We start from the raw sequence: 72,089 nt of genomic DNA, 5'->3' as shown, positions 1-72,089 counted from the left end.
GTTCCCTCATTATCTATCATCCATTGAAAATCTCCTTAAAAACCAGTGGCATATGAAGGCAGGGAGAATTGCAGAAGTAACTGACATTGAGCACCTTCTCAGGTACCACGCACTACACCGCGCAATTACTCCCAAGCTCCAATAAGAACGTGGATCTCTGGGAAACTATGTGGGTGTCCAACCCAAGTTAAAGTCTATTTTTAGAACAGAGATTTGAGCCAAATTTCTTGGACTCCCAAACCCAAGTATGTGATTTCCACACCATTGACTCTATTCTAAAATTTTTTTGAACCCAAAAGAAATGTACTTTAGTCAAAAGCAAATCTTATTTCCACCTTTCTAGAAGATTTTTATTCAGAACTTCAGACACTTGGGCGAATTGGACTAGTTGATCACTGAGTGTAATAGTAAATGTGATTTGGAAGGCACCATTGAGTAGTCCAGTTAAGGCTTAGATATTTTTAGGACAAAAGCAGTTAAGTATTCTCTCATAACCAGTAACCACTCCTTTCTAATTGCTATTAAGAAAGTAAGAAGTTAAAAAAAAAAAAAAGAAAGAAAGAAAGTAAGAAGTTCACCAGATATTATTGGCAGACATATGTTTAGAAAGTTCTATTAAAAATTTTTGAGTTGGTTATCCAGATAGGAAATCCAATTTAAAAAAAAAAAACCAAAGCAAAACAAAACCCCCAAACCCAACCTCTTTATTCTTAAATGATTATAAAGACAGCATTAAATCAATGAAGTTATCATTAGTGTCATTATTACTATACATGTGGCCACAATAACAAAGGGCTTAAATAAATCCCAGTTTAAATACATATTCTTTAATCTGTCACACTTGGAATTGTTAGCAATGTTGATTTTAATAGAGTGTCTTTTTATTTAGAAAAGCTTACCATAATTATGTTGAGGCTTTTAAGCGTGGTCTTAAATTGCCTTCTCTATCCTGCATCCCCATAGGACTTGTTTGAAATTTTCTTTCAAGTAAATGTTCATTTTAAAGAACCATTTCTCACTCTTGCATGTGTGGCAGTAAATCATTTGTATAAACTTGAAACAGCCTGGTGTGATTTTTATGGAAATAACAGTGGCAGTTCAACAATGGAACCCAGGGTGGGAGTACCGGGTGTTATAAATACATCACTAATAACGTCAGTGCATTTCCCTTGTCTTCCACACAAGTATCTCTGGGGAAATAGCAACTCTGCTACATGCTAACCTGAATTCCTGTCATTGTACCCTACACATCAGTCTCTCGAGTCTTGGGCTTATGGCTTATGGCTGAGGTTATCATCTTAGTGAGCCACACATGGCCACTGGCATAGATTGGAAATCAACAGAAAGGATTTTCTTTTTCTTATATAGGAGAGACAAATGATTCATGAGCTCAGCAATAAATCATAGTGAATCAAAACAACTGAGCAGTAGGGCAAATCTTAGCTGGAAAAACTGGAGGTTTCCAGGGAAAGCAATATTAAATATAAACCCTTTCCTATGTGTTGATAACTATATTGGCTTCACGATTCTAAACCACTGAAAGTGATGACAAATCTAGCTTTACAACAGGCCAAATGCATCATTTCCTTCCCTTTCCCCTCTACACCACACCCTCCCCCATGCCAGCATTTAAGAAAAAAGCTGAGGACAGCAAACACAACCAGATTATACTCTAGAACTTCAGTCTGGCTTCTCTGAGATTTTGGCCTTTTTTTCAGATAACAACTGTTTTGTAGGGAAGCAAGTGTATGATTTCTCTGTAGGACTTCGGACTTTGCTTTCTGTGATGTTTCTACATGGATACAGTAGTTCATATACTTGTAGCTTTTAACAGTCTTACTTTTTAATTATCAATGCTTTGCACATGATTCAAGATTCATGGCACATAAACCTCAGGGAATGACTAGTAATGCCAAACAATGATAAAGCATGACTATCTGAGTGTGATTAACTCCAACAATTGTGTCATATCTGAATCTGGTTCTGGTGCCTGCTTTGTCTCTTCAGACTGCTTTTTTTTTTTCCTTAGTTTTCCTGTGCCTTATAGTTGGTTTGTTTTGTTGTAACTAAACATAATATATCAGATAACAGGAACTGAGAGAAATAGGCCTTTAGTGTGAGATTTTTGATTAACCAATTCAGAAGTTGGGCTATCTTTAGTACTTGCTGTTACCATAGGGGACAGAGGCTTGAAATTCCCCTCGTATCCTTGATTCTTGTCTCCTCTCTTGACTTGGGCTCCCCTAAGTATTCTTCCTGAAAGACATTCTGACTTTCGCAGCTCTCAGCTGTAATTCACTGCTGTTAATAGGGAACTCAATTTACGCGACTTCTCTGCTAGGGAAGAAGATATCGGCTATGCCTATCCAGATTTACCTACCTCTCCAGATTTTAGTATGTCAGATTGTCCTATGATTTGAGTTATCTGATGGGTTCTAGAAAAGTTGTTGACTTTCACTTTCTTTGCCTTCCTCTTGCTGTACGGATGGGAGTAATAACTTCCAAGGACTTTTCAAAATATTGGCGCTGAAACTGTAAGTCCACCTATAGTCTCAGAAATAAGCAAATAGGTTCATTTGTTTCTTTAATTTTGCTTTTAGCCATAGCAAGAAGGATTTCTATGTTTTCAAAGTTAAAAATGAAAATCAAGTATATAAACACGCACACACACACACACAAATCATTAAAGCTGAAAGTCTCTGAGATCAAAGGTATCAAGACAGGACAGCACTATCACACCCCCTAGTTGTAATTCAACACCCTTCTAAGACAAAGAGCATTGAGCTCACAGTAACCCCAAAGCATTCACTCAGTCATTCAACAGCTGTACCCCCTCCAAGATCTCACACTTGGAAATTTCCCTACCAGAACACAAAACCCTTCAGCCCACCAACACTTCCACTTCTTTACTCCAGGCAGCTATATCCTGGCTTTTTAAATCCACTCCATGGCCTAATAGTTAGGTTAAATTCATCTTAGTTTCTGGGGTTGACTCCCACCCAACTTGTAAGCACCAATCCTCTAATATCTAGCTACAGTTGATGATTTGTTGTTCACTAAAATATGCCTTTGCTCTTTCATTCATGAAGCTTCCACTGTCTGGAAATCTCTTCCACTCTACCTTTTGAAGTTCTATTCATTATGAACCCACTCAGTTCTATGAGTTTCTGTCTATAAATTACACAGCCCCTTACTTATACCTCTATTATGCACTCGCCATATTCTGCCTTTTATTTAAATTTAAGGGTACCAACTTTGTCACCTCTAGAAAGTGAGTTCTAATTTCTCTAATTTCATGTGATTATACAGGGCGACTTATACGTGGTAAAAAAAATAATCTAATGCATAAAACAAAGATATTAAGTTTGTACTGGGAACAGTGAGTTACTAAGGCTCATTGAGTTACAGAATTTCAGAGTTAGGAATTGCAGCATGTCCAAAGCAACATATTAGATGAATACACTCAGGGAATGGGTTCTACTGATAACAAAGTCCCTGTTTTAGATTGGTTCAATATCCAGAGCCAAGAATTCTCTAACTCTCTTTGAATGACATTACTCTTGGAGTATTGTTGCTCATGCTGGGGCTCCCTGAGCAGAGAGCCCGATGTGGGTCTCAATCCCAGGACCCTGGGATCATGACCTGAGCTGAAGGCAGAGGCTTTAACCCACTGAGCCAACCAGGCACCGCCTCATAGACCATCTTTCTCTTCAATCACACGGCCTGGTAAATCTTCCCTAAGTTAACTCCCGTAAGATTAGCATTTTAATCATCCCAAAGATGAGGAAATTTGAAATCTTCAAGATTTCACTTTGTCATCTGTTTAAGTGTGGAATAGGACAGGTTGTTCCGTGAACACTGTTTAGATTCTCTTAAGTGATCAATTAGCCTGAGCTTGACCATCTCTAGTGAGTGTCAGGGTTTCATCCTCTCAGGTTTTCTGAAATTTCCTGTGTCTCTATCAAATTTGTTAGAATGTAAAGGAGAAGTTCTATTATAGAAAAGTTAGCAAAGTACTGGTAACTGTCTTTTTACAAACTTTATAGAAAAAAATTAAAAGAAAATTTCTAGAAACTTTCTAGACAAATCTATTTGCTTATTCAAAAACAACAACAAAAATTATGGATATGTTTCAGATTGCTGGAATCAAGAGATAGATAAATAAATAATGAAGCTGGAAAAGTCCATGGAAAAAAAGTTAAGATAATGAAGGGGAAGTTGAGGTTTCTATGAGAAAAGGCCAAAAATAATTAGATATCATAAATCTGGAATGATAAGGGCCAAGAGGAAGATGAGATAAAAATGCAAAAGTCACTAGGTTATTGAATAGACCAAACATGGCTGAGTGACTAAATTTTAGAACAATAAACTAAGGAATATCTTTTGAAGTTTCATTGAAATCAAAAGCAGTACTATTTAGGAAATATTTAAACTGGTAAAATTACCTCAGTAGACCCACAGGGAAATTAAATAGGCTAAGCTTGAGTTTCAGTAAAGCAATACATGAATTCTAAGGATTATAAAGAAAAGGATGAAATCCACGGGTATGTAGGAAGTGTCCATTATGGAAATCACTCCAAACGGTTAGATTTCTCTAATGCCATGGATTTTAACAAGAGTTGAGGCCCTACATAGATATTTAATCTGATGAAAGATGGATCATCTAATAGGTTCAAGTCTATATACTAGGGATAATTTAGGTAAATCACTGTTCTCAACTGTTGTATCTACATAATAAAATACTGTTCTATAGGACAGAGTGTTATACATTTTTAGGCAAGTTTATTTTTTTATTTTTTAAAGATTTTATTTATTTTAAAGAGAGAGGCGGAGAGCACACCTGGCGGGGAGGGGGCAGAGAGAGAGAGAGAGAAGCAGACTTCCTGCTGCAGGGCTCCATCCCAGGATCCTGAGATCATGACCTGAGCTGAAGGCAGACTCTTAACCCACTGAGCCACCCAGGCACCCCCATTTTTAGGCAAGTCTAGTCAAAGAATAGCTTTTGTAGGAGAAAGAGAAGTATTTAACCAAAATATAATAACTACAATATGTAGCAATTGTTTAAGTCAGGAATCTATTTCTATTTTAGACTGATGTTGCCTTACATGGCAGGCTAGCCATTTCCATCAATGAAAGAACTTTTATACAAGCAATGACAACTTATATCAGGCAGATATTTTCAATGGCATAATATTCCCTAAACTAGTATTATCCATTAATATGAGTACTGTAAAATAATTTAAGGGTAATTGAGTCTGTTAAGAAAAAGTTTGTATGATTTAGAAAACAACTAGTGTTGGTTTATCACAGTATTTCTGGAAATGCCTCCAGTCTCAATTTCCCTTTCCAGTTGATTTGAGTTGGTATCTGCCCAACTACTTAGATATCTTCAATTAATAGAAAAAAACTTAGTGATATTTCAGTTTTTAGCTGGATGATAGATAATACCTGGAACCTGGTGATTAATCAATAAGTATTTCATGAATGCATGAATAAATTAATGAATAAATAGCTGTAGTAATTGTTAATGTCAACATGGTGTGCATTTCACAAGAATTTAGGTCTGTATGTGAGAATTTTAAGACCAATATGCTACCAGAATTTAAAAAATTATCTGGGGAAGAGAGTCACATACCTGTATTGAGTGATCACAGTGTCCAGTTATCTCATTTAATGTGCACAGCAATTCTTTATGAAAAGCATAATGGAGGATCCACAATGTACAAGACACTCTGATTCATGACCTCATTGATTCTACCAACAAATCTGTGAAGAAAGTATTATTTTGACAAATATACAAGTGATGACACTAAAGCCCAGAGAAATTGGAAAATTTGCTGCAGGTCACCCAAGTTAACCGTGCCCAGTTCAGGATTCCAAGCTAAGTACTCTGTCCTTAAGAATAAATGTTCCACAAGTTAAATTTTGAAGTTCAACCTTTTCATGATATCACAAGGGTTTTTAAATCAGCATTTGAGTTGCTAACATTTTGAAATCACTACAGAAACAAATATTTCCAAAAAAGGATATTTCAGAGCCTTTAAAATAGCCCTATCATCAACATTTCTTAAGTATACATAATGCAATAGAAGAGAAATTTGATGTTTTAATACTTGGCAAAACATCAAAGTTTGCTTCTTTAATGTGATGTATCTTTTATTTGGTCATGACAGATTTATCACAACTGGATATTTTCCAAAAGTCATTATGCTTCTTGATCTATTCGTTTTAATCTTGGAGAGATTTGAATTGAACTCCAAATTTGTGTAATTAAAACATTGAAGTTGAGATCTGTCTAAAAAAGGACTGAAAGAAAAATCGTTTTGACATACAATTAATCATTAGAAAGATTCAGGTAATAATTTAGGTTTTGATTATATTCATTGTCTTTTCCAGTAAGTATGTCAGTGGAAGACAGACAAGGAAGCTGTGAATAGATGTCGACATGCAGTGTCAGTGACAGTATGATCAAAACATTTGGTTAAGAACATGGGACTGGAATCAGATGGATTTGTCTCAGGTTCTCAATCTGTCACTTACTTGCCCTATGGCCACAGGCATGGATTTGCCTTCTCTGAGCATCAGTATCTGCATCTTTAATGCAGGGGAAATACCTACCTCACAGTGTCTTTGAAATAAGATTTTAATGAAGTTATACAGATAAGGAAATTAGGTGACTGATACATCATTGAGATGCCACTCAATAAAGGGAAATTATTTCTATCATTATTTTAAACAATAAACCTTCCTAAATAAGCAACCGAGACTGGTGTTTCTCATATCTCTTTCATACATCAGTACATAGGTAGATCCTAATAAATTGGATAGAGGGAGAAATACTGAAAAGACTGGAAAAGAGGTCAAACTGTCTCAGATATCCACTCTACTACAGAGTCATCTGCATCTTTGAGCATGTTTGCCCCCCCATTCTGGTTTCTCCCCCTCATGCTTGTACCCTCTTCAGCTTTCCTTTTCTGAGATAAGTAATATCTAAACTTTAACATTTCTGTCCTTACCTTTGGCTCTATTCCTACCTTGTTCTCAATGGCTCTCTCTTCACATTTTTCTGATAATCTAATTCACCAAGATAGTTATATCTGTATTTCAAAACTGGACACTGATGCTGTTTTGTTTTATATTTTATTAAAAAAAATGAATCTTCCAGGACACAGTTGTATAAAAATTAGCTTGTGAACTGATACCTCTTATTAAGGAGAGTTATTATTGTATGATCCAAGCTCCTCTAACCATTATGTCTAACTAGAGATGATTATTTGTAGATGATGATGGGATATTTAACTCCTATTTACTAAAAATGTGGAAATTGCTTCATTTTATGGAGAAATAACCAATAATCCTCTATTTTCAGGGTAGAAAAACCCCACATGGTTTCTTTCTCTCATTTTTTTTTTTCTTTAGCTCTTAAATACTGAGAAAGCAGCTCTTAGAAGTAGGGACAGAGACAATACTGAAAAAGCACTAAAAATCAGATATGCAGAAGTGCAAACAAATGTCATCCATTTGAATAACTGAGAGAGTCCAAGAAGCATTCAGAAGGGAGTTTGATGCAAAATTGCTGTGAAGAGTCAGGAGATAAATCCTAATTGTGTCAAAGATTTGTCACAAAGACATATTTCAGGATGAGTTAATAAACAAACATGCCGATGGATAGCAATGATAAGATCATGGTCAAGTGTTACTAATAAGGTAGAAATTAGTGAACAGATTCCAACTATTTCCTACATGCTTATTTCTTTAAATATTTCTTTTATAAGAGGATATTCTATGCCATTTTGTGTTTTCTCCACTCAGATGTTTAACAAATTTTATTTTCAATTTTTATAAGCTGAGGACAATTTACTGTTGTATCAGGGGAAAAAAATCTACTTGTATCATGGGTCACAGAACCTATGTGGTATGTGAGCTGAGAATTCAAAATAAAATTCTAGAATGATAAGGGAAATTCCCATTTGAAAATTACTTAATACAAATCTTTGTAGGAATTTTCATAAAAGTTTCTTCACAGTGGAATTCTTAACATCTTAAAGGCCAGCAGAATCTTCCAAATATCATTTATGTCCTACAGTGTTGTGTCTGGTCAGGTCTCTGTCCCCTCATAACAACCTAAACATAGCCACCCACTCTTCAAGGTGAACCTTGATCAAAGGACTCACATTTGTGATTGGACATGGTTTTCCACTAAAGGTAAAGAAGAAAAAAGAGCCTTTGAAATCTAAAAAACCCAAAGAAAATTTTCAAATATAAGTGTAAGGGCCTGCCCCTCCCAGAGGAACTTACTTGTAAACCCCGGATGTAGGGGTGGGGCATGCTGGATGAAGACATCCAATCAGTGGGGCGCGCGTATATCCACTAGGGTGAATTGAAATTCAATTGGCCACCTGTGTGTGGGAGGGGCTCAACCACCCCCCATAAAGGTTGGTCTGCCAGGCTGTCCGGAGCAGAAGAAGGAGAGCTGTTGGAGGAAGAAGAAGGAGAGTCTTTGGAGAGAGAAGGAGAGCTGTTAGAGCTATAAGACCTGTAAGAGCTCTTGTAAGAGCTGTAAGAGCCGCCAGCGGCCCGGACACTGGCAGCCCCGCCGGCCGGAACCGCGGCCCTCAGCAGCGACGCCTCAGGGAGCGGCCTAGCCGCCAGCAGCCTCGCCACCACAGAGGAGCGGCCCCGCCGCAAACGGCCTCGCCGCCCAGAGCCGCGAGCGGCCTTGTCGCCCAGAGCCGTAGCCCCACCGCAAGGGGCCTCACAGGAGCGGCGTCATTCCGGGGAGCGGCCTCTTCCGGAGCGGCCTCCTCAGCAAGCAGCCTCATCTGGAGCAGCCTCCTCCGGAGTGGTCTAGTCTGGGGTGCGGCCTCGTCGGTGAGCGGCCTCGTCCGGAGCGGTGGCCTCCTCGGGGGAGCAGCCTTGTCATAGTGGCATCATGGGGAGCAGAGTCTGTGTCATCGGGGTTGTTGTCCTCCTTGTCATCGTCGCTGTCGTTGTCGCCTCTTCGTCGTTGGGAGCAGCCTCGTCCGGGAAGCGGCCTCGGACAGAGTGGCCTCTTATTGGGAGCGGCCCTGTCCAGGGAGCGACCTCATCAGCAGCAGCCTCGTCCTGGGAGTGGCCTCATCCAGAGTGGCCTCTTCTTGGGAGCGGCTCCGACCGGGAGCGGCCTCATCTGCAGAGCAGCCTTGTCCAGAGCAGCCTCGTCCGGAGCGGCCTTCTTGGGAGTGACCTTGTTGGGGTCATCGTCGTCTCCTTTTCATAAAAGACAGCCCTGACCGGTCAGTTTGATTTTTGATGCTTGGCGTGAAATAAATCTTTGTTTGATTTTCACTTTATATCAGTCTTGTTCCTTTGATCACGGACCCTAACAATAAGATATAATAAAGATGCTCCCAAATATGAACTTAATTAGCATTATATAAGTTGATTATCTTGCAGATAGATTGACTTTTTCACCACATATTTTAGTAAGTGATCAAAAGTGACACAGAAATCAGTCCTGTCTGATCTAACATCATCTAACTCAACATGTGCCAAAATCCACTAGCCAACAATAAGAGACAGAAAAATCCTCATCAAACCTATGAAATAAATAAGATCTAATGACTATGGGAGCCTGCAAGCTTCTAACCAAGAAGGAAGTGATCCTACATAAAATGTTAGCAGAGATATGAAGACACAACAAAGGACACATCAAGAAGACTCTAGTGGAAACTCCTGAACAGCCTGGACCATGCCTGACTCTTCATCTTATTCCTACAATGCATTTGGATAGTTAACACTTGTTTACTGGAAGCATGGTTAAAAGAAGAAGATGGGGGGAAGGGGTCTGAGAGGATGGCACCCATTAATTAGCTAGTCAACCACTGCCCAGGTTCAGAAAACAGAATGATATTAAAAATAAATGAAAACAAAAACTCCCATTTGTGTGGTTTTGGTAGCTATAATAATTGGAGATCTTCATAACTAGTTATGTTGGCTTTATTGGTTTTTTTGATTATCCAAAGTACTTAGGACTAGGTAGAATCTACTTGCAAACTGGGTTTTCCCAGATAAGAAATGATCATTCCAAATGGCAGGGCATGGACTCTAACCTAGAGTAGGTACAGAGAGAAAGATGCAAAAGGAAACATATAAAGAAGTAATATCCAATTAGGAACAGTGACATAAATAATTATAGGCCTGACAGTCAGAATGGTCTCAGAAAACACTCTAAAGAATAAATAAATGAATGAGTCAAATGAGTATATGAGCTGGAGTCAATTCAACAAGAATTTTATTAGGAATTTCAGCATCAAGGAAAATAATTATTATATAAAGGACAAATTACAAAGAAAAAGTATAGCAAACCATTCCTTTCTCAGATATGAGATGTGATTTAAAAACTGGTAACCAAGTTATCATTCAAACACCATCCATGCTGATGATCCCCCAACCCACAATGAAGGTAACCCAATATCAAAACAAATACACACATTCATTTTGTAATCCACTAATATTTCTGAGATAAATACCTCCTCCCAACCCCTAGAAAAGAGATATGCTAATAACTACTACCTTTAAATTTAGGCAATTTATTCACTTAACCAATATTCCTGAAAGCCTACCATATGCCCAAGGCACAATGAATATGGTGATGAGCAAGAAAGAAAAAGTTCTTATCTGTGTAGGCTTATATTCTTGTCGAGAGAGACAGACAAACAGTCAAATAGAAAATTACAATTGATCAGAGTAAGAGAAGCCAAGTATTAGAATAGGGTTCATTTTAGGTAGGTTGCTAGTACTGTTCTTACTCATGGCTTTTGTATCAGTCATAATTATTTTGACTACTGTATTTGCTGAAAGATACCATGCTGAAACTAATGTATCGTTTTGTAATTTTGTACAAAACTGATTTTGTAAAAATACTCCACTACGCCAATCCTAAGGAAAAGGAGGGCTATAGCTAGGCTTCAAAAGAGTCAGGTGGATAAACTCAAAGTTAAAAAAGCTCTTCCCCACCTCTCTCAGCTAGCTGGCTACATTATCTTAACTGTACACTGACTCCTGTCATTTAATAGAGGACACCAAGGTCACCTATGAAAAATTATTTCCTTGATCTACTTAAAACAATAATCACCACAGCAAAAACGACAACAAAACTACAAGAAGGCATTGCTAGGACCGCTTAGGTCTGGTACTTCCCCATCAATCAGCGACGGCTACCAAGGCAGGGTCATACGGTACAAAAATGGACATTTGGATGATCTAGCCCTATATGTTCAAGACAGTTCCCAGAGAGGAAGAGACATGTGTGGGTCAGAACGGGTCACCAAGAATATCAATTATAATCAGATTGATTAAAAATTTGGGGGTTTTTAAAAATAAATGCCTGCTATATAAACTTTGAGAATCATCAAACTGTGAGGAGAGTCAGATTTGGGGTCAAGACTTTAATTATAAAGTCCAATAAAAGTAGCCACTTCATCAATGTCCTTATAGTACTTAAAGTTTCGTTTTATTTTAGGCTCAGTTGTGCATGTAAGTATTTTAGATGTCCTATTAAAAAATAGAAATCTGGCTTTACATAAGGGCTTTAAAAAAACAGACTGGAATTAGTCAACAACTCTCATGACATTGGGCAGCAACTATTTAGATGCTGCTTGTCAAAAAACAGCATCTGGAGACAGAATTTCTGTTTGTCTTTGGCTTACAAAAATCATTATTTTGCTGCTAAATATAGGCTTATGTATAATACACATTTAGTTTTGGTCTTTACCTTATAAGGTAAAAGTAGGTGTGGAAGTGTCATAAAATAGATAGTGTTACAAATTCCACTGGCACCAATAATAAGACCCAGCTGTGCATGTTAAACTCCTCAAAGACCAAACTTTAGGCACTGCATGCGTTTAGCAAAGTCTCATTATTTCTGAGAACAGCTCAGAATCGCTAAAACCTCTTTTTTGGCACCTAACAGATGAATCAATAAATGCTGGGTTTTTTAGAATAGCTTTTTGTATGTACTATTCAAAAGTTAGTAAGTTACAAACTATTAAAATTTCTGACATGATTTTGGTCTCAGATATGTCCTCATGTGGACCGTCTATGTCCACCATTGTGGAAGTGTCTATCTGAAATGATTTCTTCATCACAACACTATTGTCTTCCTGAGAACAAACATCCAAAGTATGAAGAAATCATTTATATTAATTTGTGGTGTCATGTTATAGATGTTTAGTAATAGTAAATATAAAATCTAAAAGAAGCATTCTGAAGTAAAAATCAGAACTGATACCACTGTGCTCTGGTTACCTATATATTCCTCTCCAAAAGTATCTTATTGGGAGAATACTTCATGCACAATAGTGCATTTTAAGAACTCACTGAAATTAACAAAGCATCTGAATCTATCTAGCTTCATAACTGATGTTAAATATGCTATCTATATAACTACTTTTCACTGCTCTCCCTTTTCTTGACGGGTTTTCCATTGGTTATTGTGGAGTTGGTCATAAGGACCTCAACCCGTGGAATAATCACTGAAGTGGTCAGTCTTTCTCATTTCATGATTATCATATAGTTGCTCATTAAAAGAAGGCAAGCCAGCACAATAGCCAATACCAATAATTGCACAGATTTAGCTATCAATCAATTCATAAATACATCAAGCATACATAAGCAAGCTCTTGCTAGAGACTCCTTTATGCAGTTTGATAAGTATTAGAAATTGTATAAATAAGAATGATATCTGGTATTTCCTAGACAGTCATTTGATTCCAGGCACCATACTGAATGTTTTACAAACATCATAGAATTTAAACTTTTCAATGGAGGCACTATTCTTTTTTTTATTTTTTAGAGAGAGAGAAAGAGCAGTGGCGGGGAGTGGTGGAGGACAGAGAGAAAGGGAGAGAATCTTAAGCAGGCTGCATGCTATGTATCCCTCCATGCCACTGGCCAGGTCACCTCCCATGTGACCCGCTATGCATGGAGCCTGAGATGGGTCTTGATCTCATGAGCCTGAGATCGTGACCTGAGCCAAACTCAAGGGTTAGACACTTAATTGACTGAGCCACCCAGGTGCCCTAGTGGAAGCACTGGTCTTATTCTTCCTTTTACTCAAGAGAGGCTTCTCAGCTAAGTAAATGACCAGGATTCAGAGTTGCCGCAGTTCATACTCTTTTCCCTTTTCCAAGCCACATACCTTGAAAAGGGTCTTGCATCTCTCCTGTTTCTAGTCCAGAGGTTAAAAAGGAAGGTTGTTATCAGAAAGGCATTGGAAAATTGGCCTGCCATACACAAATCAGTTTTAAGGGCCTTAACAAATATCTAGTCCACATCTCTTGGAACATTGATGTCTCATTGCTCCAAGATAGATCTTAGTCCAACAACTTAATGGCAAATACTAGCCACAGAAGAGAAAGTCTATCATAATGTGCTTTAAAAAAAATAAAGGTCGCTTAAGAGAACAGAAGCTATATCATAAGACCAAGCAGAAGCCAATATAATGCTAAATACCAAAGAATATACATACATATATACGTATGGAAAGGTACATCCTACCATGACCAGACTTTATATGTTTATCTTACCTTCTTCCCTGACATATTTGTCACCGGGAAGGTAGAGTCCTATATATTTTGGTCCTCTCACTCACATGCTATGAGAATTTCTAATAATCAAAACACTTCATGGTATTGGGCCCCACATCATACTTGCTCATGCCACAGACAAGACTTTTGCTTATTTCCCTTGTCAGCCACTTCCAGAAATCTGCTGTTAAGAAGCAGCATAATGACAAGGGCAGGAAATGAATCACTAACCTTTTGACCTTTGTCAGTGTCTGCACCTAAAATTTAAAACTGTTGCACGTTGAAATATAACTGACTTTTTCAACTAACAATGCTTGTTGCTGGATCGATCATTATTGCCTTGGATCCTATTTCATCATTGCTAATGGACAACCTGTAAGTAAATTGACACAGAAATTAATTTAAAAGTTGAGGGCTCAAAAATGGTTGTCATTGTTCAATTAAGCATTAGGAATCCTTAGGACATTATACTTACATAATTTGGTGAAAATGTTACTAAGACAATGACATTTTTGCCTTTGCTTCTTATCCCTACAGCAAATTCAGCTTTTCCCTGGAGTAAAGGTAAGGACAGCATTATTCTCAGACTTTATTTTCTCTTGATTTCCCCAGAAGCTGTGCTATGTCTGGAATTCCAAAGGAAAAAGGGCATTTTTGTTTTTCAAGCAAATTCATTTGCATTTATATACTTCAGATTAAACAATTTAAATATGTGTTTTTAGAGCTAATTTTAAGCCAAAACACACTGTTGATGCCTCCAGTGGTAAACATTTTCAGGAAAAGACATTCTCCTTGAAAACAAAGCTCCTTAAAATATCATGTGCTCTAGCTAATTTTACACCAAAAAACAAAACAAAACAAAACGCTGTCATGAAAAAATACATATAAAATATTTGGTAACAATACTGAAGCCACCACTGAAGTTTTGTGGTGAACAAAAGAGATGAAATATTTCCTTAGAATATTTCTTGTTGGTAAATGAGGACCACCAAAGATCAGGTCACTTGATTCTTGACACAAGATGGTGGTTAACATTAAACCTTTGAAAATATGACACCCTACATCAATATACAGTATTAAATCCACACATATATGTATATATAATAGAAATGATAACTTATTTATCCCCCAAATTTTTATGAAAGATCAACTTAATTGCTTATTTACTTGCTTGCATATAAAAGATTAAATATACCTAAATAACTCTATTGTTTTTTTTTTTATAAATACTTGACTCCCTCACAACATATGGATTACTCATCATGAATATTTACATGGATGGAGGGATAAAAGAAGAAAAGAAATTATGACAGTCTTAGAATATTATAGCTTTTACTCAGGATAAACTTTATCCAAAGCATCCCTGTGATGATAATCATCACCTAGTTTTTCAACTACCTTGGAATTGGAAAAATATTATGAAAACTTTTCTATGAAGTTCCTGATTGTCAAATTTACTAAATGCCAGGACAAGTCTCTTAACAAATTGTCCAAAAGGGGGAATTTGTCCTAAATTTGCCTTGAGGACCCTCTGTGCCACCCCAGCCACCCCTCTGCCCCATGGCCCTTAACTTAGTTCAAAGACACAGACTTCCCCAATCCTCACCCCTCCCCCAAGATGGGTCAGCTAACACCCTTCGTGTGCAATTTCAGGTCCGTCCAGTTCCTACACCAATCCAGAACAAGGCAAGATATAGTTGAGGAGTCTAATCCTCAATCTAAACCTGTCTCAATTTAGAAATCTCTAAAGTCACTTCAACTCCCAGATCAAGGGCCCTTGATCACTGCCCCCACAGTGATCCTTGACTCTCAGTCTTCTACCACCAGGAATGGAAAACTAGTTAATGGAGAACAACATTTCTTTTGAAGATGAGAGACAGACAGATGATAAATAGATATTTATCTTACATGTGCGTGAATATATTTTAATTAGCTTGAAGTCATCAAAGTGTTACTAAAGCAATGAATTTCCAATTCCTCAGAGAACTGGGAAAATCAGAGAAATGAGCCAGTCATTTTGAGATTGCTTTTGTTGTCCAGGCATTCAGTCCTAAAAAGAGGCAGGGCCAGGAGGACAAAAGCTGGAGTCCAGGACACACTATGGGTGGGAGCCCTGGTAAATGGCCCCATTTTGGGTTGTGACTCAGAGGTGTTCTTTCTTAAGAGTCAGAAGTAAATAAGCTCTCACAAGGGCTGAAACTCAACTTTAAATCATGTGCCAGTAGCATGCACATAGAACACCAGGGTCTCCACCCCCCCCCCCCCCCCAAACCCAGGGAAAGTTTTGTTGAAACCCTAGCAAATAATTTCTGTGGATAAGTTTTGGTCCAAGGCTTTTTGCTCCCCAGTCCCTACCTGTGTTTTCCTGCTTGCCAACCTCAACCCATCCTCTCCCCAGCAGGATGATGCTTCCTGCTCACCAAACTTGGCCAGTGGTTGTGGGCCATCTATGGCCCAGGATGACACAATGAACTTCTCCACCACCCAGTGAACCACGGTGACACCCTGCACCTTGGGGAGGAGCCCTCCTTTCTTAATGTTGACCTGTGTTTGGTGCTATCTCTCAGCCCTAGAGCATTCTTCAGAGTTCTCTTAGTAGTTGTCGGGGCAGCCTTGAAAACGGCTCTAAATCATCCCTACCTCTTTGTCCATACCCTTGTGCAATCCCTTCCCTGAGAGTGTGAGCTGGACCTAGTGCCTTGCTTTAATAAATAGAATACAGAATAGGTGATGAGATGTCACTTGCAATATTAGCTTACAGAAATACCATGAGTTTCATATTGGACACTGTGTCTCACTCTCTGGCTTGCTTGCTCTGAGGAAAACGAGGTGCCAGGCTGTGAGCTATGCTACGGAGGAGTCCACATGGCAAGAAACTGATGTATCTGACCAGTGTTGGCTGTGGCCTGCCAACAGCCCTATGGGTGCCCTTAGAATTGTATCGGGGGCGGGGGGGATATTGAGTGAGCTGGAAGTGCATCCCCCTCCAGTCAAAACTGGAGAAGATTACAGTTCCAGACAGCCCTTTGGTGGTCCTGGTGGGAGACTTGGAGCCACAAATGAGCCATCCCCCAGTTCGCCTCTACTGTACCCTCCCAGCCTGCCTGGTCTATGGCACCTACACCTCGAGTGTTCTTCTCAAACTCCATTCTCACATCATTCAACCACTGTCTGGCTGTAGACTAGAATTAATTTTCCACCCTGCCCCCCATCCAGCAATTGTTTTTACTTTCTCAATAGGAAAAACCTGGTCTCAAGAAAGGTTCATAAGTGTCTTAGTTCGTGAATGTGGAATTCCAGACATCAGGAAGTCAGAGGGAAAGGTATGCATTTGGACGGCAGTGAGGAGAAGTGGTAAATCTTCTCAGAAGTCCTGATATTATCATACCATATTATCAAGTCCATCGCAGGCCACACTGCCCAAGGGTAAATCCCTTCCCATTGCAATAGCCAAAAGATTTTCCTTTCTCATGAAAACTCTGGAAGATCGTTCAGGAGTGTTGCTGCAATTTACATTGGAAATTAACTTACTGATTTGTTCATTTGTTTGGCATCCATCTTTCCCACTGTATCAGAGTAGGAAATAAGGGGGGGGGGAGAAAACTGCAGTTTCAATCCCAATACATTCAGAGATAGGTTTATTATGTCATTTTATATCTTAACCATTCACATTTTTCTATTTGATGATATTATAAGCTATTTTCTGAAAGGAAGTTTACTTTAAAATATAAATATTGTAATTGCAAAATGGTACACTGCTATGAAAAACAGTATAGCAGTTCCTTAAAAAATTAAAACTTCTATATTATCAAACAATCCCCCTTATGGGTGTGTGTCCAAAAGAATTAAAAGCAGGTACTCAAGGAGATGTTTGCACACTCATGTTGAAGCTATTATAACAAAAATACCATAGACTAAGTAGCTTTTAAATAATAAGACATTTATTTCTTACAGTTCTAGAGGCTGTGAAGTCCAAGATCAAAGTTTACAGATTCAATGTCTGGTAAGAACCTGCTTCTTGCTTCATAGACCACTGTCTTGTTGTACACTTACTTGGTGGAAAGCACAAGGGAGCTCTCTGGGATCTCTTTTATAAGGACACTAATCCCATTCATAAGGGCTCTACCTCCCAAAGGTCCCATTTACAAATACCATCACATTGGGGATTCAGTTTCAACATGTAAATGTCAGGGGCACACAAATATCCAGTCTATAACATATATTCATTCTAATGCTATCACAATAGCCAAGTGGTGGAAGCAACCCAAATAACCATAGACGGATGAATGGATATACAAAATGTAGGAAACACGCAGATGATGGAATATATGGAATATTATTCAGCCTTAAAAAAGGAGGAAGTCCTATAGCTTTCTACGATATGGGTGAACCTTGAGGACACAATGCTAAGTGAAATAAGCCTGTCACAAAAAGACAAATACTGATGGCTCCACTTACAGAAGCTATCTAAAGTATCCAAATTCATAGAAACAAAGTAGAATGATGATTACCAAGGCCCACAAGGAGGGGCAAAAGGGGAATTGTTAATTCATGAGTACAGAGTTTCAGCTCTGCAAGATGAAAAAGTTATGGAGGTCTATTACCCAACAATATGAACATACTTACTACTACTGATCAGTATACTTACAAGTGATTAAGGTGGCAATTTTTTACCCCAATAAAACACGCAAACAATACCATTGCGGGTATTCAAAAGATGAACCACGCATCTGGATTTGCTATTGCTATCCCTGCCTGCTACGTGGTACCCAGTATCTCTGCAGTGGCCCCTCAAATACCAGCCTCACACCCCCCAGCTACCCTTGGAGGAAGCATATCTCCTATGGATTTCCTGTAAGATCATGTGAACAATTTCATTTGGATAATCCATAGCTACTGAAGCCTTTTCAGAATCTCTATCTCCACCAGTAGCAAAAAATGTTCTTCCTAGAAGGCCTGAAAGAGAAGAGGCATTTTCCTGTATACGCATCTCTAAGAGACATCCCTAGAAACAGTCTGATAAAAACTGGGCACAGCTTCGAAAGCCCCTGACGATCCCTCACCTTGATAAAAAGACACCATAACTCTGAGTTACTTGTTTTGGATGAAGTTGGAAATCAAAGTACTTGTCTTATGTACAGTAGAGAAACTTTCAGGAATATCACCGGTTCCCTTGACATTTTGGTTCAAGTAGATCTATCTTCCTACAACTAGATCTTAAAAAATAAGAAACTTTCTAAAGATGTCAGCAGATTTTGACTAAAAAGATTCCATTAAATTCCAAAGCTTAACTATTGGAGTTATTAAAAATAACTCACTGATGGGGTGCCTGGGTGGCTCAGCCGGTTAAACATCTGCCTTCGGCTCAGGGCATGATCCCAGGATCTTGGGAGCAAGCCCCAGGTTGGGTTCCCTGCTCAGTGGGGAGTCCGCTTCTCCCTCTCACTCCACCCCTCCCCCTGTGCTCCCTCACTCACTCAGTCTCTCTCAAATAAATAAGTAAAATCTTTTTTAAAAAACCTCACTGATAAAATATAATTGTTTATTTTTTATTATTTTTTAATTTGAATTCAATTAACCAAGTTATATTATACCTTTAGTTTTTGATATAATGTTCAATGATTCATTAGTTGAATGAAATACAATTTTTTTTTTAAAAAAGAAACCCATTGTGACAATTCTCCCTTTTTGTACCTTCTAGCATATTCTATGTTATACTGCAAAGAAATTTTCCTTTCTTTAAAAAAGTAGCAACTCTCCTTGATTCAACAGCAGATTGTTAAATCTCCAAGTTTCTCCTTCTTCTCCATTTCTAACTTCTCTATTTCATACCCTTTTGGACACTCCCTTAGGATATTAAAAGAGTGGCAGTAAGAAAGATGAAATTAAAGAAAATAGAAGTTAGGATGACCCACAGATTCATCATAAATCATTTCCCATATGAAATCACAACCCCTAGAAGGAGAGCCTTACGTATGATAGAATTGTTCTAATAAAAAATACTGCTGTGTTTGGTCCACGATTGAATGGCCTGAGAGTAATTTACATAAATGTCAAGAGTGCGCTGATGGAGCAAGAAAGCATAGGTCAGACTGCCTGCTTAGATTGGAATTCCTAATTCATTTTCAAAGTTGTGCCAGAGAGCTCTTGTGACAGGTTGAAGGAGTTTTCAGGCCACGTTATGCTCTTTTTTTTTTTTCTTTTGTTGATGCTGATATTAAAAAATACATCAAAGGAGGAAGTAGAAAAATTATTTAAGCTATAAGCAGGAGAGCAAATTCTTTAATTAAATCCTTAATTAAAATAGACCATGGCATGAAGTAGCTGAACTACGTTTCCTTTCTCAGACAGGAAAAAAGAAAGTGTGACCTTCCCATTTCTCATATTCTCTATAAGCAGAAAATAACTAATTATATCTTATTTCTAATTATAAGTCTATCAAATTTTCATGACTATGGGAGCGGGCATGGACTAGAACTAGGCACTATCAAGCAGTCATTGATAAAGTTTCAAGTCTTAGATTCTTTCTTTTATAAACACACCTCTAATTTATGAATTATGTTTCAGTTACAGAAACTGATAATATGTATAAAACAGGTTGAAAAGGTGGAAAGAATGTCTTAATAAAAATTTTAGTAGGAATGGTGACCAAAGCCAAACATTCAAATTTTGCTGCTTTAGAAGAGTAAATACATTTTCAAAAAGCCACATTAAGTATGGGTCCCAGCGGTGTACACTTTTGTCAAAACTCTTCAAGCTGTGCACTTACGCCCTGTCCATTTAACCATACCTAAAGTACACCTTAATTTAAAAAGAATTGAAAAAGCATCCTCAACCCTAAGCCCCAAAGAGCTATAGTCACATAATATAAGAGGAAAAATCCAAGAAAAAGAAATGCTCAGGCTGTTTGCCATTGATTGATACAGTCACTTTAAATCTTTTTTATGCCCTTACTTCAACCACTATTTGATCATTGGATCTGTTCCTAAGGGAATGTGTGGAGAAGCAATTGAACCAACTCTTTCTGTGTTTTTCACACACCTTGTCCCTCAGCATTCATGATTTAAAGAATGCAAGGTAGATTTTGAAGGGTACATTCATATCAAGGGGATTACATGAAAGTAGTCACTTTTTTGTGGCTAAAAGGGCTTTTCTTTGTTCTCTTACCAGGGGAAAAGATTTGCTTTGGGCAAGCTCCCCATGGCAAACCTCTTTGAGGAATGAATTCTGAAGTGCATTCAACCATGTCTTCATGACCTTGTAGTTAAAGCATTTAAAGGGGATAGTGGGACATTGTCCTTTGCCATCCTTTCTGTCTTTGATGGGTGATTTTAGCCAATCTGGGATTTTGATATACTTTCTAGGACACTTGAAAAAGTATCTTTGTAAAAGCTTTGTAAAAGATTCCACATTTACTAAGTAAACAACAAGGACAGAAATCCTTAATAAATGCTAAATTCAAAATCAATTCACACCCAAAAATTTTCAGGAAAAGATTCTTAAAATGTGATACATTTTTTGCTCATATTTACAAATTAAGTTTACACAGTGCTTTACTGGTAAACTTACAGTTTATCAATAAGTGATTTTAAGACATAAAGTGAAAAAACCTCATATTTGTAGTAGTATGGCCCAAGGCATGAGTAGAGAAAGTAAAAAGAAAAAGGAAAAAAAAAAAAAAAGTTGAGTTGAGCACAAGCTCTCACTCTGCTGCTTGTCAGGCTGCTCTCCCATCAGACTGACCTATGAGATGAAGAAGTATCTTAAGACATCACCTGATCCTTTCCCTCCATTTTACAAAAGGGGAAACTTAGACTCAATTTCTGTTATTTGATTAAGGTCCTTCATGAGGATCAAATAATAAATTGTTGAAAAGGTCACCTTTACATTTTCACTCACCTTAAGGTTAAACTCCAACTGAGTATTAGGATATCTAAAAAAAAAAAACCAAATACTTTCTCAAAATAAGAAAAAAACTCTTTAGACTGAATGCAATTACTTTAATCAAAGGTACAGTCTGTGTAACCAGATAGTCTTGGGTCCAAATCCTAGTTCCACAACTAACCAGCCATGTGACTTGCAGTGAATTTCTGAGACTCTGTTTCATTTCCCATAAAATCATGAAAAACATGTATCTCAAAGACTGCTGGTGGGGAGGGTGGCAAGTGAGATCCTATGAAATGAGGTGTCTAGTACAGGTAGTGGGAACCACACATAATATGTAAAGAATATTGTATTTTAAATTCCAGATGAGGAACGTGTATGTTTACTTTAAAATTATTTGGCTCTGCTCCTGACACTTATGACTAGAATACCAAAATATAACTGAATAACTTGAAATGTAATTATCAGAACTATAAAAATTATTTCTTGAGCACAATGGTAACAGGTACTGTGATGGTACAGAAAGAACCTGTCATTCTGTTTCTGTCCTGAAAAAGAAATCAATTCACATGAAACCAGTAGTGACCTATCAAAGTCTCATGTGATCAAGTGCTCCGTTGTGTTTAACAGTCCTAAAAGAAAAGAGAGAGATCCCAGTGAGGCTCAGATCACCAGCATACCTCGTTTTACTACACTTCCCTTTAGTGCCCTTCCCAGATGCTATGTTGAAGGCAACCTTACATTGAGCCAATCTATTGGCGCCATTTTTCAAACTGTGTTTCCTAACTTCCTGTCTCCCTGTCACATTTTGGCCATTCTCACAATATTTCAAGCTTTGTCATTATTATTACATTTACACTGTTGCAATCACATGATAGAATTTTATCAGGTGAAGAGTTGTTTCTTAGAGATGAGCAAAGAAAGTGCTTCTTGAGAAGGAATCGACTCCTGGTGAAGATGTTGAAATGACAATAAAGGATTTAGAATATACCATGAACTTAGTTGACAAAGTAGCAGCAGGATCTGAGAGGATTGACTCCAATTTTGAAAGAAGTTCTACTGTGGCTAAACTGCTGTCAAACAGCATCACACGCTATCGAGAAATCATTCATGAAAGGAAGAGTCAAGTGATGTGGCAAACTTTATTGTTATGTTATTTTTAAAAATTGCCTCAGCTGCCACAGCAGTCATCAGCCGCCTTCCTGCTCAGTCCGCAGCCATCGACATCTCCACCAGCAAAAAGATGACTATTCGCTAAAAGCTCCAGGGTTGACTAACATTTTTAGCAGTAAGGTATTTTTAAGTTAAGGTAGATGAATTTTTTATATATAACACTATTACACACTTCATAGACTACAGTATGCTATCAACGTAACTTTTATATGCACCGGAAAACTAAAAATTTCATTTGGCTCACTTTATTGGGGTAATTGCTTTATTGAGGCCGTGAGGGGCGAACCTGCAATATCTCTGAGGTGTGCCTCAGCATCCAGGACCTAGTGCACGGAACGTGAGTGAAGGTGCTGGTGAAGATGGGAGAATGAAAGGGACCTCATCTGCAGGGGCTCCATGCGTAATGTACGAGGAGAAGGCTTGTGTAAGTAGGGCAAATCCCAAGCAGCAAAACAGTCATACCCCAAATGCATCCATATGATTCCTCATTCACATAACACTTTATATTTTTACTTAGCTATGAAGCAATTGAATGCTGACCTTTTTTTCCCAGACAGGGAGGATAAGTACTCTGCCCAAAATAGCCAGATTTGGAATTAGCACTCACACCCCTAGACCACATTTCTCATTCCTTTAGCCTTATGCTTTCATTATGTTCTTTAGACCATATTTCACACTTAAAGTTCACCTTTTTAAATAGAAATTGACATTCCACGTCTGCTTTCCCAGGAAGCATTGCATAGAAGACAAAAATCTAAAATTCTTATCCTGTCTATAGTATTAATTGGCTGTGGAGCCAAGAATGAACCCCCTCGTCTCTGGGTGAATTACTACATGGAATGGTTCCTCCTGAGCATGAAATTTTACAATCGGAATAGGGATTTAGCCCAGCGGAGGACAGCAGAGTAATACTCAACGTTCATTGCACAACCTGAATCTGACCCGTTTTACACAATCTTTGGGTAAAACTGCCAGTCCCCATTGTTTCTCTCTACCCCATAAAAACTGAGTTCAAAAATGGATAGGAAAAATTGATTTTATTGCCCTGCCTGATAAAGAAAAACCACCTTGAATGTGAATGGCAGCTTTCTGATTATTCATATGTCCTCTATAGGTATCCAATCCCTCAACACTATACAAATTCCTGAGAGGGCCTGACAAAACACTTGAGGACATAGTAGGAAGAAAGGAGAATGGCAGCTGCTAGGAGAAATGAAGGAGGGATTTTAGTCCTCTCCTAGGGTGGTGACAGGGCTTGAGAAGGAAGAATCTTGCCCTCCTGTGTTTGGTGCGATGTGGACTTGAAATCTGCGCGTAAATCAAAAACAGCAAAGAGCAGAGCCCGCAAATCTACCAGGTCTATATACTAGCCCCGGGGTACTTAATGGGAAAGCGAACTCACACTGCTCATTAAGAGTCCAGGTTAACTTAAATACAGAACCCTGCTCCAGTCTGGAGCCCCAGCGCGTCTCCGGGTGCGTGAAAACTTGCCCTTGGTTTAGGCGGGTCGTTTGAAGAACTCAGAACTCCGACAACCAACAGGCTCTCGGGACGCGTCCCCGGCCAGGGACTGCCCTCTCCAGCGGGCAGCTCCTGCTGATGCTGTCCAGGCATCGCCCAGGGGAAAGGTTGCAGAGCGGTCGGAAGGCGCGGGAGGAGTCTGGCGGTGATTGATGGGGAAGGGACGCATGAATAAAAGTACTTGTCTAGGGACAGCAAGGACCCCGACCGGGCGAGCTGTGGAGGCTACTTGGTCTGGCATTCCCTCGTTCCGCGTTTCGTCAGAGCCAGACCCGCCCGCGGCTGAAGGGAGGCGTGCTCGCCCCCGGAGCGGGCTGCAGGCGAGCTGCGAGCAGAGCTTCTCGGGAAGGAGGTCACCGCTGGTCCCTCTGCGCCTGGTGCTCCCGATTCGAGAGGTAAACACTCTGGCTTGGTGGGGAATTAAATCGGTGATTGAACCTTATCCCGGGGCTTCAGCTTGGGTTAGTAGTTGGGGATATATATATATATATATATATATATATATATATATATATTTTAATCTAATTTTTTAAAAAGATGTATAGAATACAATTAGTTGTATTGTTGGAGTAAAGGAGGTTGGAAGAGGAGAGCACATGAGAGTCAAAAGTCACTCTGAGGGGACAGACGCTTGCGAGTTAATGCTGATACTCCCCCCAAGCCGGACGAGTGAAGTGTCTGAGTCAGTCGGTGCACTCCGGGAGGCGCGGGGGCATTCCGGGCGCAGGCAGCTGGGAAGTAGCGGCTTTCACTCGCCAGGAGGAGTCTTGTGGTTCAGACCCGGTATCCGCGTTCCCTGGGGAGCAAAATGCAGATTGGCGTATGCGCTTGGCCTCTACGTGCCTTGATTCCCCAGTTCCCACGCGTCTTTAGCCAGAACGTACGTGCTTCCTCGGGGCACACCAGGGAGCTCAGAGCTCTGCCTCGGACACCCATCCTTCTCGCCCTGGCACACCCCTTCCAGAAGGCCCCGCGCCTCGCCCCCTACGAGTCACTTATCCCTCGGGGGAACGCCAGGGAGGGGGAAAAAAAAAAAACACAGGGATAACTGGACCGGGAAGGACAATCGACGGGCACAGGAGGGTCACGCCACCAGCTCAGCACCCGCGCGCAAACTTGAGTTACATTTGCGCGCGGGTAGTGGCCGCGCGGCTGCGCTCTGCGGGAGCGGAGCAGGGGCGTGGCTGAGGTAGCTGACCAAAGCGTCCTGTCTTTCTTCCCTTGCTCAAGACTCCCTCTTCTAGACTCAAAGCTGCAGAGCAGCCACCGGACGCCCACTGGAGCAGGCAGCAACATGCAGCTTCTGCTAAGTTGGGGCAGACGCGCCCTGGTGGCGTTGATCCTCGCCTGCGGCGTGGCGGGGGTCCAGGGAGAAGAGCCGGGATTCCCGCCGGCTGGGGCTACTCTGCCACTTCTGGGGCACGGAGAGATAACGACGCCCCGCACTGAGGTTTCCTGGCCGAGGGGTTCCAACTCCAGCGCGCAGTGGTCCTCTGCACCTCCGCAGATGCCTAAAGCAGGGAGAACACCTGGAGCCCCTCCACGCGCCTTCTCCCCTCCCCCCTGCGAAAAATCCTTCGAGATCAAGGAGACTTTCAAGTATATCAACACGGTGGTGTCCTGTCTAGTGTTTGTGCTAGGCATCATCGGAAACTCCACACTGCTGAGAATCATTTACAAGAACAAGTGCATGCGAAACGGCCCTAATATCTTAATAGCCAGCTTGGCTCTGGGAGACCTGCTGCACATCATCATTGACATCCCCATCACTGTCTACAAGGTAAAGGGTTAATATCTCTGGGAGGATGCCTAGTTAGGAGGAGGGAGATGGGACAGCCTTTGCGGACGCTTACTCAAGAAGATCCATCGCCTCCTAAAGTTAGTATCCCTGGAAATAAATTCCCTACTGGTCTTCAGTAAACTTAGCCTAAGCTTAGATCAAGTGTAGTCCCCAACCCAGCAAGATCAGCATCACTTGGGAACTTGTTAGAAATGACATTTTAGGGCCGCACCTCCAGCCTGCTGATTCAGAAACTCTAGGATGGAGTGCAATAGTCTGTATTTTAACAAGCCCTTCGTGTGATGTGATGAACTGTGAAGCTTGAGAACCACTGGTCCTGAAGTATGTAGTCCCTAAGCACAGCTCACTGGGTCCATTCTCTCTGCAAAGGTATGGTCCATGGATTGGCAGGACTGATATCACCAGAGAGCCTGTTAGAACTGCAAGTGCAGGCCAGAATTAGAAAAGCAGAATCTGTGTCTTAAGTTACCTAGGTGGTTCATATGCACATTAACCTTGGGAAGCACTTTTGTAGAGGGCCCTGAAAGTAGAGGGGCTGGAATGGGTTTTGGGGAAACAAATGAGTTAGAAAAGACCCAAACTAGTGAGTACACTAACACAGTTCACCTGCTGTGAATGACTGTATTGTACCGACTCTTTATCACGTGTCTACAGGGGGCCGAGCACTGAAATGGACTTTTGACAATCCACAAGTAGGTATTTCTCCATTTTTACAGATGACTGATAAGGTGCTCAAGGTCTCATAGTTAGTAAGAGATGGAGGTGGGAAACAGACCCAAATCTATCAGGTCCAGAGTACAAGTTGTACCTCCACCCCACCCCCGCAATTACCTTGTGAACAAACCAAAGGCGGCGGGGGGGTGCTTTCCATGCGAAGTCTTTAAGGCTTTCAGTAGCTAACATTACTGTGATTACTATGGGCATCAGAGGAAACAGGCAGGGAGAGCTAGAACAGGACATACACCCCCACATTATTTGACTCCAGGTTGCTTTGGAACTCTAGACACATCCCAACGTCTCTGGGCCTCAATTCCCTCGAACCTACAAAGAGGCTGTTAGAGCCCACTTACTGGCGTTTTGTGGTGCTAAGAAGAATAGCCTAAGTGAAAGATCCGGAAGATTCTAAAGACCCGTGCAAGTATGTAAAACTCTCCTTACCCATCATGATCAGCAATAGAAAGCCATAAAGAAGAACAGAACCAAAGTAAAGGAATGGGAAGGCGCTTTGGGAATTTTCCTGAAGGTAGTCGAGGGCTCAGTACAAGGGAAAAATATGGCATGGAGGGCTAGAAAACCATGGGGAGGGAAGTTCGATCTTTGTTCAGCCATAAGCCATAAGCCATGCCTTTCAGTCCTAATCCAAATAGCCATTCTTTAAGAGAATTTTAGCAATTTCTGAAGTTTAGAAATAGGATTCAGATTAAGATCCAGGCTCTAGAAGGAAACACTCCCACAAATGTGGGGGGAATAAATAGAAGAAATCCTAAAATCTTGCATGGCAACTTGTTCTTCTGAAGTCTGAGTGTTTCCTGGGAGAAGCACCATCTGAAATGGTTCCCTCAAATGCAGTGACAGTTCTATTAGAGCCAGAGGTGACACATTTACTTGGTTTGGGAGTCCCATAGGCCAAGTCTTAGCATTCCAATTTGGCAAAGGATTCCAATTCAATTCACCAAAATTAACTTGAGAAACTGTAGAGTACAAGGTGTTGAGAAATAATAAGTGTTAAATGAGAGCCTTTTGAAAAGGGAGATAACAGTCTGGGTTTGCTAGGCTTGCAGAGAATTTTGTGAAGGGTCCCTCTGGGGAGGTCTCAGAAAACCCCACATGTCCAGCTCAGTCTCTGAGTCAGAGACCTTTCTAAGTCAGCCAGCAGCTCAAGTGCTGTGTGGAAGATGGGGTTGAGGACATTTTCTTCTAGATGGGTTGCTTCTAGGCCGGATGAAATAAGGTCTTCCAGGACCATCTTACTTTGTCTGTCTGGTCAAATGATTATGCTCGATCAACCAGAGGATATCTGACTCCCAAGGGGGCACACAGCTTTTACTTTCATTTCAATTTTCTTTATGATTTCCCTAGGAAATTACATCATTTTGCCTGAGACCATTCAGTCCGTTAAAGCTGTGTTTTTACTTCTGAAGTAAACAGACCAATGAGTCATTACAAATCTGGCCATCTAGTCATTTATGTTGGTCATAAACAAATCCGTTCACAAAGAACAAGGTCCCATCGCCATGTTTGCCAACATGGAATCCTATGTGGGAAACTTTGGTTTATTTTTATGGTGTTCATAAATATGTGTCACTTGAAGCATAATATAATAATAATAATACCAACTATTATGCACAGGTTCTTGGTTTATTTCATGAAATCACTGCAAGAAACCCTCTGGAGGATATATTGTTGTCATCCCTGTTTTATGGGAAAACTACATGTTGGAGAGGTGAAGAAGTAACTTGCCCAGTGTCACACCACTGGATAGTGATGAAACTAGAGCTCAAATGCATCCATCTGGTCCTAGAAACTGTGGTCTTCCCTGACCCTCTGCACTGAGTGAGCTCAGACCCAGCATGCCCTTCTCCCGCATGGAGTATTGCTAGAACCTCATTTGAGTACACTGGTGGGATTATATGATACACTAACACACACAATAGGACACTTGGCATATGTTTTCAGTTCTCAGCTGAGTCATTTGAAGATTTCTCTTTTTTTAAGATTTTATTTATTTATTTGAGAGAGAGCACTAGTGGGGAGAGGGGCAGTGGTAGAGGAGTGGAGAAGCAGAGAGAAGCAGACTCCAACTGGGCAGAAAGCCCAATGCAGGACTCTATCCCAGGACCCAGGGATCATCACCTGAGCTGAAGGCAGATGCCTAAGCAACTGATCTACCCAGGTGCCACACCCCCCATTTGAGGATTTCTATCTCCGGAAATCCTCTTCAAATGTTCTTTAGTGGGGCGCCTGGGTGCCTCAGTGGGTTAAGCCACTGCCTTCGGCTCAGGTCATGATCTCAGAGTCCTGGAATCAAGCCCCGCATCGGGCTCTTTGCTCAGCAGGGAGCCTGCTTCCTCCTCTCTCTCTGCCTGCCTCTTTGCCTGCTTGTGATCTCTCTCTGTCAAATAAATAAATAAAATCTTTTTTAAAAAATGTTCTTTAGTATATAATATGAATAATATCATTGTTTGTTATTCTGGAGGCTTTATTTACCAAAACACCCAATTCAGACTAGTTAAAAGCTATTTATTCCCCTAAATAACTGTGAAAACATTTAAGTAAGTTTTTAAAAATGCGTTCAGAATTTCAGCATGCTAAGGTATGATACTTAGCACAAAGTAACTTAAGTGAAATCAGTGAGTTCTAATTTTGTTTTTGTGGGGTATTACAATTCTCTTTCAGAATTCAGTTCACTGTATATATTATATAAAATATATATTATAATTAATATGGCATATTAATTTTATATATCTATATATAAAACATAAACAAATTTTCATTCTTATTCATACACACACACACACACACACACACACACACACACACACAACCAACATTCACAAAATCTGGGGGGTTCATAGAACCCACCCAACCCATCTGTTGGCACACCCAAGGGACCATAAATGTCAATGTGAATCTATTACATTAATCTAGGGTTTAGTAAATCCAGTGTTCAAAAAAGTTGGCAAACCCCAAACTATCATAGTCATTGCTACTGCTGTAGAATGAGAGACAACTTCACAGGGAGGGGCTTCTGTGAGATGCTGACAAACCTTAGGCTATAGATCTCTTCTTCCTTGACTCCTTCAAGGGACTGGGTCTCTGGAAACTTCCAGGTAGAGTCAGTCTTCTTATCAGGTCTCTTGTGTCAGAGAGGAAATCCTCTGACGAAGGCCAGAGAGGTGTTGGAGGACACCCAGCAGAGAGAAGCTATTGAAGTGCCTCACATATTTACCTAAATATGCTGAAAAGAAGAGCCTGGCTTACCCTTCTCAGCAGTATATGTTGGGCTCTAACATGCGACATTATATCAGGCTATCCAGGTGAAAATGAAAACTGCAGTCATCCAAAGAGGATATTCAAAGGTCTCTATGTCTATTTCTATATGTATATATGTGAACACATAAGTACATATATAAATGGATAGGTGAATATCATTTGGCACAGTGCCTGACACTAGTTAGCAAAGAATAAATGTTACGTGTGTGTGTGCATGAATAAGAATGTAAATTTGGGGGGGTTTTTTCCAGCTTTTGCCATTATAAACATAACTACAAATAATATATTTATACAAATGGTTTTGCATACATGTGTGACCATATCTGAAGGGTAAATTTCTAAACTAGAACTCCTGAATCAAAGGATATATGCATTTGTGATTTCGATAGCTATCTCTACATTGTGCCCCAGAGGCATGATAGTCCTCTTAGTCTGAATCACTATTTTAAGTAACATCTCCATACAGATATACATGTATTAATGTCTATCTCTAATATATACATGGATCGTCATGCCAGCATGTACATGGTCTATATCTATATCTGAACCAAAAGCCAGGATTTGTAAATATCTGATGTGAGGATGGATCTCTTCTTTTCACAAATTGTGCCCTTCCCGTGTAGACTGCAATGAATGCGGTCACCTAAATGTCTGTTACTGATGAGAACCTAACTAACTACAAGTTGTAGTAGCACTGATGTCAAAGTTGCCAAAGCTGTGCAAAAAGCAAAAGAGCTGGGCGTACTTCCGGATGCTCTGAAGGTTTTATGTTGTGGTTGGTTAGTTGATTGGTTTGGCTTGGTTTGATTTAGCAGTGATATTTAACAAAGCTTGGTGGCAAGTTGAAGCTAAAATTTATTTAACTTTTTTTAACTTCTCAAGCAATTAAAAATTCTTGAGCAAATAATGAGTTTTTAACTTATCTCTGGATTTTACGTAACACTTTCACTCTGTGTTATATTGGCATTGATAACTAAGTTAATACAGTTAATTCTCAAATAGAACTTCCTTTATGTGTAAGCAAACTGCATTTGCAAACAAATTGGCTTGTGAACTGTAAAGACAGTAACCGATAGGAACATTTGTTTGATAAAGATCCACATTTAATTGTGTCCAGTGATGGTGGAGAGCCATTGGATGGCTTTGCTATTAAGATTTTATAGGCGGGGCACCTGGGTGGCTCTGTTGTTAAGCACCTGCCCTTGGCTCTGGTCACGATCCCAGGGTACTGGGATCAAGCCCCACATCGGGCTCCCTGCTCAGCGGCAAGCCTGCTTCTCTCTCTCCCACTCCCCCTGCTTGTGTTCCTTCTCTCACTGTTTTTCTCTCTGTCAAATACATAAAAATCTTTAAAAAAAAAAAAAAAAGATTTTATAAGCTCTATTAGAGGCAAAAAACCTGCCTTCATACCTCTGAGAGGCAAAATTGCTGATCTTTAATGTTTAACTAGTTAAAGTAGGGTACACCTCACATTTAAATGCTGGCATGTAAAAAGGTGGAATTGCTTCACTGAATGCACAAATGAGTTTTGAGTGAAGTGACCTTGTCAGGTAATCAGACATTTCCTGCTTGTGACACTTATCTTTCTGAAAAAGCTTACCTTTCTCACTTCTAGTCCTACACCACTTCTAGTACTTAACAAGTTTGTGTATGTGATTACTAGTTTCATAGTTAGAAGTCAAAGTCGATTGAACACCATAAAATCTAACTTTTGAAATTTTAATTTTCTGGTCAGTAAATGGGGATTTATGCGCATAGAACAATACACGAAGTAAAAGTATCACTGGATAGGGGAGTCTGATTTCCTCTAAGATAGTAATACCAATTAAGTTACTGAGATATTTTACTGAAATTTTTGTAGAATTTAGAGATGTTCTAGTAGAAGTTCTTGAACCCAAATAGAACCTAGATACCTTGAGATTCATTTACTTGATGTGGAAAAAATGTTAAGGAGCACCAATTCAACACATTTAAAGAATTAGCTTTCTAAAAGTACTAATAAAGAGTTAGACTATTAGCTCTGAATGACCTAGAATCAACTAACAAATAAAACTAACACCTCAACATCCACCTAGCTTAGTGCCGTCAACAGTCAATACATGACAGATGCTTTTTTTTTTTTTAATTTATTTACTTGACAGGCAGAGATCACAAGTAGGCAAAGAGGCAGACAGAGACAGAGAGGGGGAAGCAGGCTTCCTGCTGAGCAGAGAGCCCAATGCGAGGCTTGATCCCAGGACCCCGGGATCATGACCTGAGCCAAACACAGAAGCTTTAACCCACTGAGCCACCCAGGCGCCCCATGACAGATGCTTCTTGACAAAAGATGTTATACATAAATGTAAGGACAGTGGACTTTTCTTTCTTTTTTTTTTTTTTAAAGATTTTATTTATTCATCTGACGCGGGGAGAGAGATCACAAGTAAGAAGGCAGAGCGGGGCGGCCGGGGGGGGGGGGCAGCGGTGGTTGTTGAGCAGGCTCCCCGCTGAGCAGGAGGTCTGATGCGGGGCTTGATCCCAGGACCCTGAGATTATGACCTGAGCTGAAGGTAGAGGCTTAACGGACTGAGTTCCCCAGGTGCCCCAGGACAGTGGACTTTTCTAATCATATTTTTTATAACTGCTTAGATGGAAAAAGGAGGATATTTGCTCCTCATCTTATATGAGGATATTAGTCATAATTAAATAATAGGTCAATAGCATAATTCAAATAACCCAGAAACTTGAGATTTCATATTCCCAATTCATTGTTCCATACGTGGACTCCTGTAACAAAATGATTGGCAAACTCTCGGCCTTGGGCGATGAAAGTTCCCTAGGTTAACCCTATGGTACTTCTTGCATTTGCCTTTGATCTGCCACTTGGTCATTCCATAAATCCAAGCCTCTTAAAATATCAGGGCAATGTTCCTTTCAGTATGGGAAGGCTTATCTATCAAAGGCTTTACATCTTTTCTTTGCTCACTTTAAAGGAGTCGGTCAAGATTGAAGATATTTCCATAGCTATACAAGAGGATGACAGAGCCAAGACACTGTCGTTTCAAGGCCAGGGAGCCACGTTCTTCATTTCTCAAAGAAAAACCATATAAGGTTATCTCCATGTGGCTAATATGCTATAGTTGATTATTTTTAGAGAAACATGCCAAATGCTAATAAGTGATTAAGTGCTTTAAAGGGTGTTGACAGATAAAGCCCAAGTTGAAATAAGATTCAAGATGTAATTTATGATGTGAAACATTCTCTTTCAGGACTTCGCAGAGTTAAGACGGGGTTGGTTATGTTTGGGAAACAGCTGAGTGTGGTATATTGGATATTGGATAGACCTTAGCCAACAAGGTCTTCTCTTCTTAGACTTCTTCTTAGACTTCTGTTCTTCCCAGTGCTTTTATTTTAGGGATTGATTATTTCTCTTCTCCCATAGACCCTCTGGTGAAAATGTAAATGAAAAAAAAAAAAACAAAAAACAGCCAAAGTGTGGTGGTAAGAGAGAAGGAGGGTCATGCTTGAGTCAGAAATGTATTAGCAAAGTGGACCGACGCATTTCTTGCCCCTTCTCTGACCCTAAGACTCTCGGCCATACCCAGGCCTCCTGACTTGTGTCCTCTCTCTACTTCTTTCCTCGTTAACTCCATTGTAGGTTCCAGAAAGGAGGAAAACTATTCTCTGGATGTTTGCATTGTACAAATCTTCTCCCTCCCGCCACACTCAGTATTTCCAAATTATTTTAAAGAGCTTTTAGATTCCATAGTAATCAAGTCTTCTCATCGTATCTTACCAGTGTTCCCTAAGATAGTGTCTGGATAGAATTCAGTTTAAGACATGAAATGATTTAATAAAGTTTGTGCAAACTTCGCAAACTTCACAAAGTTTGCAAATCTCTTCCTAAGCCACGAGACCATTGAGTTGTAATTCTTGCTTCTTCAGGTGTCCTAGGGATCCTAGAAGATATAGTTCAGGTAAGTGAATCTGTTAATAAGCTAGGTTTAGGAAAGAGCATTTCTTTTTTTTTTTTTTTAAGATTTTTATTTATTTATTTGACAGACAGAGAACACAAGTAGGCAGAGAGGCAGGCAGAGAGAGAGGAGGAAGCAGGCTCCCCGCTGAGCAGAGAGCCCGACGTGGGACTCGATCCCAGGACCCTGGGATCATGACCTGAGCCAAAGGCACCCCAGAAAGAGCATTTCTTAATGCTCTTTGTTGAATTATTCAGAATGTGTAATATGTCTGAGTTTTTAGGCACAAACTATGGATATGTTAAGTTCAGATAAGAGGAGAGTAGCAGTCTATATATTGATCTGTCACAGACTTGGAAATAGATTTCACTGTAACACTAGTACGAAAATATATTTAAAGTGAACTTAAATTTCTCCTCAGATTTTTTTTATTTTTTTTTCTATCTCTTTGCTTCTCCTGGAGATTTTGTTCCAAGAAACTTAATTCATCTTCATGGACTCATCATTCTATTTTGGCAAGCCATAGGAATGTTTCCAGAATGGGGAAAACCCTGTTTTGTTGGTGGGCATGCAAAATTCCCAGAGACAGAGCCTCCATCTTACACAATGCCAGGGGGCACTGCTCACATTGTGGTCTGTTTAAGTGTCATCCCTGGGGGATAAGCCAGCATTATTTCTGACCTACATATTTCTAATCCACATGACTTAATTTTTAAGTGTATATACATTTTAATGAGTGCAGGATGGAATTTGTAATTGATATTTGTCCCTAAGGGCACAGGTACACTATAAGTCAATAAAGTATTTTCTACGTATTTGACCATCAGCTTACTTTAAAAAGAAATTGAAATCCTTGAATGAGGCTGTTCTATCTTTAAAAAGCCAGTTCAAATCCAGAAAAACTCTTACCAGCTCTACAAAACAGAGAAAAAAATGAAGAATATACCCTTTCCCAAAGTTGTGAAACACAACCGCTCCATTCTTTACCTCTTTTGACTCTTGTTTTAAAAACATTTCTGTAATCCAGCCATTTGAAGGCAATGTTCGCAGCTTATCACAGCAATCTGGCCAAGTAACCCTGGTGTTTGCTCATATGCTGCTCACCCAGCCTCTAAAACAATCATCTCCTACAGCATCTCCACGCTTAAGTCTCTCATCTCCGTCAAATTTACAACTAATGCTCCTTGAAGGATCCCATGAGACAGTGAGAAATAGTAGGTTCTGTTTTATGTCATTCATTTCCCTGGCAGCTTTGAGGAAGAGAGGACGGAAAGGAGTTTTTGCTTTTCACATTTTCTAGCCTGCTTGGAAGGCAGAACTCTGAAAAAAGAAGAGCCACCCGTCATCCTCAATCCCTTAATGACCCTGGCTTCATGTGTCAAGAATACCTGATCTGGAAGGAGGAAGGAAGGACAGGGATTGGACGATACAAAAAAAAAAAAAAAAAAATGCATAGCCCTCTCCGTTCTCTAAAGAATTTGTTTCAGGGGCGCCTGGGTGGCTCAGTGGGTTAAAGCCTCTGCCTTCAGCTCAGGTCATGATCCCAGGGTCCTGGGATTGAGCCCCGCATCGGGCTCTCTGCTCAGTAGGGAGCCTGCTTACTCCTCTCTCTCTGCCTGCCTCTCTGCCTACTTGTGATCTCTGTCTGTCAAATAAATAAATAATAAAAAAAAAAAAAGAATTTGTTTCAAATATGAGAACTGAAAGTTCATGACAAAAATGTTAATCACAAGATTTCTGCCTTACGATCACATTCATTCTTTTCATCTTTCCACGTGCTCGTTCACTGCTAATCAACAAGCTTTTAATGAGTCGCCACTGTGTGCCAGGCACTATGCTGGACATTATAAATGTTACAGAATATCTGAAACAAATAAACAGTTAAAGCTCAGTATATCCTCTTAATTAAAAAAGAGAGAGAGAGAGAGAGAGAAGATAAGAAAATAGTATATACATGGTTAATGAGGCGATTGAACATTTATTAGTGTGAGACGGTTAACTTTCAAATTTCCTGACTTTATGGGGCTTGATTCCTTCAGGCATTAACAATGGTATGTATTAACAGGGTTTTTATTTCCATTTGATTTCTCAAGAATGTAATTTTTAATTAAAAAGAGAAATGAAAAATGTAAATCCCTCAGTTGGAGACTTTGTAGGACTCACTTAATAATACTTATAAAGAAAATGTATTTATTTCCTGTTCATGCTGTTTGCTCTTTTAGAAATTAAGAAAAAAAACTCCATAATATAAAAATAACTTTTAAATATAATATAAAAATAATGTATTTGGATGCCATGGACTTTTTCCTTTCTTAAACTGCTATTGCAACATAAAGTTATAAAGTCATGGTCATCTTTGAGTAGAAACCTTATAATCAGTATGATCATGTTTTTTTTCAATCTAGTGTTGATTCATTTATTTGTTTTTATTCATACAAAAGAAATGTTCTAGAGGAGCTGTATAAGCCATAGGGGAAAGGGATCAGCACAAGCGTGGACTCTCATTTGTCAAATGGACAACACTTTGCTCTAGGACCTAACGGTAAAAAAATCTCTTTGTTGGATGGGCCATCACAATGTGAAAACCAGTAACAGTTAATAGGAGTATTTTCTAACTGGCTCACATTTATTAAATAGTAGGTAATATGTATTCAAATTTACTTTTAAGCAGAACCTAAAAATTTAACTCATGTCACAGGGACCTAGAAACAATACAGAACGCTAACATTGACTTTGCAAATAAGGAGACTTGTTTGATTGCATGCTTGATTTGTGTTCAGTATTGAGATCTTGCCCTTAGGTTTTGTCATTGAACAGGGTAAAGTCTCAAGAAAAAACTAAACATAAGGAATAAGAGTGTGTTATTGCTGGATTTAGAGTTAGAATTGCTTCCTCTTGCAATAAAGGGAACCAATTTCCCCTACAAAGAGCAAAGCTATATTGTTGGGCTTCACATTAGGTATTGGATGTTGATTTTTGTCAAAAACTAGCGAAATAATTAATTTCCAGTTATAAAAATCTCTAAGAACATTCTTTTTTTTTTTTTTTTAAGATTTCATTTATTTATTTATTTGTCAGAGAGAGAGAGAGTATGCACAAGCAGGGAGAGTGCCAGGCAGAGGCGCAGAGAGAAGCAGGCTCCCTGCTGAGCAAGGAGCCCGATGTGGGACTCGATCTCAGGACACTGGGATCATGACCTGAGCCGAAGCAGAGGCTTAACCAACTGAGCCACCCAGGTGTCCCCTTTAAGAACATTCTTTCACCAAATGTAAAGATGGCGTCTTGGTTGAGAGTGATTTTTGTTTTTAAACTTAAGTAGCTTTCTCTCACCTTCATTCAGGGTTTTGTTTACCTCTGAACAAAAGGTTGATGTCTTTGCATTTTAAATAAGCTCCCAGCACTAAATTGTCCAAGACTTATTGGAAGCCATTAAGACTAAGATGAGCGTCAGTAGTGGGCCTGGTTTTTGTGACTGGGTGTCTCCAGAAGGCCTTCTGAGGGAGAGAGGCAGGGGTTGCAAAGTCACCCTTCTCATGACGAAATAATAGAAGTGACATCTGGCGCTTTGCCACTCATCTTTTGTGGCTCTCAGGAGCCACAAAAAGTGACGAAAAGCTGAAAGCTGATGAAGGTTAATACTCCCTAGTTTATAGTTCCTTTCTTTTTGGAGGGGTAGATTAGAAAATTGTAGTCCCTCAGTTATGATTAGGTTTCTGACTATCTCTGTGCTGAACTTGAAGAGAATGGTTACAATTTTCAGTTTGTGTTTCCCTGTGTCCTATGATGACTTGGGTCAGAGGTTGGGCTGCAGGCCTCCCAGTGGTATGAAGAGCAATCACCCAATTTCTAGGCTGAGCCAAAAACAACAGTAACCTCAAAACAGGGCCTAGATTCAGTGCAGAGCCCATTTCCATTGGCCAGACTTTTTCCCTTCAGTGGCCTGGACACTCATTCATCTTGATTCATTTGATGGTTGTACCTATGGGAGACTAATATTTGCATATTTGCATATAGTTTAAGAAAATAGGATATTTGAAAATTTCCTAAGTTTTAGATATTATATGAATAAAATAGCTAAGTGAGGGCACCTGGGTGGCTTAGCCTGTTAAGCACCTGCCTTTGGCTCAGGTCATGATCCCAGCATCCTGGGATCAGGCAAAATCCCCATGTTGGGCTCCCTGCACAGTGGGGAGCCTGCTTCCCCCTCTCCCTTTGCTGCTCCCCCTGCTTATGCTCTGTGTGTATGTGTGTGTGTGTGTGTGTCAAATAAATAAACAAAATCTTTAAAACATTGTTTTTAAATTCAAAAAATAAAAATATCTTTAAAAATTAAAATAAATAAAATAACGAGGTAATTAGGAGAAATTTGCTTCTGCATCTAGATATTTTACCATTATCTGACACACAGCTATGGGTTTACAAATACTCAAATTGATTTGATTCTAAACCATCTTTTTTCTGTGGTCAGTTTCAGCGAAACCCTGTATAGACTCTAGAATCAGACCATGTGGGTTCTAATGTGGATCTGTTACTTATGTGAGTAATAAACCAAGTAAACCAAGGCCAGCTGTATTACTTGTCTAATGAGGAAAAGCAAATAACCGCAAAACTTAGTGGCTTGAAACAATAGACATTTATTATCTCACACTTTGTGTGTGGGTCTTGAATTCAGGAGCCAGAGTGAATGGTTCTGACTCAGAGTCCCTCTCTCGTGAGAGTGCAGTCAAGATACTTCCCAAGGGCTGCAGTTTACTGAAGATTGGCCTAAAGCTGGAGGATTCTCTCATCCCTACACCTGGCACATTGGTGAGTCATTTTCGGGAGACCCTAGTTCCACACCTTGGCAGTCTGTCCATAAAGGGGCTTTAGTGCCCTCCTGATACGGCAGCTGGTCTCCCCAAGAATGAGTGATTCACCAGACGGCAAGGAGCAAGCCACAGGCCTTTTGTGAACTAGTCTCAGATGTCACACTTCATCTCTTTTGCCACATTCTGTTCACTAAAAGCAGGTGATTAAAGCCAACCCACATCTCCAAGGGAAAGTAAATGAGCCTTCACCTTTTGATGGGAGGAGTAGTGAAGAGTTTGTGGACATACTGACAACCAACATAGCATAGTAATAAACTTCAAAGTGCCTCAGTTTTCTTATCTATGAAATGCACATCGGTCGTACTATCTCATAGGATTTCTTTGCAGATTGCAGGGATATGATATGTGTAAAGTGCTTAGAATAATGCCTAACCCATTATAAGTGCCATAGAAGCATCAGATTTGTTTTATTTTTTTATCTTTTTCCCAATCTATCTAAGGACAACCAGAATTAGTAGAAAGAATATCATCTAGGGATGCCTGAGTCGCTCAGTTGATTAAGCGTCTGCCTTCGGCTCAGGTCATGATCCCGGGGTCCTGAAATCAAGTCTCTCATCGGCCTCCCTGCTCAGCGGGGAGTCTGCTTCTCCCTCTGCCTTCTCTGCCTGCTGCTGCCCCTATCTCTCTCTGACAAATAAATAAATTTTTAGAAAATCTTAAAAAAAAAAAAAAAGAAAGAATATTGTCTGGATAATTTATAGCAAACTAGTCTGATAGAGTCCCTGGAACTGCTTGGAACCTTTTTATTCTTATGTTTCCAAGTTCTTTTAAAGTATCTGGAGTTCATAGTTGGTTCAGACCTGAGGTAGCCTGAGTCTTCCCCCATTTCAGTAAATGCCTCCATCATTCATATGGCAAACCTCTTAAAGTTTCCTGACTCCACATATCCACCCCATAATAAGTCCTGCTGGCTCTACCTTTCATCTACAACCCATTCTGTTCAGCCCCAGGTCACCACAGGCTCCAGCTTACCACAACCTCGTATCAAAGCTTCCTTTCTTGACCCGACATACTATTCCACATTGAGCAGCTACAGAGATCATTTTAAAAACATAAATAAGAGTGTGCCATTTCCCTGTTGAAAAACTTGCAATCTATTTCTTCAAAAAATTATTCCAACTCCTTTCTCTACCATTTCATCTCCTAGACACTTGGCCTGGATCACTCCATTATAGCCTTGATAGCCTTCTTCCTGTCTTTTCAGCTCACTAGGCTTATTTACTCATTTTTACCCCAGGACCTTTGCACTTGCTCTTTCCTCTGTCCAGAATGTTCTTTGCATGGCTTACTGTCTTATTTTAGTCTTGTCCCTTACTCACACATTGCCTCTTCAGAAAGACCTTGATGAGACTCCTATCAAAAAATTACTCCAAATCCCACCATACTCTCTTCATAGGACAATACCTGTGTGACACCATATAAAATATTTGTGTTTCGGGGCACCTGGGTGGCTCAGTGGGTTAAAGCCTCTGCCTTCGGCTCAGGTCATGATCCCAGGGTACTGGGATCGAGCCCCGCATCGGGCTCTCTGCTCAGTGGGGAGCCTGCTTCCTCCTCTCTCTCTCTGCCTGCCTCTCTGCCTGCTTGTGATCTCTCTCTGTCAAATAAATAAACAAAATCTTTAAAAAAAAATTAAAAAAAATAATAAAATATTTGTGTTTCTTTTAATCTACCTCCCTCATTAGATTATAAACTGTATGAGAGTAGGAAGTTTGCCTTGTTCATTGATATGCACCCTATACTCAGAATGGGGTCTGGCACATATTGAACGAATGAATGAATGAATGAGCAGAATTCTGAGTTAATTGATTAATCCAGAAGTCACAAGCGGATACTATTTGGACCACAGATACACTTTTGTTAATACAATGTTATATGACAGTGATTTTTTTAAAAGATTTTATTTATTTATTTGACAGACAGAGATCACAAGTAGGCAGAGAGGCAGGCAGAGAAAGAGGGGGAAGCAGGCTCCCCGCTGAGCAGAGAGCCCAATGCGGGGCTCGATCCCAGGACCCTGGGATCATGACCCGATCCAAAGGCAGAGGTTTTAACCCACTGAACCACCCAGGTGCCCCTATGACAGTGTTTTTTAAAAACGTGAGTTAATTGACAACTTTTATAATTATGAGGTTTTATATAAACTCCAACTTTTTTGACTAAAATCAAGAGGAATTTTTTGTTTTGGTTTGGTTTTGGTTTTTGGTTTTTTTTATTTCTTGGCAAAAATTGCATCTTGCTTTTTAGCAGCTTCTCCTTTTAGATGTGATTTGCCCCACACCCCGCCACTCTCTATTACTGACTGACACCACTAACCTTCCTACACCTGGCTCCCTCTTCCCTTCCTGCTTGGCTGTATAGATTTCCAGGACCCTAGATTAAGCACATCTGTGTAAGTTTGCCAACATCTGTCCTCCATGACAGTATAACTTTTCATTTCTAATTTAGAAATGAAATGGGTCTCATGTTGGAGCTCCAAGGCGTATTCATACTAGACTCATTTTAGCCTTTGGTGCCATAGTATAATAATCACCCAACTTGACACACTCCACAAAGAACCCTCTCACTAGTGAAAGGACGGAAAGACCCATTGTGTTTCAAAATAATTTTCACTTTGGGAAGATTATTCTTTAAAACATTTTTTAAAAACATCAATTTGAAAAACTTTTCTTTATTTTCAAAACCTCATGAACACTCAATCCAGATGTTTACCTAAAGTGATTCATTAACCAGTGTGAGGCACACCCAGTTGTACTAGGAAACAAAATAACTGAGTTTAACAATAGACGATTGCAGAAGTATATGTATAATAGCAAGAACTCTTGTCTTTTGCTGCTTGTAGAGCTCATGCTTCTGAATTTGGGGGGCTTGAATATTAAGCATCTGCTACCCGGCAGGAAGTGTATTAGGCAGATGCACAGACCTTATTCTGTCTTATACTGTAGGGATGCTGGAGTGCAAAAAGGAAACAAAACAAAAAAGTAAATGTTATAATCCATGCAATAATTGTTGATAAGTGCTGTAGATAAAAAGAAAAGTGGAGTAGGGCAAGAGAGATGGGTACCGGACACTTTGCCATACTAACAATGTGGCTACCGTAGGTCATGTTGAAAATACTAGCCTTGAGCAAAACCTGAAGAAGGCAGGGGAGTTCGCCGAGTAGATCTGTGGGGAAAGAGCCTTTCAGAATAAGGAGACACCGAGAGTAAAGCCCTAAGACAGAAGTGTGTCTGGGGCGTTCACGGAGCTGTGAGTAACTATTACTGCTGAGCTACTGGGCAGTCAAGTTGACTACAGTAAATAGTGAGTATAGATGCCCACACTGTTCTCCGTAGGAGTGGTCTAGTCTCCCCAGCTGAGGGACGTTTATCGTCTATTTTTAACATTTATAGTCTCTATTTTGGTTTGGCCATGACCTGAGCATGTGAGACTCCATGGCCGTATAAGAGATGTTTGCAGGGCGGCAGGGTCCGTCTTCTAAGGGGAACTTACAAGACTGACCCCGGTTGGCCCCATGGTCAAGATCCTGATCCTAAGCTACTGTGTGTGCATAACAAATCCTCATGAACTGGCTGCGTTTTCGTTATTCCCAACCACTGTCCTGATCCATATATCGAACACTGGTGCTTTTCAAAGGAGTAGTCCATGAGTAAAGGAGTAAGAGCTGGAATTGCTGATCTTACTCCCGCATGCTAATTACGGTCCACTAAGTAATGCGGTTCAGAGGGCACTGTGTGAGTATCTCCCTCACGGACCTTCATGTCTTCTCATGCAGCTGCTTGCGGAGGACTGGCCCTTTGGAGCTGAGATGTGTAAGCTGGTGCCTTTCATACAGAAGGCCTCCGTGGGCATCACTGTGTTGAGTCTGTGTGCCCTAAGTATTGACAGGTAAGAGTGGATATTTAAGCCAGCTATATCCGGAACACGAGCTCAGGATACAAGTGATTGCTTTGCTACTTAGAAAATAAACTATGTAATTCAATGAAACAGGCTCTGCCAGCTTGACAGATAATTCTGTTTTGTGCTTCAGATATCGAGCCGTTGCCTCTTGGAGTCGAATTAAAGGAATCGGGGTTCCAAAATGGACAGCAGTAGAAATTGTTTTAATTTGGGTGGTCTCTGTGGTTCTGGCTGTCCCTGAAGCCGTGGCTTTTGATATTATAACCTTCGACTACAGAGGACGTTACCTGCGAACCTGCCTGCTTCTTCCTACTCAGAAAACAGCCTTCATGCAGGTGAATTTTGCCTTTTCCTTTCCTTTCTGTTCTTGCCTTATAAATATTTAGCTACTTTCCCACTTTCCCAACAATCACAAGGATTATTTTCTATTTTATCTATAAGAAGACCACATACAAGTTTAAGGATTGCATATATCATGGTAATGAAAAGAATTAAGTGAGACATTAATGTGAAATTGAGAATGAGATTGCTGACTTCTTTATCAGTTAAAAGGGAAAAATACTGCACAGATGACATAAATTCTACTCCAACACAGATATATTTGGAGCAAGAGTTTAAAAACAAAGCAAAAAGAGCAGAAATAGAATAAAAGGCATGAGTCATAAGCAGCTTTGATTTTCCAATTATAAATTAGATTTACACATTTCTTAGCAAAATGATTTGTACAGATCTTTCCACATCAATTTTTTTCCCAGAAAACAGACTTGTTAAAAAGTGAAACCTTCTCTTAAACATTAGGACGTCTTTGCATATTCAGATATGGTATTTTACATGAATACATTATGGATATTTTGCTTATGTGAAGGCAAAAATATTTGAAATACCACATACTTTTAATTTTACCCAACTGCTTAAATTTTTGTGCATAATTACAGCACACTGCCTAAGAGAATTAAAATGCTCTTTAGGGAAAGTTTGTTTCATTTAGTGTAAGTATTTAATTGTTTGTTCAGTAGACGTGGCCTCAAAGATTCTATACAGCCTCTATGAAATGGATCTACTTTAGAAGATAATTATTCCTTGATGAGTATGTTGTTTGTTTGTTTTTTTATTTAGCACTTGGCATATAAGATTTTTTTTACAGAGGAATGATAATCATGCAGTTCTCTTTTTTTTTCGCCATAGTTTTACAAGACAGCTAAAGATTGGTGGCTGTTTAGTTTCTATTTCTGCTTGCCATTGGCCATCACTGCTTTTTTTTATACCCTGATGACCTGTGAAATGTTGAGAAAGAAGAGTGGCATGCAGATCGCTCTAAATGACCACTTAAAGCAGGTAAGAACAGAAATATGTGCTGACTCACGATTACAATGATGCTTTTGAATTAGAAAATTTTATGGCGATAAAAATTATTATATACTAAAGTGTATTTCCTTTTTCTTGCTTCTGGTATTTTTTGAATACACAAAAGAATATCTTTTCTATTCTCTATCTAGAGATATTCTATTCTACCTAATCTAAAAGGATCTAGAAAGAGCCATTACTCTTTAAAGATGAATCTGAGGTCAATTTAGTTCTAATTCACAGTAACTATTCAACTTAAAACTCTGTGTTCAGGATTTTTACAAATACCACTGACTTTCTGTAAACAATAGTAAAGGTTCTGTTTGGGAAGAGAGACCGCGGTGATTATCTGAACCATCTATTTAGTCTCTGGCTCTGGTTTTATTTCAGAGACGGGAAGTGGCCAAAACAGTCTTCTGCCTCGTCCTTGTCTTTGCCCTATGCTGGCTTCCCCTTCATCTCAGCAGGATTTTGAAGCTCACTCTTTATGACCCGAATGATCCTAATAGATGTGAGCTTTTGAGGTAAGAAACGTAAAATAGAAAAAGTTTTTGTAGGTAAACGCCATTCAGAACTTTTTGGGTTTTTTGTTTTGTTTTGTTTTGTTTTTTTTCCATTGATCCCTTTCATAGCAGAGAGAGTACCATTTTGCTAGTCTTTAGGGAGCAATTAAGGTTCCCATTTTTGGTCTTCACCCATGTTGTAGGGGAAGGAATCAAGGGGACTTGTGAGAACACTGGAAATGGAGAGGCAGAGCTGTCAAAGTGATGAGTGGGCGCCACAATTGGAAATTCCACCTCGGATTCTCCTTTGCACACTTTGCGAAGCCTTCTTAGCAGCTGGCCTCCACACTTCAAATGAGATTTTATTATTTAAGAGAGAACTGGGCATGGGCGGAGGAGCTTGCTAGCAGAGTGAGACAGAGGGAGAGAGACAGAGAGAGAGAGGTCATCCTTAGCAAAGACCAGTGATAAAGCCAAAAATGAGGGATATGAATAACTTTTTCCTTCACAAAAACTCCAGAGTTTGCCAAGAATACATGCGTAAAGAAACGTATTATTCACAGACATATTTGGGGTGTGTTTTGCAGCTTTTTGTTGGTACTGGACTACATCGGCATCAACATGGCTTCCCTGAATTCCTGCATTAATCCTATAGCTCTGTATTTGGTGAGCAAAAGATTCAAAAACTGCTTTAAGGTAGGATTATTTCAAAATAAAAAGCTCTTTTTGGCCTAGCATCAAATATAGCCTTCCCAAACTATTCATACTTCTATCTAAAGAGATTTAGTAAATTGTTTTACAGTTTTCCCTTGCATTACATCACGAATGACTTTTTTTTTTAAATATGGGTTCTGCTCATAAATCACTCTATTTGATTTCCACCTATAAATCCTCCTCAGCTAGTCCCCACTGCCTCAACCAATCAGTGGTACTCCTAGAAATGCTCAGAAAATTAGCAAAAAGTACTTATAGTGATGTCTGACAGATATTATCTGATAAAATAAGAGCTAAACATGAATTAAATGCACTGTTCCCATTTTGGGGAGGTTTGGGACTGCACAGCATGGTTTGGATTTTAACTCATTTAGTTATAGTATTCATTTGGACGTGAGAATAGCAAGCCAAATGAAGACATTTAATTGAGGTTTTACCTCCTCTTTTCCACCTTGTTTGTATAGCAAAGATGTGCTACTTGACATGGAATATGTGTATTATTCTTGATTTGGCCACTTGCATTGTAATCCATTCATTGACTCCTTTAACAATCTAACATGAATGAAATAGTCCCCTTCCCTGATATGGACATGACCCATTTGTCCCTGGGAGTTCATTCCTGGAAAGAACTTGGCTTCCTTGTAAAACTAAGTCAGTCTCATAGACTCGTGGATCTCAGAGCAAGAAGATTCATCAAGATCAACTCCCTCATTTTATAGCACAGAAAACAATGGAACTCCCACTCTCTTAGACATATAGATTATCAGAAAGCAAACAGTACGAAGAAAGTTTTGGATTTTAAAAAATCCAAGAAAAGGAATTGGACAAACAAAACTGAGACACTTGTATACTTTATAAGTTTATTGTGTGATAATGTTGAAAAGGCACATGAGCATAACATGTGCCTAACACAAACCGGCAATACAATACTAAGTTCATTGACATGGGAAGATGTTTGTGACACCATCAGGTGAGAAAAAGCAGGCTATGGACTAGTACATACAGCACAGTTATATTAAGATATATTGTACACACACTTCTACAAGCACACACATATACAGTCACGTGTATGGATGTGTGTAGTATTTCCATTTGCGTAGGAAAATGTCTTGAGTTATGTATTTATCAGATATTATGAGAATTTTTCAAGTAATCAAGAGTAAGTATCAAGCTCTAAGTGGCTTTTCCCTTTAAATTTAATGAAAAGATGAGTTTTCCTGATAGACATTTTTTCTGTATTTTCTGGTTTAAAAAATTATCATATATGACTTATGTAATTATATATTGTTAAAGGGAAGAATAAGAGAGCATAGAAAGAAAGGGGCTGAGAGCTCCTGACCATGCCAAGAAAGTCAGAACCCCAGAAAATAGGAGGAGTCAACCCAGTGTCACTGGTGTGAACGTGTAACGAGTTCTTTTGCTTTGTACAGTCGTGCTTATGCTGCTGGTGCCAGTCATTTGAAGAAAAACAGTCCTTGGAGGAAAAGCAGTCGTGCTTGAAGTTCAAAGCTAATGATCACGGATATGACAACTTCCGTTCCAGTAATAAATACAGCTCATCTTAAAAAGAAGGCATAGTCACTTAATGCCACATTCTCTTTTGTGGACAGAAGTCATTAAATCAAGGAGGCCTTTGCCAAAACAAAACAACTGTGCGCTTGCACAAAACAATGTAAGAATGTAAGAGTGATTCTTCTCTTAACACTCACAGTGACACATGACATTCCGTGAGCTGTTTACAGCAGGAGAAGAAAAGCAGGGAGAATTGGGAAAGCCTCATCATGAAAGCACTTAATTTTTTACAATCAGCACTCAGAGAGGCTCTTGATAGCTTCCAGTATATTTTGCCCCACTTACCTTTAAGCTGAGCTCACTCTGCATTCCTATTAAAGAGATTTATTTTTTAAATTAATGTGAATCTGATATAAAGGAAAATGGTGTTTTTAAAAATGGCATTTTAAAATAAAGTTTAAATGACTTAACTTAATTTTTTTTAAAAAAAAATCCTTCAAGAGAACTTTTTTATTCAGGGTGTCACACCATTGGTTGGGTTATAAAATGTGAAAGCAGGTTAGCTGGTGTATTTTTGTGACATGAGAAACATATTTGAAGGATCAGGAGGTAGTATCAGAAAGGGAGATTGAGGTTTTCGAAAATCATTAACCTTTCTACGTTCAGATAAGATCAAATGTCACAAAGGGAAAGAGAGAGGAGCTATGGAATGCGATCCCAAAAGACTGCTTTGAAATCTCTCATTCATGTACTCTGCAAAGAAAACGTTACCCACAATTTTGGGGGGGATTATTAAAACATTTCTCTTCTTTCATTATTGTAGTTCAAACACTATTTGTTTAGTCTTGTCATCTGTCAATACTTAGCTACGATATTGGACATGCAGATGATGACACAAAGGGCTGGCCCCAGCGTTCACACCTTTACGATGGAGAAATGCCTGCAACGCCATCGTGGACAGCATGCGTGGTGCCCGGAGCTGTGTCCACATGGCCCAGGAGAAAGCAGCATTCTCTCCCACAGACAGTAGTTAAAATTGTCTCTGGCATAGGTCTCATATGGTAACGATAATACTGTCTTTTTAAATCATGCAGATTAATCAATTTAACAGCTACCTGTAAAGCTTATTACTAATTTTTGTATTATTTTTGTAAATAACCACTAGAAAACAGTTCTCAACGTGGTGCTTTTTTGTCACATACAGGCAAAACTGCCTTTTGGGACTATAAGAACTCCGGGTGCCTTCTTGCCTCGTTCTTTCATCTCCCCAGCAAAGTGCCTTAGGTTAACTTGGGATGATATGTGTGTGAAAATATGTCCAAGAGAGAACGGAAGGGAGAGGAAATGAGGTGGGGTGGGAGGAAACCCATGGAGACAGATTCCCATTCTTAGCCTGACGTTCGTCATTGCCCCGTCACATCAATGCAAAAGGTCCTGATTCTGTTCCAGCAAAACACAGCTCAGTGTTCTCAGAGTGACTTCTGAAATAAATTGGGCCCAAGAGCTTTAGCTCCGTCTTAAAATATAACAGTTTCTACTTTTTTTTTTTCCTTTCAGTAACCCTGGGCCACATGTTGGAAATGAGCTAGCAGTGTGGTTCTCTGCCAGCATTTACTGTGATAATACAGTAAGCCAAAACCCAACAGTGTGGCCAAAAAAAAAAAGGACAGTAATTAATTCACATGCCACATGGATTCTATTCACAGATCACTCACGATCTTTTTATTAGTTTCTTCCCATCACTTTTTCAGACGCTTGTCAACACAAAAGACATGTCAAACTTTGGATTGTAAATTCACTTTGGGTGACTAATATCTTCACGGTTCATTAATATTTCTTTTTTTGTCCTACTTAAGTTTTAGCGCCTTTTTATTACCATGGACTGGGTTTTGGTTCTTCCTCCTCATTTACATCCCAGTACCCTTTTCTTCTCCATATCAGACTGTGGTCTGTAATCATCTTGCCAAATTTTGGAAACTGCACACGAAGAGTATATACATGTACTATTTATCATGAAGTTGCTTTCAATAGCTTTTCTAAAAATGTCTGATTTCAAAATTTTAGCATACTGATAAAAGTTGGTAAGAAACAAACATGATCTCTTTGACATGATTAAAACTGATATAGCCAAAGGAATACAGTTTATAGCAAAACATGGAAATGCTGTAGTGAACTTTACAAAATTGTAATATAAGCGTGTAAAATAATTATATATATTTTTTTCCTGTGGCCACTTAAAGTGGCAACTACTGTAGTTGCTGATGCATTATTGTGTAAACAAAATCAATAAAAATTTAAATTGTGAAACAAAAAAAGACCAGCTTATTTTTTTTACTGCACAGGAATGATTTCTTAAATACTAATTGATGAAGTACTGGAAGGCGACACAAATGTCACAAGCAGACATTATTTATGTTAAGCATACAATAATCAAGGAAATATAAAAGTTGTTAAATTAAAATGCCAGGTTTCTGGTCCCCGGGCTGCATAGTCATTGTTGTCGTTGTTTTAGTGTTGTGAGCAACCAGATGCGCATACAGACATTCAGCGTTCCAAAGCTGAGTATCTGCGTGATAGTTGCCAATGGCCCCTCCTGTCTTCCTATCTCTGGTTGCCTGACTTTGGAGCATTTCACCAGTTAATCATTATTGTACCAAAGATCAAAAGTGAAAGGTTGAAATGAGATTTTGGGATTACTCACTTCATTTCACAAGCTTCTTTTGAGTGTTTACTATGTGTAAGGTGGGATGAGATTAATAAAATGCAAGTTTCCTAGGAGACAAAGTAATAACAAAATTTTAATACAATCCAAAAGGAAACAAGCATTAAATAACCATCTACTGAATGCTCTCAAGGTTCATGTGCTATGTCTCTTAGCACATAATCCCTTTCTTTGTCTGACAAAACCCAGCCTAGTGTTCCAGAGGTTTCTATGAGTGACCCCTGACCTTTGCTGGATTTCAGCGGCCTAATCTCAACTGAGCATTAGAGATAGAGGAATTCAGAATTCCTGTGCTCTGTGAGAAGTAAAGAAGGGCAAGCACAGGCAGTACCCTTTGTGGGTCACCGACAAGAGCCTCGTTTCTCTTTTTTTTTTTCTTTTAAAGATTTTTTTTATTTATTTGACAGACAGAGATCACAAGTAGGCAGAGAAGCAGGCAGAGAGAGGAGGAAGCAGGCTCCCTGCTGAGCAGAGAGCCCGATGCGGGGCTTGATCCCAGGACCCTGGGATCAAGACCTGAGCTGAAGGCAGAGGCTTTAACCCACTGAGCCACCCAGGTGCCCCGAGCCTCGCTTCTCTTGAACAGTTAGTTGTGAAGTAACATTAATAATGATAATGCATGCACATTTTGTTATAGTAAAAGTAGGCTGAATAAATATAGTTTAGATTCTTGGAAGAAAACCAAAAGATGTGGTAGCCCTATGAAGGAAATATCCAGAAATCATAGAGGCCAAGCTTGTGAAAAGCAATAATTCTGGATGACTTGCTTTCAGTCATTGGCCTCAGAAGTGACTACATGAAATAATCAACAGGTTGAATGAGTATATCCAAATTGGAAAATCCCAATAGACACTTCCAGGATTCAAGGTTCATGTGAGCACGAAGAATAACTCCACCATGTTAGGAAGGCAGCAAGTGTAATGGAAAAATCACCAGAAGAAAAGGTAAGAGAGAAAGAAAGAGAGAGGGAGAAAGAAGGAAGGAAAGAAGGAAGAATGGAAGGAAGGAGAGAGAGAAAGAAGGAGAAAGAGAAAGAAAGGAAGGAAGGAAGGATGAAAGAGAGGAGGGAGGGAGGAAAAAAAGGAAAGGAAAAAAGGATATCCTTGATTGGGCAATATAAGTGACCTCAAAATGTCAGTGAACACCACAGAACCTCAATTTAATTATGTCAGGTTAATATTATAGTTATAATATTATAAAATATAGATATTAATGTCTCCAGCCTAATTCTTAAATCCACAAATTTCTAGTGTACTTATCAGTGTACCCTCTAAAATATAGGCATATGCAAATGAAGAAGACATAATCCGGACCTTCTAGAAATTTACAATCTGATGGGAGAGACATACAAATAAATCAAGCAGCTAATAGTATACATACATACATACATACATACATAGTGGTATATAAAATCATACATAGTGAGAACTAGGGAGTTTAAGGAAACTCATCAGAGGAATTGGTACTTGAGTTGAGCCTTAAAAGAAATTTGCCAAGCAAAATGTCCATGGCACAGCTGGCTAAATGACTACCGTGGGGGAGAAACTGAAAGGGGTGGACCAGCATGGCCAGTTCAGGGAGAGGGCTTGACCCCAGCATGCTGAGGGAGGTCTGTGAGAGGTGGGGCTGGAGAGACAGGCAAGCCAGAAGGGGCCCGTGTTCCATGTAGTGGGGTTTGCCCTTCCCCATGACCAGTGTTTCTCAAATGTCTGAGGACTGCACACTGCAGGCTTATCCAGAATGTCTATTTACAACACAGACTCCTGGCCTCCAACTCTGATTCGTAACATCTAAACCTCTGGGGTGGGGCCCAGGAGTATTTAATTTAACATCGATTTCAAGTAGCTCTTGTGGATCTAAAACTGGGGACGACTTGCAGTGTGGATATTTGCGAAGCACTGGGTATTTTAAACAAGGAGTAACAAGATGAGTTCTGTTTTCATAAGACTACTTTGGAAGCCGTGTAGAGCATAGATCAGAGGACCAGGAGGCAGAAAGCAGGGAAACAAGATAAATAGCTCCTGCATTTGATGGATCAGAGCTGAGGGGCTGAGAGAGGAAATGTGTGGGGATATTGGAAATAGGGCCTGTCAGCTGAAAAGATAGTCCTCATGACATCCTGACAGGATTGATGTGGGAACAAAGCTCAATTTAGAGGTTTCTGCCTAGAACCCATTAACTTAGATCAGAGTTTAGCAAACTATAACCCAAGGGCCAAATCCAGCCCACTGGCCTCTTTTTGTAAATAAAGTTTTATTGGAACACAGTCACACCCATTTGTTTACACATGGACTAGAGTTGCCTTTCACAACAGCACAGCTGAGTAGTTGTAGCGGAAACCCTGTGGCCCACAGAGGCTAAAATATTTATTATCTGGTCTTTACAGAAAAAATGTGCTGACCTTTGACCGATAAATAATAATAAGGGAAAAGAGGGGCAGCAATCGAACTGGAGAGAAGGAAAGAGTTCTGAGGATGAAATGAATTCTGTTTGGGATATAATGAGCTTAAAGGTAGCATGGAGCTTCCACAGAGACGCTTAGGGGATCTATCTGGGTTAAAGAGAAAAATGTGCTTAAAGTGATTTCGAGATACTAAATAAACAACAGGACGAATGAATGAAATGTTAAAGGAGACTCAGAAAAAGGAAGGGAAAAAGGAAAGAAGAGATGGAGAATAAAACAACAGGGGTCATGAAGGCAAGAGGAATGGGCAGAGATGAGAAATTCAGAAGAGGCTGCAGGAAGCAAGGCTGACCAGGGCCACAGAAGTGAGGGGGAAGCCAAGCAAAAACACGGGTGGGATGTGACTCAGAGCAACAGGAGAATGAAAAGCAACTTTTGAAATGGGCAATTCCAGAGACATGGGAGCCCTCCTCCCCAATAGCCAGGGCACATGTGCGTGATGTATGGGATGATGTATCTTTGGCTCCTCAGCTCCCATTCACTTGGCACAATTTTCTAGATAGACTGTGTCACTGTAGCAGTAGAGAAGGCTAAAGCTTTGGTTAAAGATAGTATTTTAAACATGTAAGCTTTTTTCTTCATCCTCCTTCCAAAACTCCATTAAAATGACAAAATGCAAAAATGAAAAGGTATAAACACACAAGGACAGAGATGAAAGGGCAGACACCAGCTGACTAGAAATATTAACAAATTTGTAGATGAACACCAGATGATAAAGGACAACTTATTCAGATTTCAGTTTTCTTTTGTTGTTGTTGTTGTTGTTTTAAGATTTTATTTATTTATTTGACAGACAAAGATCACAAGTAGGCAGAGAGGCAGGCAGAGAAAGAGAGGGGAAAGCAGGCTTCCTGCTGAGCGGAGAGCCCGATGTGGGGCTCCATCCCAGGATGCTGAGATCATGACCTGAGCGGAAGGCAGAGGCTTTAACCACTGAGTCACCCAGGCACCCCATAATTCTGCCTGGGAGGCAGAAGTGACAGGATTATAGCTCAGAAGTGACTCGGGTATTCGAGGTGGCGGGTACCCTTGAAAGCTAGGGACTGAAGTGAGGGCAAAAACAAAAGAACTGATTAAAAGTCTAAAAGATCAGACTCTAGCATCCATCTCTAGCCTGTACAGTGGATGATTGTTCCCTAGTCAGCTAAAAGACATCCAGCTTATTCTCTGGAGAGTTGTCCTAGATTTTCCAGGGACTTGGTCACAGCAAAGACAGGCTGAAGGTGGAAATGAGGCCCCTTAGTGGAATCAAAAGGATTAAGCAAAGATCTGCCTGACAGACAGTGAGAGCTTAGCCCTCATCCCCATGCCAGGCCAGGCGCTCAGAAAGGCAACAAGCAGCCTTAGACATCCCAGGCAAAAGATTGAAGATTCTGTTCTGAGCAAATAATCAGGTCCAGATATTGATATAGATACCAATATTGAGATGAGGAAGGTTCTCAGCCACGTGGGTTGTACGCCTACCCCATTCCACCCACATAAATAGAATTTCCAATTTACCTCTTAGTGCTACACTTTTAAATATGAGTAAGCAAGCTAAAGACAGTAGACAATTTAGGAAAACTTCTGAAGTGAAAGACAAACCTGGAACAAACAAACAAAAAGGTGGAGGGACTGAGGAAACAGAAAAAGTGCAGGGAGCCCAAATAAAATTCAAGAAAACAAAAATTAATTTTCCCAGAGCAATAACAAATGAAGCAAAAATAGAATGCTATATGAACAAAAGAAACATTCAAAATTGGAGAAAGTGCTCTGGGGAATTGAAAATTTGTTCACAGTAATCAAATACAATAAAAGAAATTCAAAGTGAAGTTGAGGAAAGTAGAATGTAAAGCTAATCTACCAAAGCAGGCTTACGCAAACTAAGGAAGGAAATTAAGAAATCCAGGAAACAGGTGAATCCAGGACAGGATAAACTCAAAACACGATTCCCAAGGTGATGTAGGGGAGGGGTGGATTAGGTTCAACCCACCCATCTACAAGGCACTCAATCTAGTTAGGAGCTGAAGAGCAAAGAAGGCATAACTCCAAGAAAAAAGTAGAGCAGAGAGATTGACCATTATATTTCACCATATGTATGGGAGTTTATAGTTCCAAGAAAGCATCTAAGGATAAATGAATGACAGTTCCATAGAAGAGAAACTAACAAAAAGTAATTAGGCCATTATTAATATCCCCCAATTATTTTTTTCTTGTAGAGAAAAAATATATAAAATCATAGATACATGACTTGGATGTAAGCAAATTTTCCTTGCCAAAATAAACACGCAAGTTTGTTTTAACAAAGATTGTGATATAAATAAATTGGAAGAAAGGGGGGAAAGAGAGTAGTACGTTATGTCTATGATTCAAGAAAGCTAAATCTTAGTTTTCTATGATAAAAATCTAATCCCCACTTTGGAAAACAATGGGGAACCATCTAGGAAAGCTGAAGATATGCTAGCCTAGGGTCAAATTTCTGCCCGCAGAGAAACTGCTATATGACCAGTAAATAGATACCAGAATATTCATAGAAGTATTATTTGTTTCCACAAAAAAAAATAGAAAAATCCCAATTCCACCATGATCATTTAAAGAGCCAAATTTGGGGGTATATCCATACAATGGTATGCTCTACAACAGGCTTCTCAACCACAGTGCTATTGATATTTCAGGCCAGAAATTTCTTTATTATAATTATTTCTTTAAGTTTACAAATTTTATGACCTTTTCTGTATACGTGTTACGTTTCACAACTTAAAAAGCAAAGAGAAACAGGAAGCTTATAGATACCATCCAATGGAAAAATCAAGAAACAACTGGTTATTTATCCCAAAGATAAAAATGTAGTGAACCAAAGGGGCACCTGCACCCCAACGTTTATAGCAGCGATGTCTACAGTAGCCAAATTATGGAGAGAGCCCAGATGTTCATCAACAGATGAATGCATAAAGAAGACGTGGTATATATACCTGGTAGACTATCACTCAGCCATAATAAAATAATGAAATCTTGCCACTTGCAGCAATGTGGGTGGAACTAGAGGTTATTACGCTAGGTGAAATAAATCAGTCAGAGAAAGAAAATTATCATATGATCTCACTGATATGTGGGATTTAAGAAACAAACAGAGGATCACAGAGAAAGAGAGGAAAAAAATAAAAGAAGACAAAACCAGAAAGGGAGACAAATCATAAGAGACTCTTAATCATAGGAAACAAACTGAGGGCTGCTGGAGGGGAGGAGGGTGGGGGAAGAGGATGGGGCGATAACTGGGTGATGGACATTAAGGAGGGCATGTGATGTAATGAGCACTGGGTATTATATAAGACTAGTGAATCACAAACCTGTACCTCTGAAATCAATAATATTAATCAATTAATTCGTTAATTAATTAATTAATTTTTTTTTAAAGAAATCAAGAAATAGTAGTAAAGGGACGCCTGGGTGGCTCCGTGCATTAAGCCTCTGCCCTCAGCTCAGGTCATGATCTTGGGGTCCTGGGATCAAGCCCCGCATCACATCTGGGGGGGGGTCTCTGCTCAGCAGGGAACCTGCTTCTCCTTCTCTGCCTGCCTCTCTGCCTACTTGTGATCTTTCTGTCAAATAAATAAATAAAATCTTTAAAAAAAGACAAAAAAAAGAATCATTCTTTAAAAAAAATAGCAGTAAAAATATGTTCTTTAGAAATGGAAAGGGAAAACTATAAAAATATATGAAAAATATTTAAAAACCTAAGAATAAAATGAGAAAGAAGTTATTTTAGGGGTGTGAGATTCATGAGAATAAAGGAGTTGAATTAGAATCAGGAGGTTATTATTATTCTTTATAAGCATTTTTACAGTAAACCAGATATATGTATTAGTTTAATAAATATAAAAATTAATTTTAAAATCTAGAATAACAGACAATGAAGCAGGTGGGCACATTTCTGGATCATAAGCTTGGTGGCCATGCTGGCTAGATTTTTTCACACTTCTTATTAATCTCAATGGTGTTTATTATATGCTGAATATCTGGATTCCTTGGGGTTAGCAGAAGTATAACAGGTTATTTAACTAAACAGGCAACATAGTAGCATTTATGTTGACTAAAGATCTACTAAACAAATAAATTCCAAAGCAGATTTTAAAGCTACAATACCTTCAGTATAATAAGCAGGCAAATTCGAATGCCTTCCTAAATTAATTCTTGCAAGTTTAAACTTGTTAGCAAACCTAAAGGAAATGAGGTAGAAGGAAACGATGGTGGGTAGTTGAAAGTGAATTTCACTTCCATACATTCTAGGTGATACTACAAAAACTATTTTTTCAGAGGTTGAAACAGTAACAATCCATGGATAAGCATAATCCTAGGGCATTTTCAGACCAGGAAAGCCTGAATTCAGTTGCTTAAATTGACACTGTAGTCCAGTTTGGAAATTCATTGTCTCATACTTCTTTAAAAGGTTGTGGAGAAAGCCAAGTGATAAATTTGACATAAGCACCGTTGTTCATTTATTTCTGTTAATGGGCCAAAATCCATCACACAACATGGAGTTTGGTTGGGAACTCTGATAGGAAAGCACAGACGAACCCAGAATCAACGGTACTTAGGGACTGCTTCCTAGGGTGAGTGATATGTGAGTAAGCTGAAGTCTGAGACTGAGTAGGAGTTTGCCAGAAGAGGACAAGAACAGGGAAATTTCTTCCAGGAGAGAAGACAGCATGCACATAGCCTAGAGATGAAAGAGGATAAGACCTCAGAAGGTATGGGTTGGGGGGGTACCAGAGAGGCAAGGAGAAAATGACAGGTAAGGAAAAAAAAAAAAAAACAGTTCAGAAAGAGGTTTATACAGTGAAGTAAAGGGTTTAGACATGGGTAGTGCTGGGGAGACACTAAGGGCTTTCAATCCAGGGACGTGCATTTAGAAAGATCACCCTGGATGCGCTGTGGAAAATGGAGCAGAGCATAGCTGAAGTTCCAAAAACCAGCTAAAAGGCCATAGTGATTTAAGTAAGAGACATTCTGCCCTAGACTGGGGTAATTGTTCTGGAAAGATGTAGCTGGATTACAGAGATACATGGAAGGTCAATAAACTGGACCTAGTAATGAACCAAAGGGAGAGGAGAGAGTCAGTAATACATCCCAGGTTTTCAGCATGGATGATGCCATTCATGAGGAAATGCCAGTCTACAATTATTTAATTATTTTTTTCTTCAAATTTTTATTTAAATTCCAGCTAGCTGACATATGGTGTAATATTAGTTCAGGTGTAGAATTTACTGGTTCATCACTTAAATACAACTCCCAGTGTTCACCACAAGTGCCCTCCTTGATACCCATCACCCATTTAACACACCCCCCCACCTCCCCTCCAGATGCTTAATTATAGAGAATAAATTGAGGGTTCCTGGAGGGCAGCCTGTAATTACTTTAAAGGATGTGCATGTGTGCGTGTGCATGTGTGCCAGAAATGAAGAGAGAAATATTTACATGAATTTGACTTGGCACTTCTTAAAATGAGGAGCTTGTAAAATATTCATCTTTTTTTTTTTTAATACATGGGATCTTAAGAGAGTTTACATTAATGATGGAGGCAAACTGAAGAGGCTAGAGAGGAAGAAGTCAGAGATACAGAAGAAGGGAGATATTTGAGAGAAGAAAATTCTGAGAAAGTGTGACAAGATGGAATCATAGAAGGAGAGCTTGGGTTTAGACAAGAGGGGAAAGACAGACGATGAAGAGGAAAGAGACAACTCTTGATTAATTTTGGTTAAAGTTTCTGTTTTCTCATCTTGTTGCTTCTAAAAATTCATTATTAACACATATATAATCATATATTTACAAAATATACTTTGGAGTGATGAAATACATTATATTTAATTTGTTAGTTATGCAGAATCATTTCCTCATACATAAAAAACCATTTATCATAAGAAAAAATTGCTTAATATTCTATAAATATTGGGTAGCAGTTTGAGTTTAAATTGTAAATTCTTTGCAAGTTTGTGATAATGCCTCTGTCTCTTTTGTAACCTCACCAGTCACTTAAATGTAGGTTTAAATTTTTGTATGAGATGACTTGGATAAGCAGGCAAACTCAACAATTAGCGACTGGTGACAAATTTTAAATTCTAGGTCACATAATATAATAAATATTAGTAACTTGGTTTTCCATTAAGCATTCCAGATATATCAAGAGCTCAGTAGCTTTAAAATTCTTTTGAAGAGGGAGAGTCTATATTTCTTTTAAAGAGGAAATTACTTTTGACTATCCTAAAATTTTTCCATGTATCAAACATGTCGAGTCTTAAGAAAGTAGGACAGAAGGTTATCTTCCATGACCTTCCTTCCCATTTAATTCTTCAACTTAATGCAGATGGTCTTCCAGCCCTACCATTCCAATGAAACACTTGTGTGAAGATCACCCAGAACTCAGTGATATTAATCTCAATAGGCTTTACTCTGTCCTTGAGACCTCTTATAAGCAGTCAACATGACTGACCATCTCCCCCTCCTTTAAACACTCTGCCAGTAACTCCTGTGCCCCATGTCCCTGTTTTCATCCTGCTTCATTGACCATCCCTTCTTAGGTTCCTCCAGCTCCTGACCCAGGCTCTATCATGCAGGAGCCTCGGTCCCTGACATGTTCTTTTCTCTCCCTCTTTCTCTTTGAAGCTGATTAAATCCATCCCCACAGCACTGAAGCAGCTGCTGACTTCCACGTTTATATCATTAACCTAGCCCCCCTCTCCCCGCTGCTCCACATTTCTCTTTACCACAGCCTCTTTGACATCTCTGTGTGGTGTGTGGGTGTCCCAAGAACATAGGAAGCCTGACATATCTAAAATAAAACTTTTCATTTTCTCATCATACCTGCTTTCCCCCCACCACTCTCAGTATGCTCCATTATGCAAAGAGTACTACAAGCGACCCAGTAATTCAAAGAATATTGATTCCTTCCTTTTCATCAGTTCTCACATCCAATGCATTAGGAGCTCTATGCCTGGGTTCTACCCCAACATGTCTCTCAAATCCTTGTACTTTTCTCCTTCCCTTGCTTCTGCCTGGGGTGGGAGGGTGGGGGAACTGTCATCATCTGGAAATTGCATCTGTCTATTGATTGGTCTCCCCACTCCCATATTTGTAAAACTTTAGTATTTTATATGTATATTGAATTCATGTCACTACCCCTCAATAAATCCTCATTATATTTGAAATGAAATCCAAAGTCTTTTACATGAGCTATGATGTCTGCATGATAATAGATTTCTCCTATATTTCTAACCATATTTTGAGTCACTCTTCCTTTGGCTTTGTGTCATCTAAGCACAGTAGTCTTCTTACGCATTCTCAAAGCCAACGACTTTTCTGCCTCAGGGCTTTTGCACATACAAAATGGTTAGGAAACTTCCTCCCCACCACTCCCTGCCACTTTCTGCATGGCTAGCTCCTTCTTTTGCTTTCAGGTCTCAGTTTAAATGCTACCTTCTCTAAAGGTGATGTCCGATCTAAAGGGACATTTATATTGAGACTAGGAACAAAGGACTCTCCTATTAGACTCATTCTCTTATTTTCTATCTGAGCATTTTGCATACTTCCTTCACAGCCCTTATCACAATTTGTGATTGCTTTATTGTTTGCTTACTTGATTTGGGGGTGGGAGGCTCTCCCAGGCAAACCTTTCTCAGGGCGGAGTCCTTGCCGACATTATTCCCCAGTTCATGGCCAAGTAATATATATTGAATGGGTAAAATATCTGTAAGAAATACTCTCTAAAATAATTTTAAGGCAATTATTTATTCAACCTTGAATTTTCTCTTGTTCTGGACAAAGGTTTTTTTGAAACCTTTCAAAAAATATTTTTCCTCTAACAAATTGCTTGATCTTATCATTCTTTCCTGAATTGATTTCTTTTCTTTTATCCATAGACTATATATATATATATATATATATATATATATATATATATATATATAGTCGGTGAGAGCAATGAGAAGAGATATTCCGGTAGTGAATTTTTTCACCTTTCCTCAAGCCTGGAGGCTCTTCTGAGCTCAGTGGTGTAGGGAAACACCACATCTTACTTGTGATAAATAGAACAACATGACCTGAACTCAGATCCCCTGTATGAATAAATGGTCTTTCTTTATGGAAAGGAAAAGTGATTGCTATTATAATGAAATAAGATATTTCTATTTTCTTCTGTAGAACACTGTTTGCCTACTACCCAGACAGATATCTTGTGTAACAGGCATGTCCTCTAACAAAACATTTTAAGTTTGTCTTTACCGAGAAAAGCGTGAGCCAAGAGATCACTTTAGAGAAAAGCATTAGACGGTTTGCTTCCAAGACTATTGCTTGAGAAATTATTGTTTGAATGTTGACTTTAAATTTTCAATCTGATGTAAACCAGTGTCAAGAGGTCAAGGCATAGCAAAGAGGATAATAAATTCAATACATCCAAAACAAATTAGAGGCTATTCAGCTCACAAGCAGCAGTTGGGAACAAGTAAGTCAGTCTTGTGTCAATCCAAAGACCCCATCACTGTGTGTTATAATAACTTCCCTCTAACGCAATGACCACTTAAGGACAACAAATGAAATAGCCTGCTTTTCTTACCCCCAGTGTTTACCCCAAACTGCAGAATATCTTCAAAAACACTTCCATGAAATTATCTCGTCACAATCTTCAACTCTATTGCTGAGAAGAGTTATGAATTAGTCAAACGGATTTCAACTTTATCTTTTTTCCAAATAAATTCCCAAGAAACCATCTGTGCCAGAAATAGGGGTGAGCAGTAGGATCACATGTAGTATCAAACCAAAAGGGGAAAACAAAATCAGGATACTGCATGGTTTTTTTTTTCTCTTTAGAGATTGGTAATAAATATGTGGTGTGCAAAGGACCTAATAAAAAGTGAGTGTGAAGAGGGGAGCCTGGGTGGCTCAGTCAGTTAAGCATCTGCCTTACGCTCAGGTCATTATCCTGAGGTCCTGGGTTGGAGTCCAGGATCGGGCTCCCTGCTCAGCGGGGAGTCTGCTTGTCCCTCTCCCTCTTCCCTGTCCCCTCTAGCTTGTGCTTGCTCTCTCTCACTCTCAAATATATAAATAAAATCTTAAAAATAAAAAGTTGATACAAAGAAATACGTCCCTTCCATCCTATCTGCAAATCTTAATAAGTTGATCTCATAAAGATATTAACCACCTCCAGCCAGGGTCTGCACATAATCATGCCTTTTAAACTGTGGTGCTTATAAACTGAGCTCTGAGAGGAACATTTTTAACCACCTATCCTGTCCTGCTTCTGCCTCACTACATACACACTCACACACATGCACATACATTCACATACTGTCACTCCAAACCTCCAACTCCTTAAACAATTTTAAAACCCAGCCCTGGATGAGAAAACACTGCTCCCCTCAGTAGCTGTCTCCTTTATCCCGCAGGCTGCAACATGTTCATAAGTCTGATTTTTCTGAGGAAGAAAAACCCTTGAAAATCCTGTAAAGCCCTCAGTGTTTGATAAGCAGCAAATTTTCTGTTCTTTCCATTCATTCAAAGTAAGGCCTTTCCTTCTGATATAATCCATGAATTTCAGAATTAAACTTGCATAAGAACTTATTTAGCTCCAAATCCTATCAACAATCCCACACTAACCTGGACTGTGTCATTTAAAATTCTCATTGGACCCCCTCAATGGGCATCTCATTTGACGTGCCACACAATGCTGTGTACCCCAAAGTCCTCAAATCACCTAAGCCCCACAGTGATCTGTAGAAAGAAGGCCCTTTGAGCTTCACTTTGCAACTTGAATACCTTGTCCCCTAGTGTCAATGTCATTGGAAAACATGATTTTTGGGTGAAAGAACAGATAAAAGTATTAAAGCAAAGAAATTAAGTAGAAACTCTGCAATCCTATATTGAATCCACTATCCTTATGAACCCACAATGTATTTCACTTAAAATATGTATTTTCCATTTTTTTCTACTAAAAAGGTCTAGAAAAAATGACTAAACATGATAGCAAAATGTACCTTAAGTGCCCAGGTTATAATTTCTAAATATTAGCCACTGGGAAGAATGAGGGCTCTCTGGAGAAATGGATGACTCCCAGCTCTGAAGCAGGTTATGTAAAGGAGGGTCTGGTACTTCTTGTAACACCAGAGGGCAAGAAAATTATCAAAGAATTAGGAGCCAGCTTGAAGAGGTTCCCCTTAATTAAAGAAGTACTATCTGAACAATAAAGAAAGCAATGACTACAATGGGTCACAGCACATCAAATAGATTAAAAACCAATATATTCAAAATATACCATAAAAACAAAAACATCAATGGTTCTGTTCCACTTTATATGTATTTCTATTATATCACCACATAATTGCCTGTGTTTGTGGTTCCTGATTAAATGATAAGCTCCTGACATGGAAATACCATGTTGCATTCATTACTGTGTCACTGAAAGAAGGTAAAGAACCACTGCCCTGTAGAGGATGACATTTGTACAGCATCCAGCAATTAGCTAGAATTTTTCACCCCAGAACTTCACTAGATCTACTCTTGTCAAGGTCACCTGTGGCTACAATGTTGTTAAATCTCAAGGTCAATGTTCTGCCCTTTCTAAATCTATCAGCAGTATTTGACACAGATGATCACTCTTTCCTTCCTGAAACACTGTCTTCCCTTGGTTTTTGAGATATTATTCCCTTTTCCCCTCTTTGGTTCTTTTGCTGGATATCCTTCATTTTCCTAAACTCTAAACATTGGAGTACTCCAGGGATCAGTGCTCAGACTTCTTCTGTCCTCTCTCTATATTCACTTCTTAATTAATCCTACCTCTTCCTCTGGCTTTACATTTTCTTGTTACATTGCTTATCTCAACTTCCTGTATGAATTTTAGATTTGTATAGCCAACTGCTTACTTGACAAATCCACTTAGATGTTTAGTGGGTGCCTTCATATTAGCATGAACAAAACTAAAGTCCTGATATTGCCAACTCCCCTCTAAAACCTGCCCTTCCCATAGTTTCCCCATTTCAGTTGATGACAACTCCATTCTTTTAGTTGCTCACAACAAAAATCTTGAAGCCATTGTTGAATTCTCTCTCTCTCTCTCTCTCTCTCTTTCTCTTACATAACCAACTTACAGCCTATTAGCAAACCCTACTGAAATTGCCTTCAAGATACATCTAGAATCTGACCACTTTTCTTCATACCCAATGCTAGTGTCATGGTCTAAATCATTATCATCTCCCCCCACTGCATCACTACAATAGCCTCTCTGCTTCTGTCCTTACTTCCCTAGAACCATTTCTTGGGACAAATCAGATCATCCTTCTCTGCTTAGATCTTTGCCCCCAACCCCAAAAGCTTTCTATCTAGTTAATAATAAAGCCAAACTATAATTTTTACTCTCCAGGACCTCACTAAAACTACTTTTACTAAGGTTGCCCATGACCACCACCTTTTAAAATCTGAAGGTCAGTTTTCTGTCCTACAGGCACTATGTCTTGCTACTGACACATTCTCAACTCCTTCCTTTCTCCTTTCACTCATTGTACAGTAGCTACACTGTCTTCCTTACTTTCTTTGAACATGTCCTTAAGACTTCTGCCCAGGGCCTGTATGTACCTATTCTCTCTGACTCAGTATTCTCTCTCACATCCTTGAGCCATCTACTCAAATGTCAACTTTTCCACACCACTCTATATGATATAGTAACAGCCCCTTGCCTGGTATTTTTGATCCCCTTGTTTTAGTTTGGGCTGCTCTTATAGAATACTGTAGGCTGTGTAATTTATAGAAAGCAGAAATTTGTTTCTAGAGTCTGATGACAGCACTCTTCCTGGTTTATAGATGGCTACCTTATTCCTGTCTCCTCACATAGCAAAACGGGTAAGGGAGCTCTCTGGGAGCTCTTTGAAAAAGGTACTAATCCCTGGTATAAGGGTAACACCCTTATTATCTATCATTTCCTAAACACCTCACCTCCAAATCCCATCACTTTGGAAATTGTTTCAATGTATGACTTTGCAGGGAACACAGTAACCTTAACACCTACAGTGTCTGGAATATGGCGGACATGAGTAAATATTGGCTGAGTTAATCCATTCGCTCATCAAGTATGTATGCTCTACCTTTCAGGTTCCAGGCCAGTCGTCAAGTGTTGTTGCCTAGGATCATGCAACTGCTTGGCCATAGAGCTAAAATGAGAGCTCAGGACTCTCGAGTCCTTATCTATACTCTCTCCAGTAGATATATGGTCTCCTTCTTTGGGACTGCTGTTTCTGGCAATTATTTAGATGAATGAACATATTTTCTACAACCTGTGTACCTGAAAGACCTGAGGTAACATCTGCACCATATGTCATATTCTTCTAGATTCTTTAAATTAAAAATCAAGAAGGCAACAACTATATAGTGAAAACAATTCTACATTTTGAAGTGCATTAAAGAAGTGCAAAATGATGACAATGACATTCATTGTTTGCATTTTAGACATGGATTATGGAATATTGACTTGATCCCTTTGAAAGGTGTAAGACAACAACAACTCAGAGATAGGAAACAAGGTATATTTTTTTCCTGGTAATGTTTTTCAGTTGAACAAGTCAACATGTGTATGATTACCTCTTTAACATTCCATATTTTCAACTTTAAAACTGCCTACTGAAAAAAAAACATAGATATCTTTTTATGGCTAGTCTAAGCCATGGGATAACTTCAGATCCAAGAAGTTAGTTACCTTAGTAATGAGCAACAAAACTTAAAGGTAATAATAATAGTAGACTCTACCCAAATCAGTCTTTTCTGTGAGTAATTTAAAAAAAAAAAAAAAAAAAAAAACCTCATGACATCTTTATGAGGTATATCAGGTAAGAAAAGTTTATTATTCCATATTTATTAGGAAAGAAACAGGGACACACACATTTTATGTATATTTTATAGATAAAATATACATTTTATTGAACCCTCAAAATGCTATTCTACTTGACAAAGTTTGAGGCACAAGAGAAAAGGGTGGGAATACAGAAGACAGTAAAGAGAATTCAGATCCCTTCTCTAGAATTTAGCTAAGTCCCCCTTTCTCTTATAAAGAAAATATAAATGTAAGCTTGCATAAAAATACCATCCTAACATTTTTTGGACTTTAGTACACCATAGATGATCAAACTGCACTAATGGAAAGGACAGTTACATTCGCTCTTGAAATTTAAAAATTTGCTTAAGATAATTTCTCAGCACATGTAAAATCCTGTTTAGTCATATTTTCTATTTGCTTACTTTTTTTTCGGCTCTCAACATCTTTCCATTTAATCATACACATTTGCCCATAAGGGAGTGCAAATCACCTCTTATTCTTACTTTAGCTGTGATATTATCAGGCGTTCTGGGTTCCCAAAGAAATGTTCCCAGGGTAGCTGAGTGTCAACGTCACATAAATAAAGGATAATCATCACAACTCTAAAAATCTGAATTTATTGTTAAACAAGGCTAGATCTTTTCCAATAAATCCCATTACAGTATTCCTCTAAGATAATTTTCCCTACATAAAAGAAATCACAAATCAATTAAGTAGACTCCCCAGTACCTGGCTCAGTAATGAGTGTGTACTAGCTGTCAAAATTTGTTTGGTGAATTTATGAAAGTCTACTCATTATGAGAATGATGTATTAAGAATGGATCTTCCCAGGGTGCCTGGGTGGCTCAGCGGGTTAAGCTGCTGCCTTTGGCTCAGGTCATGATCTCAGCGTCCTGGGATCAAGCCCTGCATCGGGCTCTTTGCTCAGTGGAGAGCCTGCTTCTCTCTCTCTCTGTCTTCCTGCCTCTCTGCCTACTTGTGATCTTTCTCTGTCAAATAAATAAATAAAATCTTTTTTTTTTTAAAGTGGAATTTCCCAAGAGATTTTTTTTAAGATTTTATTTATTTATTTGACAGACAGAGATCACAAGTAGGCAGGCAGAGAGAGAGGAGGAAGCAGGCCCCCTGCTGAGCAGAGAGCCCGATGCAGGGCTCAATCCCAGGACCCTAGTATCACGACCCGAGCCGAAGGCAGAGGCTTTAACCCACTGAGCCACCCAGGCGCCCCTCCCAAGAGATTTTATTACAAAAACTGTAAGCACTTTTGTTTTAACACTTTGAGTTAAGTTAGATAAAAATCTCTCAGCCTTTTATGGAACAATTTGTGCCTTACGAAATACTCCAGATTATCAGTAACATTATATATTTTGAATTTTATGCAAAATCTTCAGTTATTTTGAGCTTATCAATTTTGTGTTTAATTTGAACCAGTTGTTTGAGCTTCCCTAATGTCAACTGTTTGCTTACAGTGATAAAGTCTACACAACATAACAGAAGAAAAATTTTCCTAAAATTGGAAAGCTGTGTATTGATAGATTCCTAGTTGCTACATGGAGATTTAACAGATGATACAGTTGGTGGTTTCCTTACTGCTGATTTCTAGAGATCTCTAATGGCACTGTACCAAGAGAAAGCAAAAGTTTAGTAGGAGTTCAGCTTCTCACATCATTTCTAACAGAACAAGTGTTTTTATTTCTAACATACTGGGCTTCTAGGTAAGAAAGTTCTTCAACAACACATGTATGAAATCCTCTGATTATTTTACCATTCACATTGTACAAATAAGGCAACTAAATCTCAGAACCTACTCAAGGGTCCAATAAATAGTGATCCAAAATGAATAGAGATCCACATTCTGACTCCTACTTTCAACTTCATTACACTAACTTCTTTCCCCATTAACAAATCCATTTTGAAACACAAATAAGCTCTTCTAACTCTACCATCTATAACTCCCAAGTACTTCTGCTACATGCTCCAATTAACTAAGGACAACAAGGCAAAAGTAATTAATTCTGAGGTATTTACCCATCGCATCATTTACCAAAGATGAAGCTTGAAATAAGCACTTACTTTCCCTCTATCATATGTCCTTTTCATGACCTTCTGGTTAGACTCAGGGAATTGATAGGGAAATGTCCCTCACAAGTTCTGGGACACTGCCAGGATAGTAAACAGGTACAACCCCATTTCCCAGAACAAAATGGCTTTCCTGTAAGTTGGAGAACGAGATCCAAGACAGAAGGTAATATTCTTATCTCAGGGAAGAGAGCTGACTTCTAGTCAATAAAGTAGATGTTGATGTTGAGTAAAAAAGATGTTGAGTAAAGATATATTACAAACACACTATCAAATCAATACTAAGAAGTAAATGTTCACACATAGCACTAAAGTGGATATAATCCAAAAGATAAACAATAACAAAAGGTAAAGATGTAGAAAAATTAGAAGTCTCATACACTGCTGCTAGGAATATAAAATGGTGCAGCCACTTTGGAAAATACTTCAACAATTTATTAAAAGTTGTACATAAATGTATTATATTTGTATTTCCCTGATGACAAGTGATTTGTCATCAGGGAAATATAAATCAAAACCACAATGAGATACCACCTTATACCAGTTAGAATGGCTAAAATTAACAAGACAAGAAACAACTAATGTTGGCAAGGATGTGGAGGAAGGGGAACTCTCTTACACTGTTGGTGGGAATGCAAGCTGGTACAGCCATTCTGGAAAACAGTATGGAGGTTCCTCAAGAAGTTAAAAATAGAGCTACCTTACAACCCAGCAATTGCACTGCTGGGTATTTACCCCAAAGATGCAGATGTAGTGAAATGAAGGGGGAACCTGCACCCCATTGTCCATAGCAGCAATGTACACCATAGCCTGACTGTGAAAGGAGCTGACATGTCCTTCAACAGATGAATGGATAAAGAAGATGTGGTTTATATATATACAATGGAATATAACTCAGCCATCAGAATGGATGATTACCTACCATTTACATTGAGGTGGATGGAACTGGAGGGTATTATGTTCAGTGAAGTAAGCCAAGCAGAGAAAGACAATTATCATATGGTTTCACTTATATGTGGACTATAAGAAATAGTGCAGAGGATCATAGGGGAAGCGAGGGAAAACTAAATGGGAAGAATTCAGAGAGCAAGACAAACCATGAGAGACTCTCAATTCTGGGAAACCAAGTAAGGGTTGTGGAAGGGGAGGTAGGTTGGAGGATGGTAATTGAGTGATGGACATTAAGGAAGACACAGGATGTAATAGGTGTTACATGAAACTGATGAATTATTGAACACTACCTCTGAAACTAATGATGTACTATATGTTGGCTAATTGAATTTAAATTTTAAAAATTATGCTACAAAATTGCATTTACTGTGTGATTTCAATTGGTATATAAATATTGCTGTGTAAAGTCTAAAATTATATATTCTCCAAAATGCAAACTATAATTATCTCAAGGTATAGGGATTATGTAACATTTTTATTTTCTTTATACATTTCTTTTTTTTTAAAGATTTTTTATTTATTTATTTGACAGAGAGAGATCACAAGCAGGCAGAGAGGCAGGCAGAGAGAGAGGAGGAAGCAGGTTCTCTGCTGAGCAGAGAGCCCGATGCGGGGCTCGATCCCAGGACCCTGAGATCATGACCTGAGCCGAAGGCAGCGGCTTAACCCGCTGAGCCACCCAGGCGCCCCTCTTTATACATTTCTGTATTTTGCACTTATTTAATCATATTTTAATTTAAAAAATTTGCTTGTGAATAAAAAAATGTGTAATATGACCAAGTAATTCCCCTCCTAGGTACATATTTTAAAAAAATGAACACATATGATGGCATGAAGATTTCTATACAAATGTTCATAGCTGCCTTGCTCATAATATCCTTCCACTGGAAATGACCCCAAAGTCCCCCAACTGATGAATGAATAAACAAAGTGTGGTATATCCCTACAATGGAATTCTACTCATCAATGAAAAGGGAACAAAATACTGATATATGCTACACCATGAATGAACCTCAAAAACATTATGTTAAATCAAAGCCAGACACAAAATCCACTTATTGTATCATTTCACTTATATGAAATATCCAGAAAAGGCAAATATATACAGACAAAAAATAGATTAATGGTTGTCTAGCACTGGGGTTGGAGAAGAAACTGATGACAAGTGGCCTCAGCAACCTCTTTGGGACCATGGAAATGTTCTAAAAATGGATTGTGGTAACAACTGCAAAATTCTGTAAGTTTATTAAAAAATCATTAAATTGTATCCTTAAATCAGATAAAAATTATGTTATGTAAGTAAGTCTCAATGCAGTTGTTTTTAAAGAAAGAAGTAGACATTCACAGGGAATTGTAAAGTCTATAGAGATATATAGCCTGCAGAAACGCATGCAGACTTTTTGAACCAGAATCTGAAGTAATTTTGATACCTTATTTTCTCTTTATTGTGCACCCTGCAGAACACTTGTGTATAAATGGGAATTTGGTCTTGCCAGAAATCAGTTTTTCTATTCCAGAGTTTCCTTAATACTAGCAAATCTTCTCATACACCTGCTATACCCTGTATACAATGCTGGACACAGATGTCTCATAGTTTCTTTATTTTTTAAATGCTGTCTTGACCTAGTTTTTAGGTTCTGAGTAGTTAGAGGCCAATCATTTCCCCTTCTTGAACCGCTGATTAAGCTCATACCTTAACTACCCCCCTTGCTGGGCTCTCAGATTCTAGGCTCCTATAAAAGACCTGATTACCCCAGAGTCAGGTAGGTACTCACCAACTAGGAACAATCCTTATAATCCTGGACCTGAAACCGTTTCAATTAGCCAATCCATAGGGAGCCAAGAAACCTAGATAATCCTACCCCATTGCCACAGTAAGCTCTCCTCTACAGCTCCAGCTAGCTGGTATCCCATCCCCAGGTGTAACCCCTTGTACATCTCTGCCTAGCAGCCTGCTCTCCTTTGGAGCTGTAAGCAGTGGAATTCTGCCTTTCATCTAAGCATCAGTGTGTTGTGTCCTGCCATCAAAAGGGTCTTTAAATCCTGAAACAGAGTAAATGCTTGATGGTTTATTGGGGAAGGAGATAACCACATGGAATCATGTGACACCCTTTCCCTAAAACTTCCTATTTGCTAAACACTTCATGAGGTCAAACTAACTAGCCTGGAAATATCTACCTTTGATTTTCCCTGGAAATCTTGAAGGTTAATGTGACTAACAGTTCTCTCGAAAGTATTTTTTGACTGTTTTCTTATTCTATTTTCTTACTGTTTTCTTATTCTTTTTTTTTTAAGATCTTATTTATTTATTTGACAGACAGAGATCACAAGTACACAGAGAGGCAGGGAGAGAGAGAGGTGGAAGCAGGCTCCCTGCTGAGCAGAGAGCCCGATGTGGGGCTCGATCCCAGGACCCTGGTATCATGACTGGAGCTGAAGGCAGAGGCTTTAACCCACTGAGCCACCCAGGTGCCCCTACTGTTTTCTTATTCTAAAACAGAAAGATAATCACTAAACTGATTTTGAAAAAAAGTCTAACAATGCATTGATTTTTTTTTTTAATATAGTCCCCACTTTCCCCAGGTTTTTGTTATACCCTAGAAGACTTTGATAAAATAAGGTATCACTGATGTTAAGGCAGTCCAGTTTAACTCCTCTCTCCTACAACTTGAAAAACAGCATTATCATGCTTATGAAATTTGAAGCTGAGTTATAGACAAGGACTGACAAACATCACTGACTTCATTGACTTCAATTCCTTCATGACTGGTGCATCTGCTATTCAGAGGTTCTTGGGATAATTTAAAATATTTCACATCTTGCTTCTTTCTTTCTTTCAAGAAGCTGAATGTTAGGGCACCTGGGTGGCTCAGTGGGTTAAGCCTCTGCCTCCAGCTCAGGTCATGATCTCAGGGTCCTGGGATCGAGCCCCACATCGGGCTCCCTGCTCATCGAAGAGCCTGCTTCCCCCTCTCTCTCTGCCTGCCTCTCTGCCTACTTGTGATCTTGATCTCTCTCTCTCTCTCTGTGTCAAATAAATAAATAAAATTTTAAAAAAAAAGAAGAAGCTGAATGTTATGGTTACAGGATACTGGTTGAGCAAGTAGCATTTAGTGGTTCCAGATTTTCTTTAGTAAACTCCTACATGCAAGAAATCAGCATTGTGACGTACTTGAACAGAGAGGAATGCATTGTTTATTCTCTTTTCAAGTTTGCCTGGGAGATAACATCACTCTCCTTTTTCAGAAGCCAGGTCTTTGGAGTGCTCCCTGTCGCAGGAGGTTGAACAGATGCAGTATATGGGCCATAAGGTGTGTCTTAGAAGTTTGTCTCTTCCTCCACTGATCATGCACTCCAATCTCCCCCAGTGGATTTGCAACTGTTCTTAACCACTTTTCAGTCTAGCTATCCAAACATTCACAGTGATTCCAGGAGCTGTGGGCTGAGACTGGATAGACAGCCTTTCAAATAGAAAAGAGGAAGCAGTTGAGGTTAAAGACATTCAAACCCATTCAGATGAGAATTAGACTTACAGAGATTTATTTCCTCCACCACACAAAATTCATTTGTCTTGCCACAAACAGGAATCATACACATTGTTATGGACTTCTGAAGACCCATTTAATTAAGCCATTAAATAAAGGATCAAAGATAAAACTACCTATGGAGATAACTTGAGAAGTAATACAAAGTCCCTGAATCCTATAATATCTCGTTTATTAATCTGCAACGTGCTAGAGGATTTTTTGCTGGCATCATAATTTGGATGTAGTATTGTCTCCACAAATTCCTCGCAATAAATCACCACAGTAAGAATAGAATGGTTAGCACAGATGGGTTAACTGAATTTCCTTGTGACAGAGAACAAGTCTTGAAAGACCATGGCCCCGCCTGGCCTGGTTATCCTAAAAACTTCTTTGAGAACAGCAAACATTAAAAGGCCTTGTCCATGCTTATATTCTTTTATTGGTACAAACACTTGAGCTTTACTATGACTTGGCCAGCTAGAGTAAAAAATTTGGTGTGACCCAGCTATGCCTTGACATAGATCCTGAAAAACTCATGGATACTCTACTTACATCAATTTCATTTATACCTGAGATTTAAGTCAGTCCACAACAAAGAAAGTAAGTTTTAAAAGGTGATAATTTAGAAGTAAGAATATATGAAAGAAAAAAAATCTATAAAATATGAACAAAAAATAAATCTAGATCCTTATCTTTTCAATGAATGGGTATAATTGGTTATAAAGTAGTTAAAATGCTGATTTATCATTTTTCAATATCAGGGAGCAAAAAGGATCCTAAATTACA

At 39.1% G+C, this 72,089-nt stretch overlaps 1 protein-coding gene across 1 annotated transcript; it reads left to right on the top strand.

The window, feature by feature from the left end:
- Positions 1-24,438: 24,438 nt before the first annotated feature.
- Positions 24,439-47,234, top strand: LOC111146994 (endothelin receptor type B). The gene is made up of 8 exons (XM_022502818.1): positions 24,439-24,541; positions 25,391-25,926; positions 42,537-42,649; positions 42,792-42,996; positions 43,847-43,996; positions 44,396-44,529; positions 45,096-45,204; positions 46,653-47,234. The coding sequence occupies exons 2-8, from the start codon at positions 25,441-25,443 to the stop codon at positions 46,785-46,787; spliced, it is 1,332 nt and encodes a 443-aa protein (XP_022358526.1). The 5' UTR covers positions 24,439-24,541; positions 25,391-25,440; the 3' UTR covers positions 46,788-47,234.
- Positions 47,235-72,089: the final 24,855 nt, after the last annotated feature.

This window comes from Enhydra lutris, unplaced genomic scaffold (assembly GCF_002288905.1).
Source record: "Enhydra lutris kenyoni isolate GAN:26980312 unplaced genomic scaffold, ASM228890v2 scaffoldscaffold15, whole genome shotgun sequence".
NCBI lineage: Eukaryota > Metazoa > Chordata > Mammalia > Carnivora > Mustelidae > Enhydra > Enhydra lutris.
This window is presented reverse-complemented; position numbering and strand designations above follow the sequence as displayed.

Coding starts and splice junctions, on each gene's coding strand:
- LOC111146994 (XM_022502818.1), top strand. CDS start 25,441: ATGCAGCTTCTGCTAAGTTGGGGCAGACGCGCCCTGGTGGCGTTGATC. Junction 42,650..42,791: donor TGTGCCCTAAGTATTGACAG/GTAAGAGTGGAT, acceptor TTTGTGCTTCAG/ATATCGAGCCGTTGCCTCTT. Junction 42,997..43,846: donor AGAAAACAGCCTTCATGCAG/GTGAATTTTGCC, acceptor TTTTCGCCATAG/TTTTACAAGACAGCTAAAGA.